The 72,089-nt window shown below is 36.8% G+C and overlaps 1 protein-coding gene across 1 annotated transcript; it reads left to right on the plus strand.

The window, feature by feature from the left end:
• Positions 1 to 6,044: 6,044 nt before the first annotated feature.
• Positions 6,045 to 58,618, plus strand: AHR (aryl hydrocarbon receptor). Its single transcript, XM_026044819.1, has 10 exons — positions 6,045 to 6,226; positions 37,459 to 37,574; positions 40,703 to 40,792; positions 42,747 to 42,870; positions 46,236 to 46,366; positions 47,176 to 47,378; positions 49,052 to 49,161; positions 50,440 to 50,581; positions 51,415 to 52,687; positions 56,893 to 58,618. Exons 2-10 carry the CDS (start codon positions 37,542 to 37,544, stop codon positions 57,046 to 57,048), a joined length of 2,262 nt encoding a protein of 753 aa, XP_025900604.1. The 5' UTR covers positions 6,045 to 6,226; positions 37,459 to 37,541; the 3' UTR covers positions 57,049 to 58,618.
• The last annotated feature ends 13,471 nt before the right edge of the window (positions 58,619 to 72,089 follow it).

Raw genomic sequence — 72,089 nt, forward strand, 5'->3', positions numbered from 1 at the left:
TTTCAGTTCTGTTTGCAAAGGCTGAGATRTTCAGCCCTTCTGGTAAGCTGGTTTGTACCTGGTTCTGTGTCAGTCTTACTGCAGGATTCTGGTCAGCTTTGGGTAGAGGATGTGAAACTTTCTCTTTTACATAATCATGTAAATAGCCTTTTTCCATATGTCTGTTCTTTCTATAATTTGGCTGAGCTTCTCTCGCTTGTTTAAGTTGAAGACTTTTTTTTGTTACCAATGGAAACCATTTAACTTTTGAGGGACTTGGGACTAGAGGAAGAGACAATTACTTCTTAAAATAAGGGTGTTCATATTATAATAGTTAGCTTACTTGGGACTAGAGGAAGAGACAATTACTTCTTAAAATAAGGGTGTTCATATTATAATAGTTAGCTTACCTCTGAATGAAAGCCCACAGCCTCTGTCTTATTGGGGTTACTCAAAATTATTGCTATGCAAAATTATTTTCTCTCATATTTATCACTTATGTGTTTCTTYTAGTCTTGCTTGGCCCGTCTGTGCTTTTTTGGTTGCGTGTGCACTTAGACCAGTCTTACAGAACATTATTAACGGGTCAGAGGGGTCTGATTTCTCACCAAACTAATTATACTTCATACCTTTAGGCCAAAAGAAGCAATAAGCTGTTGTAATTGAAGGGGAGGGGGAGGGATGTGTGCGTTGTCCCTTAACGAAGGTTTTGGGTTGATCTGTTTCCTTTCCCTATGGTTTGAAGCTACAGTGACTTTAATCYATTTGATGTCCCCTCCCTGGTAAAACTGAGACCTCTTCAAAAGGCAGTTTTAAAATGGAAGAGGTGGTCTATCGTTATGGCCAGTATCATATATACTATAAAGAGATCGTTTCTGTGAATAGTTCTTCTAGATTTCAATTTACCGTGTATGTAATTTTGAATGGAGAATGATAAATTTTCAGCCTGTAACAATGGGCAGAGAGTTTCTGGAGGAGGAAGCTGTTCAGATACTGTTAATGGAAAAATGAAGTGGAAGAAATACTTTTGACTCCAGATATAAAATAACTCATTAAAGTGATGCTAGCACCTCAAAAACAGTTTAGGTAACTTTGCTCCATCTCATCACTTGCACGCACTAATGTTGTTGTATGTCCTATTTAGAACTGAACTTGACAAGGGACGAGGGAATCTATTGCCTGTCAGTAACTGCTGTTGAAATGTATTTTTTTGATTGAGTGGGGAACTACAGTAGTGTATGTTGAAAAAGAAAGGAGATTGTGGGGGCACTTCATAGCAACTATGTGTACATTCATCTTGTTAACCAGACAGAGAGGAAAAAAGGGGGCAGAAACCCAGTAAACACCGTGTGCTCCAATAATAGGCAACGTGCTAGAGAAATCACTTTCCTAGAATCCTGCAGCCTTTGAATTGTTTCCTCTTCTTTCAGTGTCTGAGCCCTGTGGAGTCCCTCTGGCGGCCGTGTTTTTCTGGGTGGGCTTCACGCTTTGGGACTAATTGATTCCCCCCACTTTTTTTTTTTTGGTCTTGAATTCCTTCTTTTAAGGGGTGGTTAACTTGACTTTGGGAGTTAGTTGTTGGTGTTACAGTAGGAAGGGCAAACTGCACTGTTATGGAAGCAGGGTTTACTGGAGAAACATTATAAACCTCAGCCGAAGAACGTTCTGTATGTGCAGTCCCTCCTTGTAGGCAAAAGAACATAAGAACTACTATGACTGACCTTAACTAGCTCCCATTTCTTTTGTTTTTATCCTATTCAGCATTTGGAAATGAGTTGTTTTCAACAAATGAATAAATGTAGTAGGCAAGGAATGGGGTGAGAGGATCTTCATATTTTATGCTGTTTTGTACATGCAAAGTTTAGATGGCATATTTCTTGGGAAAAAGCAAACTGGATAAGAAGTTTATAAATGGTTTTGCTCAGTGTCAGCTTAAATACACTTATGGTATTGTCTATGGGAAAATGTTTGGTCAATCCTTAATTAAGAGTACAAATGAAGACAGTGATTTCAGAARGCACTGCAGGCGCATTTGTAAAGATTATTCTTTACTAATGAATTTTTAAAGATTACTGATGAATCTCCATTTTAGAGACTGGTTCTGGCACTTCTTTTTTATTTGCTTTGAAAGAATGCTTGATGAGGAGATATTAAAGCTGTTTTTAGAGAAAAGTCTTTATTTGTCATTTATAGAACAAATTTGTTATATAGAAATGATAATCTGGCCAGTGTTTTTGTTCCCATATACTATATGTTTTCTATAACTTTAAGCTTACTGCTTTTTTTAAGGGGTACTTTTTGGCCAATGCTTCTTGCGAAAGTACATTTTTGAAAGAAAATCTGCAACAAATTAAGTCAGGCAAATGTAGATATTGTGCTCAGTAGCTAGGAAAATATTTTTTTCCCTTCCCAAACAGGCTGATCTAGAACAGCACTGAAGTATGTGAAGCTGGATGTGAAGCTTTCACACTYGGTTAGTGTTCCGGCTGTAGCTGCTGTTAGTCATCAGCCCATCGATAGCAGGGCGGCCGAGGGAGCTGAAGCGCAGTTTGCTCCAAGGGACAAGCAATTGCTCAGCATCGTCCTTGTCGTGCGCCACTCATCGAGGTTTCTTGGTTAAAAGAATCCTTATTCCTTCAGTTGCCTAAATCCTTGCTTGTTTCCCTGGCCTCTGAGGGAACTTTTGGACATTCTTTTACCTCAAGATAGGTCCACAAGCCTGGATCAAAGGGATGCAAAGTCCCAGTCATACTTGTTCCAAAATAAATCACTGGTTGAATTGTTAATAATGGTAAATCCAGTGTGAGAAATAGGTATAAATACCTGTGTGGTTTTTTTTTTCAATAATGAAAAAAATGGGAAACATCCCCCCAAATGAACCACTTTCATAATTGTAACTGATGCATTTCACATACTTGAACTATATTTGAATTAAGTAATATACCTAAGAATAACATATTTGTGTTGCRTGTGGTATTAGAGATGAGATGAAAAAATATACACAGCTGAAAAGATTAAATCTGTCAACTAGGTGACAGATGTACATTCTTCCCTATGCCTTTTTGTCCTAAGCCATTCGACAGTTCTCATGAACTTTCTAAAATACTTTTTAACAGAGTTCACTGGATCTCTGGTGCTCTTCTTCCACATTCCTTTGTTTTCTGAGCTACCTTCACACTTTGGTCTTGTGAATAAGAGAAGATACTGTTCAATTATTTACTTAGTTTTTGGTATCTTACTATGCCAATAATAAATCTGTGCTTTATTTCCATCTTCTCAAGGAACTACATTTTTTTTAAAATAAAAATTAACATATAAATATTGAAACATTTTAGGTTTCTGATAATTAAGACTCAGACACTTGTCCTTTTTATTTTCTTTTTTTGTTTAGTAAGTCAGTATACATAATGTCTATGAGTACACACATGGTAAGCATATGTAATTAAAGCCTCTCCTAAATAGCCTGTAACAGATCTGTGAAAATAGTCAAATATTATGATGGCAAATCCATGGAGTGTTAAAAGTAGATCTAACAGTGCTTGCTTGTCCTGCAGCTGTTGTATGATAAGGATTACAGTTCAGTTATGAGAGATACTGAGTGTTCAGAGACCTCTGGCCTTTGATTAGAGAATTCAAATTTCCTGTGAGTAAGGTAAACTATCAAGAACTAAAAGCTCAGCTTAAAGTTGATTCTTCTCTTCAGTCTTTTATTTTCTTTTTCTTTTTTGAATAAAACATCTATAGATTTAATTTTGATAAAGCTTTTTATTTTCCTCAAAGATAATTCTCAACAATGGAACTAGGGCTGTTCTTTGAATCAAAAGTTCATATAAGTTCATTTCTGAGTATTAAATTGCTGATGTTTACTGCATTTAGAAATTCAGAATGCCTTAGACTACTTAAAGGCAGGAAAGATAGCTTGTAAATAAAGAAAAAATAACTAAGTCTAAACTAACAAATTGACACATTAATTGCACAACTGCATATAGTTTCAGCATAACTTGCCAAATTGCTTATAGAAGCTTCAGGTGAAGCAGAGGTCATGAAAATAAATTCTACTATTGTTGATTTATTTGGCAGAAGACCGTGTGTTGGGAGCTATTTGCACTGAGACTTTTGCTGTTTCATTTGGTAGTAATGGGCTATTCACAGATTGTTATACAATTATTATCCTGTTCAAAATCACAGTTTATTATTCTGTCTCTGCATTTTTGTCAGTTTAATATAGAGACCATATTCATAAAGTACCCTTTAATGTTACTGGTAATTATCAGTGATCTTGAATTTAATTTACTTGGTCAGGCTTATGTTTCAGTTGTTAGTCATATGGCTTGTATAAGTGCCTACTCTGCCAGAATAATGAATGTGAAGAAAGCTTTACTAAATTATTTGAAGATTAATATTCATCTTGGGACTGTGGCAAGCTACAGGTCTCAAAGTCTGGGCTGTAACTGAAGCCGGCTTTTAACCAGATATTTAGTTTTTCAGGCATTACAGTAGATGAAGAACCAGCATAGTGCTYTCCCTTGAAAGAGAGCAGATTTTCAGATTTCTTGGTTCATTTGTTTCTCCAAATTTTCTATCAGAACTGGGTCCTAAACAACTTTTTCTCTGCAACAAGCTCAACTTTACCTGGTTGTGGGGTAAGCTGTTGCCGCTGACCTCTTCCGTATGYGTTACTAACAACGCTTCATACCCTAACAGCCTCCAGTTTCTAGGCTCTGGATAAAAAAGGGAGAACCTGCCTCCTTTAATGTATGAAAGGAAAGTTACAGTGTTTGGAAACAGGTTGTCAGGCCTGACTACAAGTTTTTGACAAGTGATGATTGAATAAACAATGCTTGTAAATGAGAGATTTGAATTTAAACCAACAAGAGTGTATTTGAAACAAAGGAAGAGCAGGCTAAAAATGCACATGTCCATTCTATCACTACTTATTTAATTGAAAATTTAAGATGAAAATACTTGAGGGTATGATTCATTTTGGGCAATGGTGAAAATAACTTCTGGAGCTCTTACAAATTCKAATTATTTTAAAATTGGTTGAAAGATGAAGCTTAAAGCAGGCTAAATGAAATRCTAAAGCAAATAACTATTGAAAGTATTTACATTCAGTCTTTTAGGGAAAGATACATCTTACAGAATGCAGCACCAATAATAACAAACTGAACTGTAGACCTCTCAGAACCACAATAGTGGAGAAGTGAGAATTGACTTCTTGCTCCTTAAACTGTATGATAAATATTTTAATGTATGATATAGCTTGTGAAGATGAGTTGATGAGTTTGTGTTGGTTTGTACTGACTTAATGTAATTCGAGYGAGTAGATGTTTAAGCCTGTTCATAGACTTTTATGTACGTAGGAAGAAAGGAGCATCCAAGTTAAATGGAATTAGGCTTAGGGGAACATGAATGGAAAATAGCAAGTTTTCAAAAATGCATCTAATTCATAGCAGTTAGCTGTTCTAATTCAACTTTGAATAGTGTGTRTAAGTACATTTGTCATGCTGTACTTGCCTTAAGGTGATTTAGAGGATGGGCTTACTGCAGTGTTTGTTTTCTTGTGCCMTTTTAATGCCTCACTGTCTGACTCTTGTCATAAGGCACCAACAAGTCCATTCAAAATATTGATTAAGAATTAAGGACACCTGTGAGAATTCGTAATTGAATAAAAAAGTATACCCGTGGAGAAAATTGGTACAAATATCTGTAAATATGGTTACCTTATCTATAATACAAACATTGGGAAGACAAGTGACATTTGAGTTGAAGAATAGAAGCTTGTTGCAAATACTGATCCTCTAAGGTTTCAGATATCAGTTGAGTGTGCAGATAGTGTAATTCTTGCTACTCTGTTTAACAGTGTGTTTTGGAGTTGAGTTTTATTTTAGAGTATCTTCCTTCTTCCTCCCTTTTTCCACCTCTGGAAAAAAAAAAGTTGCTTGGGAAAATCATTTTGCATGTTAGCTGTTTAAAATTTAAGGGAAACGTTAGAGTTGGCAAATACTTACCTTTGATTTTTGGAGGGAGTGTGCACTTACTTCTTGTTTTTGCCACAGAGTGAAGCCGTCCCCAGCTGAAGGAGTCAAGTCCAACCCGTCCAAGAGACACAGGGACCGTCTGAACGCGGAGCTGGATCGCTTGGCCAGCCTTCTGCCTTTCCCTCAAGATGTTATCGCCAAACTGGATAAGCTCTCCGTGCTTCGGCTTAGCGTCAGCTACCTAAGAGCCAAAAGTTTCTTTGATGGTAAGAGCTGAGGATTTATTTGCATCTGGTCTRCTTGTAAAATGCTGTTCATAATGTATGTTTTTTCAGTTGTATAAGTACTTAAAGKCATTAAATGTATCTATATTTTAATGGAACATCTAGTTGCATGGTTATTTGCGGTGTAGCTGTATAAAGAAACCTTTTTGGTTTCTTGAAACCAAATATATCTGCTTTCCAAACCTTTCAAAGCTTTACATTTGTAAGAAATATTGCCCTTAATGAGTCTTCTAGTCCTTTTCTTCAGCCTTTCATAGCTATTGAAGAAATGAGGAGTTTTTCCCCTTCAAAAAACTATCACTGTTCAATGCATTTCATGTGAGTTTCTTATCAGTTGGACTTCTTGTCTAATGATGCTCCTCAAGTGAATTCATTTTAATCTAAAGTAATTGTTAGTGCTCCTTCCTATCGTTCATTGCAAATGTGACCTGTAAAGAAAAAGTGACAAAGTCTTTCCTGTGTCACCCCGGCTCTATGCAGAGCACGAAGGATCAGGAAGACAGGGCTGTGGTTCCCTGATTGTGTGGGCAGGGTTTCCCTGACCTCAGCCCTGCCAAGGACAGTAAAAGTAGCACTGAGCGCCAATGAGGGCGAAAATGTTTGTTCCCTTAGAGCACCTCAAGGTTGGCAAAGGAGTTCTGCCCATCTCCTTCATTATCCAAATGGTTTTTTAGGGTGAAGTGGGGTGATTGGCTGGATGTCCGTTCCTTCAAAGGGAAAAATAATGAATAAATGAATAAAACACGAAGGTTGTATTCAAAATAAGTGTCCTCGTTTTTATCAGTCAGTGAAGTTTTACAATATTGTAATGAAGATGGAGTTATTCATCAGCTGCAGATACTAAGGAATCTTGTTTAGGCTGCTATTAATATTAAATTGTAAGCTTTCACTAGAGATGTTTGGACATTTTAATAACCTACAGCCAGCTACCGCTTTTTATGTTTTGGCATCTTCCTAGTGTTTCAGTGGTAATAGGTAATTACTCTCATGGGAATTAGGATAAGATAGTTTCACTTTTTCTTGCAGGATAGAAAAGCATTTCTCCTCACTCATGGTGACTAGTGGCTTCAGTTTGGAAATGCTAATAAAATTATATACCATGTTTAGTATCTTGAGTAAAGGTACAATGTTGAAAATAGAAAGATCATCTTTTACAGTATTTTAATGCGCTGAATTAACATGGTATAAAATCGGTTTCAGTGCAAACTTGATCCACCAAAGGAGAAAAAAGTGCTTTAGCAGACATAACATAGAGCAAAAACTAGGTCAGTACAGAGTTTCGTAATATGCCTGTACCATGCCTCCTACAGATCTGCGTTTTTATTGGAGTGTTCTGTGTAGTTAAGTAATATACCTTATACATGTAGAATAAATGTGATAGATGCAAGAATGAGCACTGATTGTCACCTCGAGTGCCTGGCCTGAGCCAGCAGGTCYACGTTATTAACACAGCATGCTGAAGTAAAGGGAAATGCCAAATGAATAACAGGATGCAAATGGGGGGTGTGTAAATTCCTGCGGAAAGTAAAATATAAACGCGTAATCATATGATCTTGTTTGAGAGGAAACCCAAGGTTTTGCTGTAACAATAGATATTTTTTCAAAGAAAACACTTGCATTTTTCCAAGTTTAAATAATCCAGAGTGGATGTCTGCTTTCTGAAGGCGGAAGTCTGTGGAAGAAAGAACTGTTTTCTAAATGACATTGCAAATAGAAGTTGTATCAATTTGCATAGATATACCTTGCTTGGATGTCTAAAAAATGTATACTTGGTATTTTAAAAGTGAAGTATAAAAGAAGGATTTTGCTTATGTCTTTTCATCTCACCTCAGCCCCATCCCCAAGTCTTTGAGATGGTGCAGAATGATTTCCAGAGGTGAAGTAGGATGARTTATTCTGCAGCCTCAAGATTAAGATACAACAAAACTGTCCACTCCTACCTTWTTTAAGGGTTTAGGAAGCAGGGGTACTCCTTTTCTTCTTTTCTATGACCTTTAAAACAATATTCTTCTGGTGATTATATTCTGCTCAGCTATTGCTTTAGGTCACTATACTTTGCTGTTAAACTAAAGCTATATGATATATTAAAATGACTATTGTTGAATAATTCTTGTGRGTCACTGCTCCTTTAAGACTAGTTCAGTGACACTGTTGCTGCCTGTGTGGTTAGTTTAGTCCTAAGTCAGCATTAATATCAGAAGACTCTGTATCCACATGTCAAGTACTGTGATGTACTTGTGTGTATACTAGACTTAGACATTAAAGATCTATAATCACGAAAAAAAATGGTGGCTTGAAATAACGTCTTTTAGGTCTATTTCATCATAAAATCAAAGTTTTTTGAGTCACAGCTTAGAAGTTATGTGAAGATATTTACTGCTTTTCAGTTGTGTTGCAATATCTGTCTATACTGAAATGTATTAGCATTCCACACAGTCAAGAAAGTTCGCTCAAAKCTCTGATGAAGGATTTGCGTTTTATATTTAAGTTTGTAAGAAGTWAGGATAAAGCAGGCAGGTAACTGCTGAAGGGCAGTAATGGCTTTCTAAGTTGTCCTGGTATTATTTCATCCTGTTTTGATGATAAGTGCCAATGCATGTGTGCATTCAATGGTGAAAAATATAGAGAAGTAGAATATGGGACATTTCCTTGTGTGTGTGTGTGCAGGTCAGTGCGAGTTCAGYGTCTGGAGCACAACTGGATCATTTAGGCATAGCCTATGTTCATGGTGCATTCAAAATGAAAAAGCCCTTTTGCTTTTAGCTTTTGTCCTTGCAGGATCACTTCATAACCATTTAAATACCATATTGCAGTAGCATTTACAATGAGTCTTCCTAAGCTTTTAGATAAGTTACAAGGAGCACGGATATAAGAGCTGGTATGACTGATTACGGTTGTGGTGGGTGTTTTTTTTTATTTTTTTTTTTAGTGTTTTGGCACTAATAATACTTTTTTTTTTAAAGCTTTCTTAAAGATTAAAGACAAAGTGAAGTTATGTGTACGTGTATCAATAAATCATTAAGAACATTTAAAATGTTACTTATTAATTACTCTTTTATCCATTTTGCTATAATTTCTGTGGCTTATAGTATGTTTTTTCCTCTCTGTCCTTCCCCACTTTGCCTTCTGGACAGTAATTCTGCAATTACAGAAGAAAGTTTCTGTGAAAAATTAGTTCAAAATTGTGTTATTGTGTTTTATGCAAAAAATATGAGTCTGGCAAAGACAGAAATAACCAAATAATTAAGGTCTTTTTTTTTTTCCTCCCCAGTAAGATTGCAGTGCTTAATTTTATTTTGTGATAAAACTAACACGTTCTTTGGTGTAACATGGCTTAAATTGCAATGCACCTATTCTCATAATGTAAAACATCTTTTGTATAATGCCTTTTTTTCCTGTGATGCCGGCTCTTCTATCATACTGCATATTTTGGAGAACATTATTGTGTGTGATTTCTGTTCTGAAGAGTATATCCTAAGATTAAACACAGCTGGGAAGATGTGTGAAGTGGGAGACAAAGGATCTATTCTGTCACCGTGAGAATACCTGTCTAGTTGATGTGGCCTAACTGATATAGGCAACCCTTTTGCCAGGTGTTTAGGAAGCAGCAACCCCCAATTACAAAGTAATTGAGCAAAACAAGAGTAGTGCAACAGATCTAGTTACTTCTGTTTCAGGCAATKATATCTACCTGGTGTGCTTGCCTAATGTAACTTTCCTCATATATTCTTTGCAAGTGCAATTTTCCTTTCATATTTATCTTCTTTCCTCGTTCTTCCTAATGTATGCGTAAACATTTTTGATTCCCAAGATGGGAAAAGCTAATCCACCTCTTAGAATCAATCCATGGAATCTGGCTGTAGTTACTGCTTGCAAATGTTTATATAGGAATTCACTGTTGCCAACGATAACTTATGGCTCTGAGTGTCATTTGAGGCATGGCTGGCTCCCTTTTGAGACCTTTTTTACTCCCAAAGGGAAAAAAGCACCATAGTTTGCAAGACACTGAGTGCCACCTGATTTTTATCCAAAAAAAAAAAAAAAAAAAGATGAATTCATCACACATCTTAGTGGTTCTTTAGTGGTTCTTTTTAGTGGTTATATGCAGCTGATAAACAGTAATGCAGACTTCTGTGTGGTTTTTTAAACTTCCCCCAGAATCATTCCAATAGCCCTTGGGACTGTCAGGTCCCATAGGACACACTATGCACACTCATACAATCCATGTTATTTCCTAAACCCTGCTATCCAATTCCACCCTGAAATTTGTACTAAGTATTTATTGTTGCTTTGGTATAGGTAAACATACATAACAGAACATAAGTAGGGATTTAGGCTATAAGGTTCTATATTTTAAGCCTGAGAAATAATTAGAGCCTTATAGCTCTGACATCACCTTAAGTCTTATTTGCATTGTGGTGTTCTTATTCTTGTCTTAATCAGAAGCACTTTGTGCAGTGTCACGAGGCATATAACTTCTTTGGGWAGCACTATACCTGTATAGATTATTTATTACATTTAGTAAGTGGTATATATTCATCTGAAGTTTAAAGTCTGAGTTAATAAGTGTGTAATATGTCAATATAATTGTAGGATGAAGAGGAGAAGTTAATTGCAGATACTGGCAGTTAATGTGTTCTTTGGGATTTCTTTTCCTGGGTTGTTACACTGTATTTTCTCAGTAGTAATGTTGTTAATCATTGCTAGAACTCCCTTTGCAAGGAAGAGAAATAAAAGGTTATCTCTCTTTATGTATGAATTATTTAATAAAAAGCACATGGAAAGTCAGTGTGGGGACCTCTTACATGCCACGAAGCTTTTGTAATTTTTTTGAGAAAAACAGCCTGTGTATGAATACTGTTTTCTTTTTCTGTAGCAGTTGTTAGTACAGATATATATATATACATAATTTTATGAGTATAGTTTTAGACTTTCCTCTGGATACTTGTTGCCATGAAAAGTGTCATTTGCAGGAACAGAGCCTAAAATATAAGTTACCTGAAGTTATCTGTAAAAATGCTCCTGGAATTGATGATGATGTTGTTGTTAGTATGATGCTCAAAACCAGAATGGGTAGGAATCTAAAAGACTGACCTCAGGAAACACTTCTCTTCTGACACTGTATGTTCCAAGTCTTGTGGTCTTTGATGTTTTTATTACTGTACTGTCATACCTGCTAATAAGATGTTGGGCTGTCTTTGTTTCTGTTATAAAAACAACAGTGACCTGGTTATTCCTCCTCCAACATTTGGGAGTTGAAAACTCCGAGTTAATTTGAGGTAGCCTCAGACTGTCAATGGCTGTTCCGTGGATTTCATAATTCAGCCATTTGTATCTTGCTCGACTACAGTCTTAAAAATACATCCTGGTAATTTAAAAACTGAGAATGATCTTTAAAAATGTGTACAAATACTCTGAAATGCTGAAATACCTTTTTCCTTTCTTCCTGCTGTGTGTGCTCTTATGAGTCAGCAATATTGCTCCTGTGTGTGCTTGTTGATATCAGAAATGCTGTAGCTTTTCCTGTTTGACCTTATCTGTACTCTGATAAGGCATTAAGACTCACTTGTATGAGCTCTGYAGATGTTTACAATTCTAGTCAGTTAAAACATAGTTTATTTTTCCTGTGTAAACAAAAACTTTAGCACTGTTGAAGCAGTTTCTGCTGTGTAAATGCTGTGCTAGAGCAGTACTGGTTAAAGAGTGATTGATTTGTGAATCATTTGGGAAATCTACCCAGATAATCAGAAGTTAATTCTAGTTGCCAGAACTGGGCTATGATGTAATGGGCTAATTTATAACTGAATTTTTAAGAGAATACAAGAAAAAGTAAAGTGCTCTCCTGAGTTTCAGGTCTTTTGTCGACAGCTTTTTCTTGGGGCAAAACTCGAGCCTTGCATTTCAGTGCAGTGATGAACTGTCAAAGCTGTATGCTTTAACAAGGCACTAAGTAGTTATTCTAGAAATTTAAAGTATCTCTCTTCTGTTTCTTACATTTTCTTAAAGCAGTTTCAAATAAACTGTAATTTTGCTGTATGCTGGTTATGGACAGTCAAAGGGATGCAAAAATAAAAATAAATTGCTGTCAGTATGTATACTAAGCTCTGTTTTTAATTGAGTAAAGAGATGCTTTTTTTTTTCTGCTGAAAAATTGGCTCTTGAAATTCAACCCATGTGTCTTTTGAATTAGTTGGTACTGCACACTTTATGCATGGCATAGTGATGTACTTCTAATAAACTCTAGGAAACTATACACATTTAAAATGATTCCATAAAGCAGGAATTTACTGAAGCAAGTCTCTGCTTTTTCTGGTCAAACAAACTACCCCATCAGACTCAATCATCCCCTCTTCCCAATGCCCATTCCTATGGGCCAGCATGAGATATTCTGAAGGCATACACCGTTTAACTTCGCTGGTTTTGGGTTTTTTTGTTTTTTCTCCTCAAGCTTAGTAAATTAACTTTTGCCTCTTGCCTACATTTTAGTTACCAATTAAAGGATAATTTCTTTAATGATTTTGAATATCTCATATGTCTTGATTTTAAATATTTTCTGTGTTTGGAAGAAAGGTTAATAGCAGCTCTGAGGCCATTTCTTCCTCTACTATTTGGTTGTCTGTATTCTTTTATCAGAGAGTGATAAGGAGAAATGTATCTAAGACAATCCCAGTCTTTTCTCCTGGCTTTGTAACAGCTGCCCTTAATTTTTGCTCTGATACCGTTGTGCTTTGTGTGCTGCTGTAAGCAGTGTCTTACCTGAGGCCAAGGATTTGACCGCATTAAGATGTTGAAATACATCTGGTATCGTGCTGGTACACACTGGCAATTAAGGCTGCTGATGTTCCTCCTTGACCTATTTAATGGGAAGCTTCGTGGAGAGGTGGAGCGTAATATATGTAATTTTGTGTTCTGTAGTTGATCTTTACAAAGGATAAAAGTGTACATGCAGTTTCCTGCTCTTTGTGTTGCTCAGATTGTTTAAATGCCAAATGACTTACTACCTGCTGATATGGAAGAGAAAGAATTGCCCCTATTTGTGCAACCCACCAGAATCTGAAGGCAGGATGCAGTGATAGGTTTGGATAGGTGGCCTCTGGGGGCAGGGAGGATGTGACGGAAGGGATGGGGGAAGGCAGGGGAAATGCTCAGGAGCACTGAGCTCCAAGGGTCGTGATCAGCACACCTGTTACTTGGGGTGGCCCTCAGGACTTAATAGCAGGGCCAGTGCTGCAGCTGGACAGAGTGTCCCCTTAGCAAATTCTGGGGTGATACTAAATGCGGGCGAGTGACTGATGTGCTGGATTTTTTTCAGAGATGAGATGAATTTCAGCCAAGACAGAGCCTTGCATCATGGAATTGCCCCATGCAACTGTATGAATTTAGGACTGATTAGCTAGAAAGCAGCTTTTTTTGTCCTAGTAGACAGCAGTTTGAGCGTATATGAGCAATGGCTCCTTGCAATGAAAAATCCCAACTGTGTCCTGGGCTGTATTAGCAAGAGTGTAGCCAGCAGGACAAGGAAGTRTCTGGCATTTGGTACTGCATTGGAGCAGTGTGTCCAATATCAGTCTTCCAAATGTAAGATACATTAATTGAAGAAAGTTTAGTGGAAGCCATCAGTATAATTAGGGAGGTGAAATGAAAGACACATGAGAAGATGCTGAGAGATCTGGGCTTGTTCGGCCTGTAGAAGAGAAGGCCAAGTGACATCTTGTGGCTGTATTTCACTGCTTCACAGGAGCATGGAGAGAAGATGGGTTCTTCTCAGAGTGCACAGCAATAGAACAAGAGGCAGTGGCCACTTGTCACAGTGGCCACAGCATGAGAAGTTCCTGATGGATATTAGGAAGTGGATAATCTTTTTTGGCCTTGCCTTGAGCAGAGGTTCTACCAGTTGACCTCCGAAGGTCCCTTTCTAACCTAAACCTTCAAATTCCTGAGATAACTGGCTCAATGTGGTGCAAGCCCGTTTTGATTGTAGGAGTTGGGAATTAGCAATTCTTGCTGCATCAGCTCATTCCTATTTGCTATTTAATCCTCTGCTTCTCTGGTCACAGCTGAAGAATTGGTATGTTGGTAGTGGCTACTGCTCTAACACCTTCCAGCAAGAGCCGTGGCAGTACTGAGAACAGGCTGTCTGCTCTGCRCTCTCTGTCCTGAGCAGCCCCTTCCACTGCTCCCACCATGTGATAAAATCGAGGCCTAACCTAGACAGTAACCTTTGAAGTGCAGAGAAGGACTAGAGTTTTCTGCAAAGAACAAGAGGACACATCTCTCAAAGTGGGGATCCATGCACAGCTGTAGCAGGAACGGTCAGTGGGTATTAATGCACAAGATGGAACTGAGTCTTCTAACTCAAAAGGAGAGAAAATGATGTTGGGCAGGAAGGGAAGCAGATCTACAAAAGTCCATTTGATGCCCATATAATGCTTTATCAAACGTTCAGAAAACTCTTCTGTTACTTGTTCAATTGGCCATTACTACTGAAAAGTTCAGAGTTTACATAGAAGAGCRACTTCAACTGTTTTGCTGCTGTATGTTTTTTCCCCTCAGTTGTGTCTGTTGGAAATTGCTTAATCACTAATACCCATATAAGCAAAGATTAGACTTGAATAGTCTTGCAAAGAAACCTTCCGCACCCCCTCCCACACTGTGTTTCATGCTGTTGTGGCAAAATACATTGTTCGTTGGTAATAGAATAATTAAACTGTCTCATTTATGTCTATGACTCTTTCCTGCTGTTGGTTGAAACAGCAGGAAAGGAATTCACCATCCAAAAGACCTATTGGGCTTCATCAGTTGAGTGAAGCCAAAATATAAGGCCTTCTTTCCAAATGGTATAGGGGAAAAAGGATGGATTTCAGTTAAACATTGAGTACCAGGTCCAAGTTTGATAGAGAAGRATTCCTTCTGGAAACCATTTGAACCTTTTTAAAAAGGCAGTAAAATTACTGTGAACTGTAAAGGGAGTTTGAAAATCACTTTAGGTTCCTCGACTTTGTAATAAAAGTGACTGTTTGTATACAAAACAGAACAGCTTTTTCAAGAAGGTTTTTGGGGTGGTTTTGGTATCTTTTTGGTGGCAGGAGGAATGGTTTGTCCATTTCCATAGAATTTCCAATTTCTAACAGTATTTCAGAAGTAGCATTTTAATTTAAATTMTGCCCTTTTCTACTTGGAAGTGCCAAATAGAAAGCATAACAAATGGATGATGATTTTTAAGAAAAATAGAAAGTCTTAATAGCCTCATGCACCTGGGCTCTTTGCTTTGTTCTGAAGTATGGAAAAATAAGTGATAGGAGAAAGAAAACCTTTCTGTTTTATAAAGTGGAGATGCAGTACAAAAAGCACAGCAGGCCCGAGCCTGGGATGCAAGTCTCAGCTTAGCCATCAGCTTTGCTTCATAAGGATGTAAATCCTCTCCTGTTCTTTGATGCTTTTGTTCCTCAACCGAAATAACTTGGCAAGTCTTTTCTCCTTTCCTTCCTTCCCTCCCTCTTTCTCTCTGTCTCGTGTCTTTGTGTGCCTGTGCGGCTGAGGCCATGTGGATAGGCCTGATGGTGAGTTGGACCTCACAGGCATCCACTTCACCTAGAAACTGAGAAGGATGTAGGCAGCCARTTGAATAGCAAATATCTCAGAAGAAGCCTGGGTGTACCAGGAAGTGGTTTAAATGGTTCAGCAGGTGACTCTGTTCTTTGTGATAGYTATGGAGCAGGATTTCATTGCCTTTAAATCCTGAAAACCACAAGCAACGCACAGTTTGGTATGTGGTTGTTAAGCTCAAGTGGGACTTGATGAATTTGAGTGACTGCATTTTTTCTGAGGTTTACTTTTCTGTTTTAAAGTAAGTGCAAAAAGCTAAAGAGTTGATGAYGTTCTGTGCGTGTGTGTGTGTTACAGAAAAAAAAACTGATAGTGCATTTGGGTAGCCATAAAAGCACTGCTCACTAATTGCTGTTCTTCTGCTTAATAGAAACTTCACATATAGTCATCCTTCAGGGTTATTTCCGCACAAACATCACCGCCTCCAGCTCTCGTTTGCTCTACTTTTAGTCAAAATGATGTGAACTACTGTTTTGTGAGATGTTCAGAAATTCCCAGGCTGCATATAGGTAGCAGTGATATTCTCAGACAACAACCCCAATACTCCATCTCTGCTCCTACAGAGCAATCTACCTAACCAATCTACCATCTAACTGCTGCTGGAAAGTGGGACTGCTGCTCATTCTTGCTTTTAGCTCCTGTATAAACGTTTGATCTCTCAGCCATGTGAGAGACCAAATGTGTTTCRCTGTCCCTGACTGGACCCCTCAGTAGGTACATGCTCCAGATGGAAGCACCCCAAGCCAGAAGCACTGACAAGCTCACAGACTTCAATGGGATGTGCTTTTGTTAGGTGCTGGTTGCAGCAGCTTCTGATTTTTGCCTGGCTGAAGAGCTGTGGCTGCTGATGCCTACCGCACACAGAAGATAACTTCGAAGTGGCTTGCATACCATGGTCTGGGAACTGTGGCTTTAGGTAGTGCAAGCATCTCCACAAGCTAAGACTGAGGCTTCCAAATGCAATTTTAAGCATCTTTTCTGGAGCTAGGCACRTGTTGACCTAGGTTTAGGTCCTAGACCTAGTGTGGTGTTTCCGGAGTGATTAATTAGCACGTTGTGAACTAAGCTGAGCATCCCTCAGCCAGAATCACTTAAGAAAAAGAGCCCATACAACTCAATTGTTTTTTTTATCTACTTAAGAAAACATATTATATTAAGTACTATTTTTTGGCAAGTTAAGATATGTTCCTTTTTTATGGGAGACAACTGCATAAAGATTTAACATTCGATAGTTGCTCTTTCCTGTTCAAAATTACTTTAGCTCTCCAGTATAGCAGGTCCAGAGATACCGTTAGATTTGCTGCATAATTTTAAATGCAGGAAGGAGATTTCTTCAGTGTCTTTATTTCAACCATGTTTAAGAATGTCACAGCTACTATCAGTGCTTTTAGAAGGAAGATTGACCCCTCTAGTGTGATTTCTATGAAAAATAATTCACTCTGCAACTTAGGTTTGTAAAGACTTTTTCTTTAAAGGCCGAGGCAGACATTTCTGTATAAACTAGCAGGGTTGATTAACATCATCTGTTGTGTGTAATAAGGAAGACTGATATGATAAACTATCAATTTATGTATTATTCCTGTAATTTTTCTGCTAAAGTGGAGCAAGAGGATATTATGCAAAACATTAATTCTACCAAGGTAGATTGGGTGAAAAAAAAATTCATTACTTTTGGTCATGATTTTTCTTTAGTTGCCAATACAACTTTACTATTTGGTAGCAGTAAATTTTATAGAGAATAACAGCTGTGATTTCAGGAATAGGATTTAGCCAACAGTTTGTGTGTTTTGGGGAGTGAAGAGAAAGCAGGTGAGAGGAGTTCAGGCATTAAACTGTTGATGTTCATGCTAGTGTTCATTTTTAGTGGCTTTATCACTCTAATGCTTTTCTCAAGCTTATGGCATGCATGGTATGTTGTATCCCTTGATTTTTGAGGATAAACCTCTGATCTTATGAGAATTGTATAGCTGAACTCAATTATGAAAGGTTTAACAGAACTAATACATGGACTTTCTAATTTCAGTTAGTTAAAATGTTTTAAAAACAGCACTAAAATGATTTAACTGATTTCAGAACTCAAGAAGATGACTAGATGTTAGGTTTTCTCAAATCATGTCAGAAAAAAAAGCAGTTTAGGTTTATGTTAAATTATAGCCTTTTTCTTGCTGTTCTAATGCTTTATATGAATGATACAGAAAGAAACACTAATCTAGAAACTGTTAAAAGATTGTGGCTAGTTGTCTGGACTTTTTAGTACTATGTTGAGCAAGGTGGTTTCCTTCTCAGACACTGAACTTGTGCTCGCTTAATTGAAAGCAGTCACAATAGTGAAAGGACTCAGAGTYTAAAAATGTGAAAAAGAAACAACCTATACTTGTTTTGCAGTGCAGGCCAAGTAAAAGATAGATTTGATAAACAAGAAAAAGCCTTGATAGTAAAGAAAAAAGATTACTCTTGGCAGGGGGAGCTTTTATGTGCAACCAGATGACCCTTCATCAAACAAACAGACCTGAGCTGRCCACTCATGAAACATGATGTAGAGCATGTTCAGAATTAAAAGTTGGACAAAAATTTCAAGAGCTGATGAACATAGCAAGRGGATCAATTCTATTGATCTATCAGTCTATTACTGACCTCTTTAGCAGATGTTTGTCCAGCAAAATACAGTCTRTGAACAACTGAACTAGTGCCAAGATTGGATGAAAACAGAGGACATCTCTACAAAATCATTAGGATGCTTGATTAGAGAATGATATGACAAATAACTGCTAAATGAGAAAAGTCATGAAAGCTGTGTATACAAATGAGAAGTTTAATATATTCCGCTCAATTATTCTATGCTTTTATATTAAACAATAAGGAAGCTTGGAAAAGACAGGTGGTAGAATACTGCAAAACAATTAGAAGCTATATAGGAAGACTAAATTTAAATAAGTTTGTATTACTAACACTGACAGAAGTATAGCAAGCCTTTCACCTGCCTTTTCTGGTTTAAAGAGAAGAAAGTGTTGGCAGATACCAATGACAGACAAGAAAGTGTTCGAGCAGACAAACTTTTGAAAGAGGGATGACACCGAGCAGCCTGATGTCATCCTACCCGACACCTCGTGTGCATGCAAGAATTTCAAGGGAATCTGGTAGCTTTTCTATCATGGYTGGAATTCCTCTGAATTATTCAAAGCAGAAGAATTCATCGAAGAATTTGCATAAAACAAGATAACGTAGGTCTGTTTGAGAGGAGGATTAGAGCCTTTTTTCTATTCTGTGCCATCTACTTCTATGACCATTCACCGGCTGATGTAGCAGTGCTGAGGAGTTGCCATGCTGTGAAATACCACCGCTCTGGAACAGTGCGGCTCAAGGGAGTCTTGGTTACCTCTACGTTACTTAGAGGACTGTTTGTTTCTAAACGAGAGATCTCTCCGAGGTGCAAGGACAGGAACAGGTTATCTGATGTCTTCAGGTTTGTGTCTTCTCTGAACATCTCATGTGGTGGACTCTTGACAGCTGTATGGCTGGACCCTGGGACCAGCTGGGTGATAACGCAGCTCACACTTTTCTGCRTTTTTAGGCTTTACCTTCTTTTCTCCATTTAAGCTCTTTAACTGTCCTAGGAAGAAATATAACCATGCTGACTTTTGCCTCTAACCTCCCAATGAGCACATATACAGAAGGGGATTTATTGCTTTATGTTTTTTCAGAAAGCACTCATCTGAGTGAGGGTTGTAAATGAAAATGAGAAGGGAGGGAACACTATACCAGGTGAAAGGTTATGTTGTTAGATGGTTTCAAGAGAGATGTAGTTCTGATTGTTCAGAAAACATTTTACTGTAAACTTGTCTTGGTGAAAATGGCCTTTGCAGAGTCTCCTGGTGCTCTTTAGAATCCAGCCCTACTTGAAACTTTATGGAGTCTTATCTGTGTGAAGCCATTTGGGAAAGTATCTGTGTCTCCCTTCTAATTTTGCAAAGGCTCCCAAGCCTCCAGTTGCTCTCTTTCCTAAAGTGGGTCACATTCCTTTCAGGATGAAAATAAAACATGGGAATTTACATTATATATAAATATTTTCATACTTGAGGTATCTTTCAAGAATCCCGAAGAAGATTCTTTGCCCGCATTAGTCAACTTCATACCCATAGCCTTATTAAAGTAAACTTTAATTAGAACCATATTAAACTAAATGAGAGGTTCAAGAGAATTTTGGAGGAATTGTCTTAACCTCTATATTTTTGCACAGCTATGCATGTCACTACTATATTTCATGACCTTCTGGGATTGCAAGGTATGGCAGGGAGAATACTTAGTTTTTCAGATAGTTTTTCTAACATGATTTTTGGGATTTAGCCACAGTTGTATTTAATCCTTAATAATCAAAGACCTACTTGGTTTTATTTTAGCTGCAAATCAGTAGTACCCATCTAACACTTTCTTAAACAAAACCTGGGAAGAAAATCGACCATGTAAGTAATTGCAGATGGCCAAGTGCCAGTTTAAGGGTTTTCTTGGTATAACAAGTAAAAATTAGTCTCTTTGCCTTGTCTCATCCGCTAAGAGCACTGGCTCTACAGCTTTGCAGTTCTTGCAGGCCTTCTTCCAGGGCTTTGTAATCCTCTTGAAGCACCAATTCTTTCTATTATGTAGAGAGGTATCTACTGACTATGTGTCATGGCCAGGTTCTCTCATTTCTGTTCCTCTTCTTTTTTTAATGGAAGAAGCATGTAGGGCCAAGCTTATTATGAACTCTCAAGAGAATGAACTCCAAATCTGAGAGACTTATAAAATGCAAATTATACCAATAAATGTATGAAGATATATTTCAAAGCTCTTTGGAGCTTTCTCTTGGAAGATAAATCAAAATTTGAGCCTCACTATCACCTTTCAATGTTGTGTTGATATGGGAAAATTAGAAGCTTAACCAAAGATGTAGACTGTTTGGCAACATCTGTAAGATTCCTAGGGAGCTTTACCCTGTGTTTTAATTGCTTTTATTTTGTTAGTTATTTCTTCATTTTAATCAATAGTAGCCAAAGTACTGTAATTACATTCATTAASAGGTACTTTCTAACATAAATTATTCCAGCAAATTAAATTCCTTATTATGGAATATTTGTTATATTTAGATGTATATTAAGGCCACAAACTAACCTCTTCACTTGCAGGATACAGTAAATACTCATAACAGATTTACTTAGTTTTACTTAATTTGCTTAATCTGTGCTTTCATACTTTCCAGTAATTCAAAAATGAATCTCAAATTCTGCAAGATCAGTAAGTGCAAAAAATATCAATGTAACATTGCTACAGCATCACACTCTTTCCGTGTTTTTATCTGACAGTAAATATTGTTGTTATCTCCTCTGAAAAATATGATGGACTGATTTTTTTATATATATAAATAGAATTTAAAATGAAATGTCACTCAGGTTCTGTGGAGCGAAATACATGCAAAATATAAATGGAAGTACTATGCAAATAATAAAAATAATTTTAAAAAGCTGATTGTTTTTCTAGTTTTTTTGCTTTATTAAAATACTAATTGTAATCAGATGCGATCCCTGTGCTTGGGCTCTTGTTTTATAAGCAGATTGAATTGTTTATAGGAGAAGTTTTTGCTACGTTGCTTGCAGGGAACAGGTTGGACATCAAGTACTTTGTCACTTGAATTTGTTCTACAAGTCTGGCAGCTATATATTTATATATACATACTTGGCCTCCTATACCTAAATGGTTGGACTGAAATAGTAGACTTTCTGGCACTAGGATCTAAGGCTGGAAATGCCATTTGGTACATAAAAGCATAAAGTTGTAAATTACTATGGTACTTACTAGACTAAACACCCATAGTTCCTTTTTGAGTCTTAAGAAATGCATTATTGAACTCTCAGGTTTATTTATAGTGCACCCTAAATTATGCCAGTTAAATAGTGTTATGTTTTAGGAGAGAGGCATTTATCGGCAGTTTTCACAAAGTTACATGTGCAAATAGTAGGAAAACATAACTGATACTGAATATACTGCTATTAAAAAACTTTTCTTTGTTGCTAAAGGTAGAAGTAGGCTAGAAGAATTCATAGCAATATAAAATGTTTATTTTTTTTTTCCTGTATTAGAAACSTGAGCTTTCTTGAAGGAAGAATGTCTGACAAGTCTTTCTCTTATGGGACTATGAAAGATCATTTCTGTATTGGAGTTTGTGGATATGCTTTGTATTTCTCCTGTTGTTTTGATGGCTTCAGCATTGTACAGATCGACACCTTTCTGTGCACACATACTAGTTAAACTGTCATCAGAAATATTCTTTTTAATTCCTTTCTCACTTGCCCTTGAACAGCATAGCTGAGGAAGCAGTCAGAAGTTTCACCCTACTTTTCTTTAGAGTGAAATAAATTCGTTTCAGCTGAATGTGTAGTTGATACACMTGCATACTACAAAACTAAGGCCAATATGGATTCATTTTCATTTGTCTAGAATTGCTAAAGTGACATACATTAGCATGACTTCTGGCAGGTGGCTTGAATGGCTTTTTTCGTTGTTGTTATGGAAAGATTTGTGCATCACAGAAGGTGAAAGATGAGTTGTTCATGAAATGCTAAACATTTATAGGGAAAAGATATTAGCAGTAGTTATCTTCCACTCTCTTTGATAAATTTAATGTTGGATTCAGGAATATTTAGTGTTTAATTAGGGCATTTGCAATTGTCATTYAATGTACACAGAGGAGGCTTGAAAAATTGGGAGGTTACCGTTGACATTGATAAATGTTTTCTGCCCAACTTTAGTCAGTGTTCCGGCTTGCCTTAGCTGCTGGGCCTTGCAGAAATGGCTGAGCCTGCCTAGCTGGAGATAGCTGATGAACCATAGCATTTTACTACTTAAAATACTCAGTTAAGTGCTTCTGTATTAATTCTACTTGAGCACCCTGTGCTGTTAATTGTTGCAGCTCCAAGGCAAATACAGAGCTGCCTATAGCTCCCTGGGCTGTGGAGGTAGTAACTTCTAGGAAGAAGCTGGTCAAGGTGGCTGGAGTGTGTTCAAGAGCCTCAAGCCCTCAAGTTCTTTGAGTCCCTGTGTTTGTTTCATTCCCAGTGCCTGTGTTTACTCCAAGAGCAAGGGTAATTTGACTTTTTGTACTGGTTTTCAGTGCAGGTAGATGAGACTTCTCTGTCATAACAGAGAATTTAATTAGGCTGTAATTCTAAGTGTATTTCTGAGACTTATGCTTGCTTTATAGTACTGTGTTCTCCAGTAGCTGTGAAAATTTGAATTATAATTCCTTTGACAAACAATCTTTTCCTATTTTAAGAAAGATAGTGTARTATAAGCAGAATAAATGAATTGGAACATTTGAAAAGATTAAAAAAAAAAAAAAGGCAAGCCAAAAAAGCCTTAGAATCAAACTGATTGAATTATATTCAAAATTTATTTACACATAAATGTTGCCAAACTTTTAAAATTATCATCGTTATTGGAAAAAATGGGGAACTTCAAAACAGGAATTAAACAATGCATTTTATCTTTGCAGTTAATACATCAAGTAAGTTTACAAAAGTACACAGTGGAAGGATGTTTAAAAAAAAAAAAAAAAAGTAAAGATATGAGAGTCATTAATGGAAGTACACAGAGCCTTTCCAGAAAATTTTCATGTCACTATTTCTTTTAATAGTACTGTAATGTAAAGACAGTAATTTCTACAAGATGTTTCATAATAGCAGTACGTTTGGGAGAAAAAAAAATGTCAGATTATGATGTAATTTGCAAACTGATTAGAACAGTCTTGGTGAGTTTAAAATCTGACTGAACAAAGGCCTGGAATGCGGGAAGTAGCATTCCTGCTATTAACACCCACTGCCCGAGTTTCTCATCCTTACACAGCGTCGTCTTGTGCTCTGTCATCTAAGTATTTCCCTTACAAACATATTAAAACTAATCCTAGWCATTCTATTTTATCAAAACAAGCTTTTGATATCATGGATTGTGTTCTGGAACACAAGGGARTGTTTCAAATTGTAAATATGAAACTAAAACTTAACTCTTATTTTCTGATTTAAAGAGGGGCTATAAACAACTTATTCCTTTTGCCGTGTTATTTTATATAAAAATCTTTTTATCACAAAAAATGTGATAAATGCATAAATGTCATTGATAATAGGTAAAGAGCTGATAAAGTAGATGAAAGCAATAAAGTGAAATTGTCAATAGATAATTTCTGAATATTTTTRCAAATTTTTCTATTATTATATTTTAAACCATTAAAGACAAACATAGGCATTTCTGGAATTAACTTTCTTTCACTGCTAAAAATACTAAATTGAGATAGCTAATATAAATCCTTTTTACCTAAGGAACCATTGTGCAAAGATAACTTGATACACACTTTGGGAAGGATTTGCTCAACTAACAGAGGTGCTTTTGCTTTTCTTCCTGACTGAATCCCAAATATTCTAAGCATATGGAACAATTTAGCAAAAAATACATAATTATCAAACAGATCTGTCTTTGCCACCTTGAACATTATTTCTTATGGCAGGGTAAGTAAAACCTCATGTTTAKATTTTATTTCATTTGATCTTCGGCTGTGTTGGCAGAAGATTACAAAAAAAAATATGACAGATGGCACCATTAGAATATAAGTTGATTTGTGCTTTTTCTAATAAGAATCTGGATATACTTGATACGGTCATGGGACAAAATTTAACTGAAATTTTAAACTAATTTTTTTTGGTAAGATCCTGAACAGACTATTGAATGTAACTGTAAAAAGAAGTATAATAAAATGCAGGTGTTCACAAACATGTGCACAAATGTATGTCCTTTAGTATGTTTGTTATTAAAAAAATTCTCATGAAGCTTTGGTTCTACAGTTATTTCTATTTTTCTTCTCTACATGGAGGCCAAAATGAGTGAATGCTGATTTTTCTTTATAGTGTCCACTATATAAATGTTATATCCTTATCTGTAGAGAATACCTCTGACAGTATAAGAAATGGACTGTCAAGATGAATTGAATGTGCTCCCATTTTAAATGACTTATGTTTCCTCTTAATTAGCTTGCTTAATCTAAAGGCCTTTCAAAATTGAGTTTTCTGGACAAATTTATGCATTTCATATAAAGCAGGCTTTCCTTAAAATTATCGAATGACTCTTACAGCAGGATATGAAGCTAGGGCTGGTCCTGCCACTTTACAATCAGTGCCTCGTCTGGAGTGTGCTTTATTTTCCTGTCATATTTAGGATTATTTTTAAATTATCTTCTATGTAATAGAAAATTCTCAACAGAAAGAATATGTATTACCTGTACCTGTAACTTTGTGAGTTATTTCTAGTGCAGTTAAAGAAAAGGGGTGGCAGTCACCTGTAGCAGAAGAGAGAGTAGATCCTGGGATTGACGTATCCTGATACTGTTAAAAATGGATTCTGTAATCTTTGAAAATATATAAAATAAATGGCTACCTGCTGCCAGAAAATCCTGGATTTATGCCATACAGAGGAGAGTTAGCAGAACACCTTATTTCCGAATCCTGCTTAGAGTCTGGATGAAGTGGGTACAGAGCCATTTTCTTCCGTTTGGAAAGTGCTCTGGATATGTGTGCTGGGGCTGTGGGAAATATGGGAAACTGAAGTACATACATTGTTTAGCTTATGAGCCTTCATAATAGTATTTTAGATATAGGAAGCCAAATGTCATGTGATCGTTTATGGATCTGGCCTTCTGGAGTTGGGCTGTGTAGTGCTCTGGCCTATAGCCATATCAATCTCTATTACAATTGCCCATGTTAAAACAATATTTCCTATTATGTAATTGCTTTGTGAAATCTGAGAGCCAGGGAATATCTGTGTTCAAACTGCCTGATAAAATGTTAGGAATGTTTTCCATTTCAGTAGTTACAGTTAATAAATATTGATGAAAAACGTTTTTATAACTTGTTTTGTTTGAGCTTCTTTTTTTTTTTTTTATAGTATTGTTAAATACACTGATTGGACTTTTTTTTGGCCTTCTGATGTTCTTTGGTGGAGTCCCCTCAAGGCCTGTTGGAGACAGTGTTGGATAGTTCATTCCCACCTTGTGCGATGAGAGTGTTTGGAAGGTTAAGCRTGTAACTTAGATCTTCCTTAGTAGTTCTAATACGGATAGCATTCAGTTTGTAAAATTCAAGTTAGGACTTACAAATATAATTGGAACAATTGCGGAAAAAAATCTAGATGGCATGTAATACAGGAGATGACTCTGAGTTTCTCTTGGTTGGCAAGGTGAAGGCTAGGAGATGTGGTTGCTATCTATAAACATATCAGATAGGATAGTGTTGAGAAGGGAGTCATTTGAATTAACAAGGAGTGTTGAATTAATAGGCAGAAACTAATGGAAATGCTTCCAGACTGACATAGAGTTATTAGCTCTATGGTTGTAATATACTGTGATAGTACATCATGGGTGCTGTACCAGCTCCACAACAGACCCTCTAGAAAGATCTGTTGTACCATCAGATTTTTCCAATAAGTTGAATTTCTAATTGTTTTTTAAATCTGCAAGTCCACACAAGTCAAATACTTCTTATCGGGAAGAGCAGAACTAAAACTAGAAACTGCAAACTTGTTTAAGAAGTCTCAGCTATAATCTCTCATCTTTTGTGTTTGTGTGGTTGCCCTTCAGGGCAATCAAGGCAAAGCAGTAACTTGCTTTGTTTATGTGAAGTAGCGGCTCAATTAAGTGGTGAAGCTTAATGAATACTGCCTAAGTGAGTGTCTATCTTGATTCCTGAGGCAGCTTATTAACAAGAGCTTGATGTTGTGGTGAAGAAGAGCTTTGCTTAAATTTGGCATGAAAATAGCAAAAACACTGACACTGCAAGTTTGTGTACATTACCTACCATCCCTGGTAGGGAAGGGTTGTTTTACTTCTTTGTTTAGAATTATTGAGGATAGAGCCTTAACAGATTATTTAAATAAGAAAAACTATAGATTGAATTTTGAATCTTGAAAACAAATTTTGAATCTTGAAAACAAAATGTTTTAAAATATATTTAAGGTCAAAATGTTCTACTTATCATAACTGTTAGTTTTGTCTGGAGATGCATGCAGTAATCACATTGTCAGTTTGCTTGTTTTGCTATGGCTGTCTTCATGCACTTCACACTCAATTGACAATTTCATTTCTGAAAGACTAGCGAGTGACTTTAAACAAATGTGTGTTAATGCTCAGAGGATAGTTACTTAAGGTGTCTCTTAATTCTTGATGTAAAAATCTATATARTGTTAGAATTTATGGAATAGATTTTGCAAAGTTTCTATGGATGGTCTATCTGTGGTTTTTTTTTTTTTTTTTCTTTCATCAGCACACCTCTCTGAAAATGTAGGCATTTAAAGATTTTTTCTTTGGGGAATTAGAACAGACCTTCTGTGATATGCAGGGAGATGGATRGAATAGGGAAGAGCAGATGGAAGGACGCGGCAGTTTCCTTGTCTTCATCTGCTCTCCTATCTATTCATCTCTCTCAATCTATTTGCTCCACTTCTTTCTTAGAGGACCTCTTGCATTTTGCTCCTCCTCTCCATCTTAGGATTGTAATGAATGCAGYGTTACTTCTGTTGTCTTGCAGGCTAACCATTCAAAACATAGTTTATTAAATTCCTGTTGTAGCTAATGCTGCTTTGCCTTGCTTGATCAAAAGCTACTGGCCTCGTTCCTGTGAGGCCTCCAAAGCAGTCCTCAGTTGAATTGCCACGGCTATCGTTCAGCCTAACCTCTTCTGGTTTTTTGGTTTGACTATAGAAAGCCATTGAAGTTCTTACTGGTTTGCTGTGTTAAATTTCATGTACTCTTAGATCTTCAGTTCATAAACTTTGCTATTTCAGTGTAACCAATTGAGCTCATCAGTTAAGATGATACTTAAATATAATGCAACCGTGAGCTTTAATCTATGAACTATCTGATATAATTTTCATATAAGGCATTGAAATCTCTCTTTAAGGTCCTGAATTATAGAATCAAGCCCTTTCAATCATTATTCTTCTTGCAGCACTGCTGAAGTCAATATTCCTGTTTCATAGATAAAAAAAAAAAAAAAAAAAAAAAAAAAAAAAAAAAAGTAGACATTGCCTTTGTGATTTCCACCACATCACACAGGAAAACCATGGCAGAACCACGAAACCATTTAGCCCCTCCTCATTTTTATGCGTTTTTCTGATGACTTCCATAGTCAATTGACATTCTTTCTCTTCCTTGCTCTGTCTCTAACCAAACACTTGTCCACAAATGTACTGCACTTAATTTCATAATCTTGTTTGTATTTAAAAATACCGATATCTGCTGTCATGTGAAAATATACCTTAGACAACTGATTCTGTTCTACTTAGTTCCTTCCTGTACTTTAGAGGTATGAAATTATGCTTCCTTAAAGCCCTGTCAGATGTTGAAGCTGTTGGAAAAGGCGGCTGTTTGGTAACAGAACACTTCTGTTGCAGTTAGAACATCATCCTTGAAGGATATGTAGCTCTGGAGTCTATGATACTTCTGCAACCTGTCAGTGGAAATCCGGTGTCACGTCCAAATCCCAATTTAAGAAATTGCTGTAACCGTAGCCCATTTCCAAGGAAACTCATTGGATATAAGGTGACCTGCCTGTTCTGGTCATCTACTCTTACATGTTGAGGTTCATTTCTTCTAATAGGGTTTCTGTTGGTCAGAAGCAGAATGCCTTTGGGAACAGAAGCTTTTGGGCAGAGACCTTCAGGTTTTTCAGATGTTAGAAAKAAAGCTCTTGGTTGTTGTTTCCATCATTAGTATTCACCTGTATTGCTGCATGCTTAGGAGAACTGCAAACAGTACAACAAACTATTAAAATATATCTTCTATTATGTTTTTGCATTAGACAGAATTTAGGGTATTTCAGTGAGTGTGTACGTGGCATGTGATACTGACTTCTGTTTGTTCATCTTCTGTTGGATCTTCTCTCRTTACTTTCTGCTTAAACAAAACTTCAGAAACTTGCTGAGATGCATTTATATTATTTTTTCTACAGATGTGCCATGTTGTAAACTTATTTAAATGATCAAAGTGTATGTTCAAGTATAACATACCAGAACTAGACTAAAAAAAGAGAAAATAAAATATTAATGCTGCAGTATTCTGGGATAAACATGCTTATTCAGCAAAGGGTGAGAAGCATTTTGAAATTTTTGAAAAAGATTTTTTTGCCGCTTTTTTTTTTTTGATGCTGATATTCTAATAGATTTTTAGGTTAAAAATAGAAAAACCTTTTGCAGTAGAATGGCAAGCTTATTTGCTCTTATAAATAATATAATTTCTGGGAAATTCTGGACTACTGTTGAATCTTGGCCAGTTAAATTTGATAGAAGTTGAGAGGGAAGAGAAAGAAAAAGAAAAAAAGAGAGGGAAAAAAAAAAAAAAAACCCACCACCTGTCCTCTTGCCAAGTTCATGTCTGTATTATGATTTATAGCACTGAACATTAGTAACTTAGTAACTTATCCCTGTCATAGACCTGGAAGCCAAGTAGCACTGGTTTGAGCTAACATACAAATTTTGAAAGGGCAAGCAACAGATTTCCTTATGCCAAAAATAGCTTTTGTACTGTATTATTTAAGTGTAATATTTGATCTTAGATAAATGGAAAATAAGACCTTTTTTGTAGAGTGGGGGAAACCCAAGGTCATTTTAAAATTAGACAGGTATTGTTCGGTGAGTCTGAAATACAACACTTTTTTAAAAGCATTACTTTAAGAAAAATGTTATGCATTGCGTTTATTCCTCTTGTATATTGTATATATATTGATTATGAGGAAGAGGATATCTGTAGACTCATAGAGCAATTCAAATAGTGTTTATTACTTTTTCACTTCCCTGTTTAGTGTAAAATATGTATGAAGACATTCTTGAAGAGTAAATACTGAGAACCCTTGGGAAGGTCTGTAGCTCTAAATACTGATAATAAAAAATGTACTGACAAGTAAAATACTGACATAATATTTAGTGGGTTTTTTTTTTAAGAATTTTATTTTTGTCTATTTTCTCTGACATATTCAGGGGCAGTTCCTAATAATGCCTCAATACTGTCAGTTCTGTTTCCTAATTATACCAAAAGTATATGCAGTTCTTATTTTAGCAAGAGAAAAACAGTGCTTTATTTAAGTAATAGCTTTGGTAACAACCCGTTCATGTACTGCAAGAGGCTGAAACCTTTTGTATTCATGCATTTTTAACTTTCTTGAATGACAATTTCATTTATTTGTTTTCTCTCTGGTTTAAGTGTTTGGGGGTAAATCCTATATTTACTCCTCTCCTGGAGAAAGCTGCTTGTTTCTTTGTATCTTCTCACAGATGGGTAGGCTTGTATTCTCTCTGGCGTGTCTGATTGCATAGCTGATGGGTATGTGTTTTGCTGAGTTTGGATTTGGGGTAAACAAGGAACTTACGGATGACTGAAAATTCAAGAGTRCTCACATGTAGAACTTACATTATTTTAAATATTAGCCTTTAAGTGAGGAATTCTGACTTGAGTCACCGGCGCAAAATCTGAATTTCAAACTAGATGCACGCTTGGAAATTCTTGAATGCCACCAGTCTGTACACACCAGTGGACAATCTATGATTGTGCAGCATTTAACTTTACAACTTTTAAAAGTCAGAAAAAGGTGATTCCCAGAGCCTGGCAACTTATTTTTCACTTTCATTCTTTTCTTCCATTTATATTAATTAAAATATTTTTAATGGCCTTTTTTTTTTTTTAACTTCTGTTGATAAGCTTGTTGTGGTAAAAATCGTTATTGCTTTTCAATCTCTCTTTCTTCGTTAGTTATATGGTAGTAGTTTTCCTTTGAAATTGTCCATGCTGGTATCATGAGCTCATTCTCTTGTGACACCTGCCTCTTCATTTTTCTTCTTCAACCAGTAATGGTTTTCTGAAGACCGAGTCAAGAAATATGTTTCTGGTGACAGATGGATTATATCAATTAAAGAGACATCTTTATGTGTCTTYAGCTCAAACCACATTCATGAATTAAAGCATCAGGGCCTCTAAGGTTGAAGGTTGTTTGCTATAAATTTTCTAATCTTCAATTGACCCTTTCAAGGGAAATATGAAAACATGTGCAGCTCTTGCATATATGGTATGGACCTTTTCTTTCTGCATTTAAGAGTAAAATATAGTTGTTAGAGGTGAGTTCAGTAATGTCATGGTTTGACATAATCGATCTTTCCCATGATTAAGGGAAAAAAGGTATTTTTCATTCCCGGTTACTCCCAAAGGTATAATTTCACTCCAGTTGTGCTAATGCTTAAAACACTTGGTAATTTAACTTCCATTTGTAGTATTGTTAAGGTGCAAAATGTTTCAGATAGTTTTAAGTAGTGAAAATAGCTAAGATTGCACTTATTATATATTCACATTTCACTATAATATTATGTTTTTGCTAGGATAAACAGCTTAGAGTATGCTAATGATTYAGACAATATGAATCTCAATTTTCTCAATAATGCCTCCTTGCCTTTTGCAGTAAGTCCTGTTTTGACTGATGAACTTTTTTTTTTTTTTTTGAATTTAGTGTTTGTTACTCAAGCAACCATCCCCCTCATGAAAAGTGTTGCTGTTTTCTACAGTAATCTAGAACAGACTAGTTGAATGTATAATTCTACTGGAAGGATTATGAAACGGTCTAAATGGGCTCTGACTGCAAACTTTGACCTGTTTGGCTGAATTGTGGGAACAATGCCAAAATTTGATATAAAGCAGTTCTGGGAAGCTCTATAAGATTAAATTCCAGGGCTGCATGACTGATGTGCTAACAGTCTAGTTGTGATATTGATGTACCACTTSCCTAATGCAGTTTTAGGCTTGAACAGATCATTTGCCGAAAAGTACAAGTATCTCAACTCTGATTTCAGTAATTTAATGTGTTACAATGCGTATTTTAAAAGACCCAGTTAAAAACTGGCAACTTGATATTTCTTCCCTTAACACATTACTGCAGTGAGCSAGCCTGGCCCCTCAAGAATTCTTGCTGGTGCCTTTTCATCAGAAAGGAAAAGGTAGCAAAGAGGAAGCACTAACAGAGTAGCCTTGTGTGGTTTCCATGAAGCTTTTCAGCCAACAGTGACTGAATTGGCTTGTATTAGGGACCCTTCAAACACGTGGCTGACTTTTGAGAATTTAGAGATAGGATGTCTGTTTAATCATACATTTATTCACTGACTGAAAAATAAGAAGAGACATTTGATGTGGGTTTCACTTTGGAATACTCTCTCCAGACTCCAAGACCAAGCACTAGAGAATCTAGTGGGTTTTCTTCATTTATGCCGGATAAACTAGCACATCCATTCAACACAGAAGTAATTGCTTTTATCTATCCTGTTTGTTTATTTAGTTCTTTGTGATGCTTTGAAAAAAAAACCTCACATTTTTCCATTTTAGTATTTTCTGAATTTGAGGAAAATAGTGAGGATATAGAGCACGGTTGTTCAGTTTAGTATTACTAATCTAATGATATATTCCTACAGGAGCCCCTATGTTTTCTATGGCAGGCAACCAAATATTCCATAAGACAACAGTCATATAAAAATGCCTTTAATCTTCCCCAAAGTTATTTTTTTACTGGGATACTTTTTGAACCGCATGTAGATATGTCATTCTGTTCTCTTAAAAAAATGAGGGACTAGGACAGTTTTTGCGTGTTTCTTTATAATTGCATTCAAAAGTTTAACCATTTGTATAGTATATTCTCGAAGTAATGGTGAACTAGATAAATGTTTGTGGTAAATAAGATTTCTATATGAATACCCTCTCAGTTGGCTAGGTAGGTGCTGACATAACTTACTCTGAATTCTCTATTTCCTGTATTTTATTTACTTCAAAAGTATTGGTCCAGATACTGCTGTCTTAAGATTGTCAGAGTGTATTTGCACTTCCCCTGTGACAGTGTTTTGATTCTCTGTTGCTGTAACTCGTATGGAGGGAAAGGAATCTCCATGTACAGGATTCCTACTGACAGAGCTCAGGAATGGGGACAGTAGCTTCAGATTACTGCATGGTCTTTTGGTTTTTTGTAGACTCAATAAAATACAAGAGATGGGWCTTCAAAGGAGCCGTTCCTCAAGTGAGGAAATGATGAGAAAGGTCCTTCTTGAGAACAGGAGTGACAGCCCGGAAGGAACAGCCTAAGAGTTATTGCAGGTTGTGGATGGGAAATATTTCTACGAGGCAGAAACCCCGGAGATCGGGTTTCTGAAGATGAAAAACACTGACCTGGGGTCTCTGTTGAAAAATGGAGAGGATCAGAGCAAAATGAGATGATGGATAAAGTTTTTATTTTTCTTTAATCATTCTTCCTATATTATTCTTTGCTATGTTCATGTTGTTAGGAATTAAATTTATTACTTTCTATAAAAACTTCTGCTGGTTTATTGATCACTGCTTACAGCTAATGAAGGAAGASCTTGAAAGCACTGTTCCCAGCAGGATTATTCGAGTAATCGCAGTTAAGGTTAAATGTGCCTTAGTTCAGGGGCCCAGTTTAAAGAGAATTTTCTCCCATGAAAGGTGAGAGCAGTAAGTCCCATACTGAGGAAAACACATTCAGAAAGACCCATCAGGGACCTAGATATGTCATGATTCCTACCATTCCAGCAGCTTCAAAGCATATTGGTTTACTACATCAGAACAGGGAGATTTATTTCTGACTATCTCACCAGCGTAAATGAAACGCATCTTTCTATCATGTATTATTGGTTGATTCAGCACATTACTCATACAGTTTAGCCTGTATCTTCAAGCAGTTTCTCGTACTGAATGTTACAGTCTGTGGAAAGAAAGAAGACTTTTTTTTTCTAGAGGAACCTAAAGACTCTTCTTCATACTAAAAAAAAAAACATTTTTGAGGAAGCAGTTAATGATCTCTCTTTAGAACAAGAGACAACTTTTATCTGTAGTTGCAACTGAGTTGCTAAAATTTTGCTTTTTTGTCAGTTTTTTTTCCCCCAAATATATAAATCACTTTACCTCTCTGTACAAATCTTCTGTTGCACAAGTTTAATAGTTAGAGATAAGCTAGTAAACACCGTCATTATTTAATTTGTCATTTCAGATACAAAGTAAAACTGAGTTGGTATCTTCTGTACTTGCTGGGACAGGCACTAACTGATTGCTTTTCACAATACCAGAAATCAGAAAGTTGTTCTGTGCTTATAAAACTTATTAAAGGTCACTACTTCATTTTGTTATCTCTGAGATTTAGTTTCACTAAACCAGGAAAATCCTGGCAATATAAAAGGTGCATGTTGCTGGACATAGGATTAAATGGCAATTATTAACTTGAAAAGCTTATGCTTACAATATAGCCCTGCTGCTAAAAACATGTAGCAGAAAATCACTTGTTTTTACAAAGAAAACAATTGTGTCTTATTTTTATTGCCTTAAAGTTATTAGAGGAAAATTCAAAGAAGGAACTTGATTGCATCTCGCATCTTCTAAAGCCGAAAATATTTCTGGTTATTAAATCTATTCATATTTACTCTTTTGGGATATTCATGTTTTCACAGCCTGTCACTGAAAATCAGAGAAGATAGGCTGAGATGTGTTCTGTGCGTAATTCAGATATTCACAGATTTTAAAGCAGTGAACTGTTGTGATTATTTCATCTGACTACATGAGTTGGAGGCATTAAAAGCACCCAAATACGTTTCTGATTTTGCACTGGACTATAGTAACTGAGCTAGTATTTGGGTAAGTTGCCCACGTTTGCTCTGCCCACTGGTTTTCATGCTACCTTACAAATATTTTTTTTTTTTTATTGAACTAGGAATCATCTTAGACTTTTGCCTGCTGAAAGCACTTGTAGAAATGTATGACCTGCACATCAGAAACAAATTCTGCTGTTTATATTCCTTTTGTTCCAACTATTCTTAAGCTGTTTTGTATGATCCTTCTGGTTGGACACACATTTCTTCTGCGTGCTTTGTCATAGAATAAGGAGTCTTCTTCCCTTCCTTCCTCCCTCATTTTACACAATTCCTATCTACTGAACTATATTCATTTCTTTATTACTCTGAATAAAATTAGCTATCAGCAAGTAATTCTATTTAACATACACATTCTTCTCTTACATGGTTATACATAGGGAAGAATTATGGAAAAGGGATTGCTACAAGGTGTACCTCTTGTGGCATTGCTCTTGAGAGAGGAATTAGCTCAGTGTTACCTGTTTGGATAACATTTCTGAGTTTCTACTAGCAATGATAAGGTTAGCCTGYCCCTGGCTATTTTTTTTTTCTTTTTTTTTCTAATCAAGACTCATCGTTCTCAGTTTAGGATGTTAAAGCTTTTGAAAGTTATTGAAAAATCCTCTGTTCTCTACTTCCAGACTTTTCTGTTTCTTCTAGGTGATTTGACTTTTAATTTTTGTAAAATTGGCTTTTTTTTTTTCTAATAGCAGCTAAAGAGGATTTAATTTTTATTCTCTAAATGGGGTTTAGCTTTCATTCTGTGGGCATCAAATTAATGAAATCAAGGGAAGTGCACACCTACTTAAGCAACATCTGGACTTTGGTTCTGACTTATACCTCTTGATTAATTGAGAAGAGGCCTGATACAAGGAAACCTTACTTTTTCGTAGATAAAACAGTAAATTGGTAACCCTTCCTTTAAAGGAAAGGTTACCAAAACCTGCTATTGAGTACCTCGTAGCAGTCACAACCAGGCATGTGATTTATTTGGCAGAACAAAGCACCGGGGAGGTTATCATATTTTTTTCCTCCCAGTTTGTCAGCAGTCTTTCCACCAGTCTTAGGCCACAACAGCTTGCGTTCATTCATATTCCAGTCTCTGCTGAGTTTCCATTTGGCAAAACGTTGAAGTGCATGTGTACCCATATGGAGGCTTTTATAGCTACGTGTAACACAGTCATCATACTAGTGGGTAGGCTGTGCTGGAGCTCTGTAACAAGCTAGGGGTTGATGAATGAAGAGACAATTCATTAGAGAGCCTTGCATGATTCCTTGCATCACTTATTATTAGCATGTTATAAAAGAAAATACGATAAGTAATGGTATATGCCATTTTTTGGACTATTTTTCTTCTATTGCTAGGGAGCTCTAGGGTTTTTAAATAAATATTGTGGTTGTCTTTTTAGATAATTAAGCTGTCTTAGGATAATTAGTGGGTAAAATATTGTTATATCTTCCAAAGACTTGATTAAAAATGAATTTGTTATTGCCACTCTGTGTGGCCTAATGTAGAACCTTTTGAATACTGGGTAAGAAAAAGAGCATTTAAGGTTTTAATTTCAAAGAGGTCTCTCACAGCAGATAAATTCCTGACTGATTAATCGGTTAATGTCTCTAGAACATACTTCTCCTCTGTGGTGCCTTTGAGGGGTATTTTAATGAAAACTGTCTGGCTTAAAAGTTGTGATAGCTGTAGTGAAAGCTTAAAGAAAAAAAAAAAAAAAAAGGAAGGTGTAATTTATCTTTCAGTTAATATTCCTACTGTAAAATATCATTTAACCTATTTGAAGAGTGACTAAACAGAAGTCTTTTCAGATCCTTGACTAAAGCTCTAGGAAGCTGAAAATGAAGGAATTAAGCAGGTTTGAAAAATCATTTGGTTTTAAGGCAAAAATCTCTTCTGTAGCAAATAAAACTCTTGCTACAGTTTTACAACAGTGTAGCTGCTTTTAGAAATTTCTTGTATTTTGGTTGGGTGGAGGTTGTAGCTTTAAGGTATATATTTAATGTACTCAAGTAATTCTTGGTTGTCTAAACATTGCAGATCCAGACAAAATGATTAATTTTTTTATGGGAGCTCTTTTTAGCACTCTGTGGAACATAGATAAACTCGGAGGTATAGAGAATCTTTGACCATCTAGTTTTACTTAACAGGGTCCTGTCTGTTGCAACATACAGTGCATATTCTCTATGCTTTCAGTATTTTTTTTCAAAACAGTTAAGTTTGTGACATGAATAATGATTTTGGTTATGGTTAATGGTCATAATTATAGTGGTTTAGCTGAAATTAGAAAGTTTGCTTGATGGTTTAAATGGTTAAATTTTAACTATGGCAGAATAAAGCCCCTTTGTTTAAAATAGTTCCCTACTTCATGCTTTCTTGAATGTATACTATGCATTTAAGTTCCCGTGTCTCCCGTTACTGAGCTTTAGTTCAATAGTAGGCTCATATCTGAGATACCATAGGTAGATGTCTGCAGTTAGATAGGTGAAGTGTGAGTATTCTTGTGCTGTACAGCAGAGTATGGTGTTATCAGGCTGTATGAGTTTGTTTTCTGAAAACAAAAATGCCCTTTATAAATAAGAGGGACAAACTAAAGGCGCGCCTTAAGAAAGAGAGAAGTTAAAAATGCAAGGGGGAGGACAAAATACAAGAGTGCTATTGTGTTAAGTAGGTTTGGATTGATTTCAATAATACTGCTTCTGTTGTGAAAGTATTACAGTTGAGAAGGAAAATAGCTGAAAGATTGGGAGGGAATCTTTCAAGGTAGGGAAAAAAAGCCTGATACTGAGACAAAGATTTCTTATTAGATTGACTTAATTTTAAAATTTTGTTCTTTTTCTTCACAAAATAGYTTTTGTGTCGTTTTGTTTTGTAGTTGCATTAAAGTCTTCTAACTCTGCAAGACCAGAAAGAAATGGCATCCAGGAAAACAGTAGACCAACAAAAAATGGAGAAGAGATGCAGATCCTGGAAGGAGAACTATTACTGCAGGTGTGTTTTGCAGTCTTCTRTAAGAAGATTTAAATAATAAAAGTAGTAGTTTAGTATATTTGTTGTACTAGTTGCCTCAGTGATGAGATTGGACATTTTCCTATTGTCAGACTGTTACTTTATTTTCTTCTAGGTTATTTTTATGCACATCTTGCCCCTTCTTCTGGAGGTACTAGTGACTTTGAAGAGTTGTTTTTAGACTACAATGACCTAAAACTCTTACCATGAGTCAGCTCTCTATTTTTTCCTCATCTCTTTCCATCTATTGTTAATATAGGTTATATAAGCAAAGACAATCTTTATTAATAAAGTTCTGATAGGTTAATCATTATGACTAGTTGYCATAATTAGGCTAGATATCTAAAACTATTTCCCTTTAGAAGGCCTTCATCGTGCTGGAGGATCTTGCTTTGTGTGGCTCAAAAGACCCCAGAGCTCGAAGTACAAATTCAGTACAGATTTTTAAATGTCTTCAATTACTTCTAGAAAAATAACGGTAAAAAATAGGTTATCTAAATTATGTTGTCTTTTTTAGTATTGTAGAGTGTCAAAGCGCATAAAATAGAAAAATACGTTCGTGTGTCCTGATTAAAATATAAGAAATGATTAATAGAAACATCCCTAAGTTCTAAATGGTTTCACAGAATGAGTTTTTACTGCGTCCTAGAACTCCATTTGATATATGTTCATAATCTGTCTTGTACACACATTTTTCACACTGACTTATCTAACGTGTCAGATTATTAGGTCAGCCAGAGTTGATGATTTTCTTAAATAGAACAAAAAAGAGCTACTGATCAAAAGGCAGAGGTAAAAATAGTTCAAAAGAATACTACAAAACAATTATTGTAAATTAATGCTAGTGGAAAATAGTTTCCTGACTGAAAAATTAGAATGCATGTGCTTTGCTATCCTAACATTAATCAAGTGAGGAGGTTAGTGATAACTGTTACAGGGTTATTAGAAGTAAATARCTTTCTTTCAAATAGGAAATGTCAGAAAAAAGAGGTAATATATTTTTACACTAGAGACATGTATATATTTGATATCAAACAATTATTTTTGTGATTTTCAAATGGAAATTATATGAGTAATCTGTTTTATCAAAGTACTTTCCAATATGAAAGTGAAATAGATTATACATTAATTAATGTAAAGTTCACTTCCTTGGGAAGTAAGAAAATTAACTGAATTTCATAAATGTATTGGTTAATACTTTGTATTAAAAATATTTCCCACAAATGAATAGAATGGTAGACTTCTCTTCAGGAGTGTAAGAAGTGCTGTATGGAAAGACTGGCATTTTGTAGAAGACACTAAAGATTCAGTCACATGTCAGCAGTGGTCACAGCCTTTCCTTATACCTAACCTCAAAAGTCTTTTTTTGRCAGCTTTCTGTAAACCGAAAATGATAGTGAACGGTTTCTTATTATTCTCTTTGTATGTTTTGCAAAGTTGGTGTGAATATATCTCAGTTGTTTATGCTTGTTTCTAGTTGCTCATCTGCTTCATAACTGCATATCCGTCACAATAACAAAGAGAAATTTTGTAATGTCATGAATCATCAAAACAGCCACTTCTCCTTACCAGTTCAGTGTATTTTGGGAGTGGAGATCAAATACATAATTCAAAATTAAGCTGCATCTCCCTAAAAATTTATTTATGTCAAGATAGTTATGTAGATCGTTGTGTCTAGTATAGTCTACATTTGTGAAAGAAATATGCTAAAAATACCCTAATGGGATTCACAAACACCTGCTGTTGTAGTGTTCTATTCCACTAATATAAGCTTCAGCAAAATGAAGGATTTTATGCAGCTACAATGTGACACTGCTCTAAGAACTCAGGTTTGCTTGGTTTAGCTACACTCTTGAACTCTGGATATTTTAAACTCTTAGTGTGAGAGTTTGACCCTCTTGTTTTCAGATAAACTTACAGAAGGACCTTTTAAAGGGCTGTGAAATGCATAGATTAAGAAATATTTGCAAATTAAATAGGAGCGATTTGAAGAACTTAAACCTGTCATTTAATCATATATTTAACTTATTTAGAGCCTAGTAATAAAACAGTAAGAAATAGTAACTTTGATATGGAAATATAGAAAAGCAAATCTGGTGCTTACCACAGTTTGAGACTCTGTGAGTTAATGTTTGTGGAAGAAAGATCCTGTTTCATAATCAAACTATATTATCATGATTTGTATTAAGAAATAGGATATCCTTCACTTATGTTTTCTAACAGTTACAATAACTTTGAATCCTAAAGAGATTTGAAAGTAGTTTTTTGAGWACACTGACAAAGTTTGAATGCAGCTGAGGAAATGAAGTGGCACAATAGACTTAGTTGAGTCCCTAGAGATAGGCTTTTGTTAAATCTTGACTGAAATCCATAGAAGTAAATCAGCACCTTTCAGATGAGCTGCCAAGTCACAAATGTTGTGTTTGCTATCACAACAATTGCCATGACCATATTGATTGGGACTTCAGATAAATGCCCTTTGCGTGACTTCAAATGAGGAGCCACTTAGTCTACCTCCTTATGAAGGGGGAAATCTCTTCAAAAACATTGTTTGCTTGCAGCACTCAGCATCTGCAGAGATCTTCTATTTTAAGTAAGCTATTAAATGTTTTCTGGACCATATAGAGGATCTTGATCACTTGATTTCCTGTCCACTTAGGCCTGTCTGGACTATGAATAGAACAGATTTTGGGAATCCGTTGGTGACATGACTCGGTTTTATACTGCAGAGTTAATTATATTGAAGGTTTGAGCTGTGCAAGCACTGCAAACTGGTTGTTAGTTACCTGTAGGTAAATCTATAGTTATTTGAACTACTGCCCCTCATCTCCTGCAATCATAAGTTATCCATRGGCTTTGTCCTCTCTCCAACTTCATTTTTAGAATTTTCTAAAAAAAATACTTTATTAGAAGCACAGCTTGCTTTATTGTGTCATGTACATTGTAGAGATGTGCAATGAAAAAAACTTTCTATTCAGGCTGTTAGATAATGGCATGTTCTGTATGCTTTACGTTTTATTGTAAGACTAAGGTATCAGTAGACTTAGAGCTGAATAATTTATCTGGAGTTTTGTCTTTGAAGCTGAGAGATTCGTGTGTTTCCTCCCCAGGCATTAAATGGTTTTGTATTGGTTGTTACGGCAGATGCTCTGGTTTTTTACGTCTCTTCTACTATCCAGGACTACTTGGGGTTCCAGCAAGTAAGTCTATTTTTTTCTTCTTTTTTTTTTTTTTTCTTCTTGGCAGTTTTTAATTAATTTCTGAGGGTATCAGCCTTGATATGTAGGGTCTGATAGTTTGCGTAATAAAATACTTTGTTAGATACTTTACACTGGCTTACTTTGAAACTGTATTACTTTTCTGTCAGCTTACATAGTGGAAATGGGATCTCAGGCCAAACACAACAGGAATATCATTTCCAATGCTGAGTTAGGCAGGAACTTTCACACTTAATTAGTCTTTCCTGGAACAACTGTTTGAAATTTATACTGTGGTGTTACCCAGTTTATGATGCTGAACAAAACATAATTCAATAGGAAGGTAATTATTTTAATAGAAACCTTTCATACAAAATTAACTCCATATGCTTTTAGATTTAAGTGTCTGCAGAGTTAGTTTACTAATTTTAGCTCTCCCTTGTTTTCTTTTTATAAAASACTTGTACATGTGTAACTTAACATTCATGGTGCATATTAGGTAGGGCTAACTTTCTTGGCCTTGCAAGCCTTGTAGCAAAACGGTGAAGATCCAGAAGACCAAGATCCAGAAGGCACTTAATGCCTTTCTTAGAGAACTCCCAGAATTAGCTGGTATTAAGACAACACAAGCTGTGTGGTTCTTAACTCTGTGTTGCAGGTAGGGCAAATATGGATCAATTGATATTTGAGTAATTTGTCCTGTGTTAACTGTTTTTTTGTTTGTTTTGGGGGGTTTATTTYTTGTACATTTGTACTTGCTGCACTTCAGTGATAAAATATTCCACATCTGAAGTTATCAATATGTATCAGTGCTGTTGGGTACTGGATAATGACAGATGCAGTTGTTGCCTAAAAATAGGGAGAAACAGTGCYTGTATTTTTAGCTAGCTGATAAGAGTTTGAGGAATGTTTGTATAAGAGAATTTTTTCCAAACAAAACACTATTATTCCTTAAATTACCAATTTTTCAGTTGTTGGAGATTGAAGAGAAAATAGAAGGAGACAAATTAGAATGATATTTATATAGCAATAAAGTGTGTGATATAAAAACAAAGTCTTGAAATCACCATAATAACAATTCTGACTTTTTTTTTTCTGAAAATACATTAAGCAAGATTTGAGCTGGGCTTCTGCTTTTGTTAGGTCATCATAATTTCCTTAGGCCTGTGTTTTAGATATTTTGTCTTTTATGCATAGTTATTTTTATTTGATTCATATAGAAAACAAATAATTCTTCTCAATTTCATCAGAATTAATTATTTTCTTATTTTGTTTGTTTTCTCCCTCCTAATTTCTTTCATCTGCTGGGTCTAAATGTTGTAACTTTGTCACTCAGATCTCAGATAAAAAAACATAAGCACATAAGTGGTTAAGATATATGAGAGCTTAATAAGTACAGATTTTAATGCATCCTTAAGGAGTAACCAAACTTTGAGCCAAACAAAACCAACATGCATAATTTTCTTCTCTTAGAGTGAGAAGTACTTTGGTTCAGGGTGTTTGGCTTCTTTTGTATTCCCAAAGCGCCTGGAGAATGGGTCAGGGCCAAGTTCCAGTTGGCAAGTACTTTGTTTACTAGTATGTGAAATTAAATCATTAAACATCAATAACAACAACAGCAAGAACCCCTCAGCGTGGCACTTCCGAGTTTAAGATAAAGATAAGATAAAAAAACAAGATAAAACAAGGAAAGAAGGGCTTACCATTAAGTGATTTTTGTAAGGTAATATTTGCACAATTATTTTTCATGTTTGCAGTCTTTGGCATGACTGAATATTAGTCTGAGTTGTTAAAAATTGCTTCAGAAAGCTTCTTCATGTGCATGCAAATAGATGTTTTTATCCCTTGAGCAAAAAGGATTTTGCTATGCCATTAGAAATGGTGTCAACAAGATAACTTCCATGATACTGTCAGATATATTTTATATACTTGTCTCCTTTTTCCTTTCTGTACATAGTCTGATATTATACACCAGAGTGTATTTGAATTGATTCACACAGAAGACAGACCTGAGTTTCAACGTCAGCTACATTGGGCACTAAATCCTTCACAGTCTGCAGATTCTGGACCAAGCCTGCAAGGTGAGAGTGCAGCAAGCTTTCATGGTTCCCTGCCAAATTTTTTAAAGCAGGTGTATGTAATATCTTAATCTAGTTCTTTTGCATAAACAAAAAATTAAGTAGCATCTTTTAAATTTGTTTGAATATCGTGGATATGTTTAGGCAATAATGGAAAACTATTTCCTTTAAGTTTGAATAAGCATTGCATCATCAAAAATACTAATTTTGCTTTAAATAAAACATGAATTGGAAGAGTTTAATTTGGAGTGTGGATAATGGAATTTCTCTCGAGTTTGAATTTCTCTCTTGAGTTTGATCGGTAGTATATGGTCCTGCATGTCTGTTTTGCAAACAAGACCCTACAAAGTAGGCAGTATCCTTTCCCAACATCAGATATAAAGAGGCTCTATTTTTAGGCAGTATCCTTTCCCAACATCAGATATAAAGAGGCTCTATTTTTTTCTGTATTCACCTTCAGTTTTACCACACCTTAATCATTCTTTGAATGACAGAGTGATTCCTCTAAAGTAATGCTCTTTATGTTTTTTTTCTGCTTACTGGTCTCGATACCAAATTTATTAGCACAGAAATGCAGCTTTTTACGACATATTTCTTATTATAATTATTAAACTTTTCATGTTTACAGAACCATTCCATGACTAATAAGATAGCAGAATATTTTCTTAATATAGAATAGTGCATTCCAGACTGTGGAAGATTTTACTGCACTGCTTCTGTGGCTGTTATGTCTTGTCTGCTGTATAGACAACTAATCTATGATTAGTGATGATTTTATTTAAGAATGAAAAGGGGAAGGCTTCTGAAAGATGCAACAGATGAATCTTTTAGACCAAATATTCTGATTAGCACTTCTGATTGGCTCATTATTGACTAATGCATATGTGATCTGCTGAATTAAGAAGCAATATTGTTCATAAAGCAACCAGAATTAATTCTTAAAATTTCCCATTTAATATTTTATAGCCATGATTTGATAGCAGAAAACATACCAACAAAACAAGCTTTATGTTTGGCTCATCTAAATCTCCATATATAGAAGTTTCTCATTTTAGTGCCTTAATGTTCTCATACTGTGTATGGAATCATTTAAACAATCCAGTTGAAATTAATTAGTTGATATTAGTTATTATAGAAAATAGCTGCTGGCATTCAGAAATTATATTTTTATGGGATGGCTTACTCCAGAGTGAAGCTGTGTTCTGTTTCACTCGAAGATTAAACAAGCAAGTTATGAATGACAGTGATATCAGGTTGATTTTTTTGTCAGATTTTACTGAATGGTCGGCATACTGTAAGTGCTGAGCAGGATTTGCCAACAGTAGTTTGTTTTGTACCTTGTATTCCTAGCTTAGTAAAAGATGCAAAATTATTTTCAAGCTACAAGTAGTATAATGTGTTGAGAATTTTAAAATTTTAAAATTAATTTCAGATTTATAGTAAAAGATAACGTTATGATAATAAAGTTCCCCTCATTTTGTACTGTCTTTTAAAATGTGCCTGCTGAGCAGCAATGTAAGGTTTTGAGCTCAAAAAGAAAGAAAATATCTAAATACACAGAGCTTTCATGCACACCTTTCCATGAGGTTGATGAGCTCTCCTGTCAGCTTCCTGGCAAATACAGATTTTATCTCCCGTGGTGTTAGCTGATGATTTTACACCAGGATTTGCAGAGTCTCTATGAGACTCTTTGCACTCTTAAAATTACTGTGGAGTCAGTTCTGTAGGTCCTGACACTAAAACCCATTTGCATCAGTAGGAAGTAAGGAAGTAAACTTGCCGTTGTCTACTGAGAACCCTCCATGTGGTATGGATTTTTTTTTTTAAACTTTCTGGTATCACAGTCAGGTGACAAACATCCTGGACCAGCTTCTCCTTTCTGTAGGATCAGCTCATAGCAGTGACTTTGGCCAGTCCTCAGTTCTGTAGATGGCTGTCACTTCAGGATGTCTGTTGATGCTCACTATCAGCTGGGCCCCTTTTGCTGCCTCTCCATACCTTGAGGTCTGTTCATCAAAAATCAGTCTTGGATAGTAGTTTGTTGGGGAGTGTATGGAAGGGGCGGGGGGGAATCTGTTGTCTGAAAAACTGGAGGGCTGATCAATGCTGTTGAGCTGTGACGGCCTTTAGGTTTCCAGGCCTCTAGGTGAGCCATCAGTAGCCTCATTTGACACTGGTTCAGGCACTTAAATTAACAGGAGGTAAATTGAACTCGCTGTTGGTCATGACTTCTTTTCCTTTGGGGTAAAWTAGCTCTAGCACAAAACACACAGCCTACCTGTACTTTCCCCAGCTGTTCAGGAGGCAGAATTATGTTCCAGAGAAACTAGTGTGGTATGGAGTTAGATGCCATGACATCCCTGACTTCATCCTCTGTCTGGAATATAGGATCTTTCTTAAAACCTATGGCYTTGTTTATGTCCATACATGGTAGTCAGTTCCCTCAGAGCCTATGGAATATTTTACTATACTTCTTGTGTGGAGGTTTCTGGCAGAGCAAATGCATGAGCAAATGTATCTAATTTTCTTTTAGTCAAAGCTTAATATTTAGTACTTTAAAATAGTATTTCTTACTGTTGTAGTTTTCTTATTTTTCTATGTGTATGAATTACTAGGGAAAGACTACTTTAAGGTTTATATATATTTTGCAAATGATCACTTTGCTAAATTTGCTTTGAAAAGACATGGCATGGTAAATAACAGCATCATGGTGGTGTTCATGTTGTTGGAGAGGTTGTTTTGGCTGGATTGTTTTTAAATAATACATGTTTCAGGTTCTTCTGGAAAGACAACTATAGTACTTTCGTCAGCACAATGATGGAATAGTCTTCATTATTTTGTGTTTTTTTTTCTCTTTTTCTTTTTTTTTGCATCTATTTATTATGGTTCTCTTAAAGAGAGAGAGAATTTTCTTTAGTGCCACAGACCTGTGCCAGGGTGTTTGAAGAGTGACCATGTCTCAGTCTTCAGTCTGATACTCTCTGCTAAGCTGTTGAGTACCTAGTTCCTATGGTTACTGTGGGTGGGTTCTTAATTCTATTTTGAAGATCCTACCCCAGCAGTAATGGTGATATCTTGTCTATAGAGAGTTCTCTGTTTTCCGTGATTGATTCAAAGTCTAGCCTGTTGGCTAAAATAATGAATTTAGTCCAGATGGTTTGGGGTTTTTTTTTTTAATCCTGTCAGAACTKATACTTCCAGCATAGTGCTGTAATCAGTAAAGGCTCTGAGGATGTTTCTAGTTTACATTGTTCTTCTTCAGGACATGACCTGAGGCTTTGTTTATGAGACGGAAGGYGATTTGTTATAGATAGCCTTCACTAGGTGTTCTTCTAAAAATAATCCTTATAAATAATCCTTTCCTGTAGGAGATAATGGCTTTTCACAGCCAGCAACCTATTATAACCCAGACCAACTTCCTCCAGAAAATTCTTCCTTTATGGAAAGGAATTTCATCTGCAGGTTACGATGCCTCCTGGATAATTCATCTGGGTTCCTGGTGAGTATAGAATTATGTAAAATCTGGACATGAATAAAAGTTGCCAATTTAAAGTATCCTTACAATATGTAGAGCAACTTACTATATTTGTTGAGTCTCTGAAGATATCTGAGCTGCTTGAACCAGTTCATAGCTGCTAATGACATTAAATGACAAGTAATGGTTCTATTCCTGGGTTGCCTCAGGAACATGTGTCATGTTGTTAAAATCATGGCTCAGGTTCTGCTGTGATTAAGGATCTACTTCTGTGAAGTACCGTATGATTTATGGATTATTTTCTTTAKTTTCAATTGGGTATCTTGAAATTATATAAAGTTAATAATCAACAGAAGCAGATCTTTTTTCCCTTATTTAGCAAAATGTTTGTTTTACATACACTTGTTGATTGTCAGTTCTGTGCTTTCTAAAAGAAATTCTCTGCATAAATGCATACCAATAGAATTTTTTACATAGGGATTTGAAATTGTATGCTGTACACTAATGATTGACAGAAATGCAAGAGGATAAATGCTCAATTAGATATTATAAGGTTCATTTGCTATTAGATGCTTTTTTGTTTTTTTTTTYCTTTTTTGACAAAAGAATCTTGTGTTCTTTTTCAAGTTTATTTCTTGGTAGATTTCCAATTGAAATGAATGTAACAGTAGTGGTCTGAACTTGTTTACTAATTTTCCTGTATATCATGGTAAACAGGTTAAAAGTAGTGTATCTGAAAGAAAAGATATAAATTATATTTTACTTCATGGCAGGACTATCTGACTCTTAAAATATCTCCAAAATGTAACAATTATTTCATTTCTCATCCTAAGGCCATGAATTTTCAAGGGCGATTAAAGTTTCTCCATGGACAAAATAAGAAAGGGAAGGATGGTGCTACTCTGTCTCCTCAGCTTGCTCTGTTTGCAGTAGCTACYCCTCTGCAGCCACCATCTATCCTTGAGATACGAACCAAGAACTTCATCTTCAGAACTAAACACAAACTGGACTTCACACCTACTGGCTGTGATGCAAAGTAGGTACCAATTCTTCTACGTAGAACTCTACTCAATTGCCAATGATAGGCTTCAAATATGTATTTGAAATAGAAAGGTGGTTAGTGTTTCGATCAATACTGACGATTGTCTATGATCTGTTATGTTTTTTCTCTTTACCTGCTAGGGAATAAAGGAAAATTAGGAAGTGCTTTAGAGTATTTCTTTGAAAATTCATATTGCTTTCTGTCTCTAGAGCATTAAAAAAATAAAAAGACAAATCCCAAACTGTTATCCTATAGAGTAACAGAATGCTAATGAATTTTACTAATGAAGTCCAATGTTTTGATCTGGCTGAAATTCAGTCTTTAGAACTGATAGAACAAGTCTTGGATGCAGTTCTATGTGCCTGTTTTCCCCTTCAGTTCAAATAGATGTAAGATACAATGGAAATGGAATTTTGTACAAATTAAACAGAGTTCCACTTTTATGCTGTGACTTTGACCCATTTCCAAACCATTCTTTTCCTTTATAAAAAGTGGAAATACTACCATGTTACTAGATCAACATAATACAACTCTACATCAACATGGCAAGAAGCCCATTAAGATGCTTCCTTATGTGAAAGAGAAGCCTCTGGCCTCCTTCCTTCCTTCTTCCCTCCCTCCCTGTTTTTGACTGTCAATCAGTTTTCAGTGTGTGAGTGTGTGTTTTTGTTTTGTTCCTCRCTCAAATATCTCATGGTGGATTTCCATACCTTTGCCTTACCTGAAACCTTGTCTTGTTTTAAACCTTTCCCTGTATTGTTCTCCTTTGTACTCTTTTTACATATTTGGATCTGCATTTCTTGCTTCCAARTCCGTTTCAGACTCTCTTCTACTATTTCTTTCTTTCTTTTCGACATATAACTCGTAGTTCACACTGAGAACTCACACCATTCATCTGCCTGACCTGTAGTAAAGCACTCTTCTAGGCATATCTGACTCTTATAGCTATCACAAGTAATGCTCTTTGAATGAAGGAAATTCATTTCTGTTGGAACTTTGAGGAGCTCAGGTGAGCAGTGGCTGGCACAAAGTAGATGAGATGGCTTGTACTTTATAAGTGGCAGAATGAGATCTAAAATACCTATTACTTATTTAGAGGAGCAAATGTGAGCTGTTATGCAGCAGAAATAAGTAATCTGCAGCCTGATTGGCACAACTAAATTTGTCTCGCACTCTGAGGGAAGGTGAGATTTCTTTGGCAATCATGCAAAAGGTATATAGTAAAAGGCATATAACTCTAGTTTTAAATTACAAAATAAACAAACTAGCCAAGAAGGTGCAGATAACTAAAATTAGGCTGCTACTTAATTCTTTGTATAAGCACAGGTGAGTGCTACAACATAGGACCAAGGGAGTAGTATCTTTCATTGTACCAACTGGGGGCTGCCTCCTGTAACTGAGCAAGTAGCCAATGATACAGTAACCAGTTTTTAAAAAATGGAATTAGTAGCCTACCTTAACTGTAAACATACTTTTTTGCAAACCTGTTTTGAGTCACTGAAGCAAGCTTGGGGATCTAGTTAAAGTTTCATGATTTGTTCACTACCTTTTTATTAGACCTCTCATACTTCTGCATTCAATTGATGTTTCAATAAAATGCTGTTTGCATTTATATCTGCAAAGTTTTAGCTGTAATTGATTTGAGTGTTTTTTCTTTAACCTTTCAGAGGAAAAATTGTTCTGGGATACACTGAAGCAGAGCTGTGTATGAGAGGAACAGGATACCAGTTTGTTCATGCAGCTGATATGCTTTATTGTGCAGAAAATCATGTCCGAAGTAAGTTCCATTCTCTAAGAAAGGCTGAAAAACAAAGCATGGCTTATATTCATATTATTTTCATAATTCATTTTCATAATGAAAATATCATGAAGCACTTTAAAAATTCATGTCCCCTATCAAAAAAAAAAAAAATGACCTTTCACTCCTTAAGAGTTTGCACTGGATGAAGAAATATWTAGGATGTCTATCTAGATCATTTTAGTTTAAATATCCCAGTTTCTGTCATTCACATCTTGCTCTTCTCACTTCCTTCTCTGCACAGCCCGACTACTGCTATTTCACCAACTTCCTTTTGGGAGAGAAACTACTTTTAATATAGATTTCCTGTTGGGAAATAAATAAAGCATTTTGATCTCAGTGTAAACTTTTTTTTTTTTAACAGAGGTTAACTACTGAATTAGAATGCTAGTGTCATATAAATTCCTGTTATTAAGTCCTAGTTGCTTAATTTGGTTTAAGTAACAATTTAAGAAGAAAATTCTCTTTTTTTCAATCTAATAAATAAATACCAGTTATTTGATATGTAAACATTTGGTAGACTACTTTTTTTTTTTCTTCCCCATCATATTTTGGTGGTGCTTCTCATTATTGAATTGACTTGAAAAAAGTGTTTGTATTCTTCTGTTCCTTTATGTATAGTTAAATAAATCTTACTACCAGCTTAGATCTTAACCTATATTAAGCAGTTATTCTGTTTCAAGGACATCTCAATCACTTTTGTCCCATATAATAGACCAGGACTTGAAGTGATGATCGCAGATGAAATTTTATTAAAAAAAAAAAAAAAATCAGCTTTGGTAGTTAAATAAAAAGAAAAGAGAAAAAGGTTTGCAGAGCAGGATCTATTGAATGTTCACTCTGTTTTAAAACTCTTTTTCTATAGTTTGTGAATAGTTAATAATTAATGTATGTTGTGCTCTAAACTGTAGTCACTTTTTAACAGTAAAAGTGATTTTGACCTTTTTATTTACATACTCTAATATTTAGCAATCCCTGATACTAGAGAAATAACAGATAAGGCTATATTGCCGTTCTGTAATGGATCTTACAATTAGTTGTACTTTTTGGCTTTTATATTTGACAGTAATGAGACATAGTTAAAAGTAGTCCATCATCCTGTTTGCTAGGAATAAATCAGAGCTGTGCCAAAATGAAATAACTGAGGAGATGAGATTGTGAAATTGCTYTATAAATGGGATTACTCTCAAGACATGCCAGGTTTTCCTATTTTTGTTCACTGGATACTAAACAGTATGTTTGCCCGTTATTAACTAGTGATGAAGACTGGAGAGAGTGGAATGACTGTGTTTAGGCTTCTAACCAAAGAAAATCGATGGGCCTGGGTTCAAGCGAATGCGCGGCTYGTCTACAAAAATGGAAGACCAGATTACATCATTGCCACGCAGAGACCTCTTACGTAAGTCACCATTGCCTAAGGAACTGTGCTTCAACCAACAGACTTCAGTCTTTGATCTTGTTGATGTTCAGAAATGATTTGTTTATTTTTAAATAAACCATCTTTAAATATTGATGTCTGAAGAGATGTTCATTTGCTAACAACTACTGAAAAGAGGTTTGCCTCTTTGGTATTTATGTATGTGTCATAGTCCTCCCTTTGATACTTTTATCAAAGCTTTGATGTTTTAGTTTTTATGAAGAGTAAGAGAAGTGGTACAAAGGCTAAGATATTTCAGACAGCATATTTTTAATTCAATACTCCAGTTAGCAAAAATTGAGAAAATCTAACTGCAGATGTGTAGGGAAAAAAAGCATAACATGCAGAAATTAAGATCTTTATGGTCCTGAACTGATTCCAAATAATACAGAATTAAGTGTTATAATACAAATGAAACATTTTTGATGCCGAGTTTGTAAAAGGGAGAAAAGTACATACTTCAGTACTGAAGTATTAATTTACCTGCCATGTCAACAACAGTATAGTGAATGGAACAAAGGCCATTTTTGTTCATTTGAGCTCATAATACATGAAAAATGGTGTACGCTATCCGGGTTTAATTACAAATGTAATACGTAAGGGTGGTGTTACAGCCATAAGCTCCTTATATCATAAGCTGCCTCTTGGTTTTACTCAGCCAAGYTGAGCTGAAGTAGCTAGGAATTTGAAAAATGCCTAGAGATAGCATGAGGGTTTGGGGATTTGGGTTTTTTTTATATTAATTCCAAGGGACAAAAAACATTGTAGTTGTTATAGTCCTGCAGTATTATGCCATACTTTTTATTTATTTTCAGAGAGGAAGAGGGGGCAGAACATCTACGGAAGCGTAACATGAAGTTGCCCTTCATGTTTGCCACTGGTGAGGCTGTGTTGTATGAGGTGACCTTCCCTATGTCGAGCCTTATGGATCCTTCCCAGCCGAAGAACAAAAGTACCATGGGAAAAGGAGCTGCTGCCAAAGCTACGCTGCACAAAGATTCTGTGGATCCCAACTCCCTTCTAGGTGCCATGTTAAGGCAAGATGAGTCTGTCTATCTCTGCCCTCCAGCATCAAATAAACTTTCTTTTGAGCGGAGCCTCTTTACAGACAGCAAGGATGAATTGGGCAATGTTATTAGCAGTGACTGGCCAGATAATCTGCTACCTTCTGGAAACCACAGCATCCTGAAACAGGAGCTAATGGAGTGTTCCCAAGACGCTAATATGCTGCTTCCTGAAGACAGTGCAGCCCTCTTTCAAGATAATAAAACCAGTGAATTGTACAGCATCATGAAAAATCTGGGTATTGACTTTGAAGATCTAAAATGTATTCAGCAGGATGAGGAGTTTTTTAAAACTGAGTTCTCTGGTGTGGATGATATTGGAGACATTGATATAACTGATGAAATTCTGACTTATGTTCAGGATTCCTTAAATAATAAATCTGACTTCCTGTATTCAGGTTGTGAACAGCAACAGCCTCTGGTCCAGAATGCTGGTTGCTTGGTACAGCAAGAATTCAATCAGCATCAAATCCACCAGCACCAGAAACAGTTTGTGGAGCAACAGCAGCAGCAGCAGCAACTGTGTCAAAAGATGAAGCATATGCAAGTGAACGGGATGTTCACAAACTGGAGCTCGGGGAGCAGCGTGCCTCTTGGCTGCTCCCAGCAGCAGCCCGAGCAATACGCGTTCCCCGGCGTGCACGCCACGGCTCCAGAGTTCTCTTACAAGTCAGAAGTGAACACTGCACCTTATGCATGTAGGCAAGAGTTCATTCCTTACAAGCAGCCCACGCATATGATGCCCCAGCTTTCTAACTTTACCCAAATGGATTTCCCTGTAGCGAGTTTTGACAGATCAAACTATTCTGCTTCTTCCAACTTTGAGGATTTTCTCAGTTGTTTGCAGCAAGTCCCTGAAAATCAAGAGTGTGGGATAAACTCTGAATCAGTTATGGTAACTCCTCAAACGTGCTATGCAGGTGCTGTGTCTATGTACCAGTGCACACAAGAAGGACAGCCCAGCTGCGTAGATCAAATGCAGTATGATCCAGTGGTGACAGGTCAACAAGTATTGTTGAACAAGGTATGGTCACACGTTGTTAAATTACTTTCATTTTGAGTCCGTTTTTTGGTTGACTTGTGGTATGCTGTGTTGTTAAAACTGAATGACTGAGTTTAAAATTGTTAGCACTTTGTTAGATTGAACAAAGTTGCCTTTGGTCACATCATTCTGTCCATTTAGCCACATCCTGTCACCTCCTTGACTACATTATACTCAAACAACACAGCGGGACAACTACTTTACTGCACGAAGTAGAACTTCTCCCAGTACAAGACAAGAGCAAAGGGGAAGGGTGCTGGTCAGAATATTAGTTTGATTATGTGAATTTTGTGGAGGAGTGAAATGATATCAGTACAGTCATATGACAGATATATTTTCATGAGGTATGTTTTAAGTTTCCAGAACAATCTCTAGTTTCAGAAATTTTACAGTGGTCTGTAGCTACTCAGATTCTTAGAAGATTTTAGGATTAAGTATCAGATTGTAACATTGCATAATTTGCATGAATATTATCAACTGTTGCATTTATACACATGACAATACGACAGAAATATTTTCATAAGATGCTGTAAACAAAGGTCAGTTTATTCCTCAAGCTTTGTCTTAAATTATGTCTGCTGAAATTAAGAGAAGGAAAGAACTTATCTGCAGTAGAGAAGCTGAGCATTTTTCACATTATGCTAAGAAAAATGCACAACAAAAGCAGTAGAAAATAGAAAAGCATGGCTTTATCACAGATAGCAGTTTTACTGCAGTTCTTTGTAGGTAGAGTTAACTTATAAATAAAAATTTCAATTACAAAGGGAACTCYTAATTTAGAATAAGGTGTGTTGAAGTACCATACCAAATCATACCATTTATTTCCATTAATGCTATTTGAGTACAGAGATGCAATTCTATCCCCCCCACCAAGAGTTTATATTCCAAAGTACTGATCCTACAAATGCTTATGCATATGCATAAGCATTTACAGAATTAAAGTATTAATTGGCATTTAACCTACACAAGACAGAGGTGAGGAATGCAAGCAGAACATGCACAGTTTTTTTGGTATGTGTGATTGCAAATACAAACCAAATCCTTTTTTAAAACTGTTCTACTAGTGGAAAAAATAAGATTGCACAATTAGAAAAGTTCAACGTAGTGGGGTTTAGCAAGATGACTAGCTGCTGCCCAAGTGTCCAAGGACTGAAATAGCATGAAGTTACTTTGGCARAGTACGGTGAGGAAGCTTGCACACACTTGGCTGCCCTGTGCATGGCTGTGGTCAGTGCTATTAATCCTTCGTAGCCCTCGATAATAAGGCTGAAAAGCCTTTCTGGGGTTAGTGACCTTCATCCCTGTAACAGCACAGAGTTGTTCTTTGCACAAGGTCTGCACGGGTGCAGCTCATCCGTTTTGAACTACAAGCACCCAAGTTACTGCATTTTCTACTTTAAGTGAATGATTTAAGATTATTTTGTTAATCACTTTTGTTATGCTCACTTTGTTTCCTTTACTTGACTACTTTTTCTTCTCATCTGTCCGTAAAAGCCTTACYAACCAACACAGCATCTCTACATGCAGTTGTAGTAAATGAATAAATTGACTTTGCTCTTGCTAGAATGTTGTGCTGCAGTACCAATGTTGCCTTTAACTTGGTTGTCAGAAAACAATCCTCTCTTAAACCACTTGGAGGCACGTGCAGCCCCTTCTGCTCTGGTGTGCCCGTGCCGAATGCATCTGCAGAGTGTTGCAGGAGAAGCCTGATGCAGAACCCATCCTGGCTCTCATTTGCCTCAGAAGAGGCCTGCAGAATGCTTGTCCAAAGGCCCTTGAAGTAACAGCTCTATTCTTCATGAGAGAAGGAAGATTCTTCCACCTGGCCTTTCTCTGTGGGCATCATGGATAGCTGGTTGCTGTCTTCATGCCCTTGGAGCTCCAAAACCTATTTATGCAAAATGGGAGGAATGGGAAGAGTCACAGAATCACAGAAGGGTTGAGGTTCRTCTCGTCCAACCTCCCTGTTCAAGCAGGGACACCTAGAGCGCAGAGTGGCGTCCAGATGGGTTTGAAAGATCTCCAGAGAAGGAGACTCCACAGCCTCTCTGGGCAGCCTGTTCCAGGGCTCTGTGAGCCTCACAGGAAAGAATTTCTTCCTCACATGGAGGTGGAACTTCTGTGTTTCAACTTACACCTGTAAAGGCTATTCTACTCTTACACCCAAGAAGAGGCTACTTGTTCAGATAGCACTGCCTTTTGCCTCCCCTGCTGCTACATACTGCTTACATGATTTTAAAAGAAGTCACTTGTATCAGACTATACCCAGTTTAGAACTGTAGTAGCATCTGCCAACTAACATTTATATAGATTCAGGGCAAAGTAAGGCATCAGTGTAAACCTGTAGAAATAATATGTGTAAAAATCTTTTAATTTGAGACATGTTTACATTTTACTCAGAAATGGCAATGGTCCAAGGAAAGATAACCCTATGTTACTGTATGCTTTTAGYAGCAAGATTCTATTTAATCTTGTATCAGAGGAGTAGGAGAAATTTAAAATACATGAATCCAAAGAAATTAGTAAGTCAAAAATAAAGTTACTGCACTTAAGATTTTAATCTCATAAAGTACCTTCTGTGTCAAGGTGGTAAACAGAATTACATTTGTTTATTGTAAATTGAGAGAATTTATCATATCTTATGGTAATAAAATTATCAAGATTTGATTTTTATTAAAGATGTGACTAAGTAAACCCGCTATCACTACTCTGAGCCTCCATTCACACAGCCAGACCAAAGCAGAGCATTCCTTAGCATCCTGACATCCCAATGGYTTAGAGTCTGGTTAGAGTCTCACATCTGTAATGTGAGTCATAATTCCTGTCCTTTCATCGTCCTTCCAACCACAGTTGGTTTCCATGTGAAAAGGCAATCCCTTTCCAAAGGGATTGGAAAGCCACAAGGGCCCGTTGTGATTATCTGCCTTGCCCTTCTGCCTAACTTGTAACTCATCTCCCTCACCTAAACCCCTTCCTGTTGAACGTGGGCATCTGTGGTAGGACAACAGCCAAGACTGGTTAAATGTATTTTCAGAGGTGGAAGGGCCTTTGGTAAATCAATTGCTTTTTTAGGATCAGTATTCCTTTGATAAACAGGAGAAAACACCTGCCAGTTACTAGAGTCTATGCAGAGGAGTTTGTTATAAATGTTAATGAGTGTGCTTTTCTTATTAATGAAGAATGCTAAAATAATTAATTCTGAGGAGGAGTTGCCATAAGTTACCCTAGCTTGTGTTATCCTATCTGTCTTTAAAAACACAGGATATTTTTAGATTAAAAGCCTGTAATTCACACAGCTATAGTCTAGTTATTAAAAATTTGGAAGAAAAATAACTGTAATCAGTTACAATYAGATTTCAAAGACCTGGCTAGCAGGGGAAAAGAGAGTTTCCAACAGCCAACATAGTTTGGCAGAGAGATGCATGAATGAATATGTGATATATGTTTTAAGGAAGAATCTCTAATGAATGAGGGAATACTGCTGATAAGAGCTACTCCCAAAGAGAGGATGGAGATGTTTAAAATATTTTGTTTTTTTCTTTGCATGACTGAGCAAAGTATTTTGTAGATAATGAAAACTTTCCATAGCATGACAGGCAGCATTACATTAGTTGATTAAAATAATCCTACGAACAATTATGCCAAGACTGATGAAAGCCATTTGTTGCTCTTACTTGGCTTTGTCAATATGAAGACTATTTGTCAAAAAAGCCCACCCTAAGACCGCTCTGATATTGTTCAGTCCCTTTAGTGTGCAAAGAGGGCTGAACGTGCCATTGTGGACAAACTGTGAAGTCTGGATCCCATTGCAGACAGTGAAGTATGCGAATAGGTGGCTTTCAAAATGTAACAGCTGGAAGAGGAAATTAGAAGTACTCAGGCTGTACTTTCTGCAAATGCAAACTGTATTATGTTTTGGATTCTGACTACATGTTTCTTTCGTTAGCTGTAAGTAGAATTACCACCGACTTAAACAAGGGTAGGTTTCAGTGGTGACTCAGACATCACTTTAAATCAATTAACTTTGTAACATTCATCATCAAAAAAACAGCTTTAAAGCAGCTTTAAAGCTGTTCATTATGTTTGAAGATGATCTCATCCAATCTGTGCATTTAAGAGGATTTTTGAAAACTTTTAAGTTAATCAGTTGCCCATGCTAACCTTTTATATTGTCTTTTCTCCTGCAGTTCCAGAACGGTTTCAATGGAGGAAATGTAAATGAAGCATATCCCTCTCAGCTAGATGTGATCAGTAACACACAGACTGCCACACATCTTCAGCCTCTTCATCATCCGACAGAACCCAGGTCCTTCACAGATTTGACATCTAGTGGATTTATGTAATTCAGATCCGGATTTGCATCCGTGATTTTGTCTGGGCATCGGGCTGCTCTGAGGAGAAGCTTGACAAGTCCACCTTTGAACACTGGGCTTTAATGGCTAAATTACCTATTGAGAAGTTGAGGTTGGTTGCACTATATATACTGGTAGGATATGTAATCCAAGACCTAATTTTTTAGGGTGACAGGTGGGAATGAAAACTTCTTGACTAAAAGTATGCATGTGCTGTTTTCCATCAGACTGTGTCATTGCAGTATGGATTGCATATGTATTACATACTATGTCATGCTACACAACATAAGATAAGGCAAATGGTTTTATTGTTTAGAAAAATAATTGGGCACTTTACAAATAGCATAAATGGCACAAGGAAGATGATTTCACACTTGGATTAATTATTTCCAGACTTAATTTAAAAAAAAATATTAAAAAGCTCTGAAATAATGAAAATCAAAAGCACTTAATTTTACTGTGTACTAAGCTCTTTAATCACTTATATTTAAATCCTTTTGTTTTAAGTCTCCATTTCTAGCACTTTAATAGAAGGCTTAACACAAGGATATGATATGCAACTTCAGGTTTTCTATGAAACAGATCCCTTGCATTCCTCCTTATATTGTCAACCTTAAGTGCCTCACAGTTTAGCCACCTTCATTCTGAAGGGAGCTTATTTTAGAAAACTCACCATTGATGTCATCTGTATTATGTGAACTTTTATCTAACATCTACAGTGCTACTGGTGGTATCTTTTCTTTTCCTGAAGATAATTTGTTAGAGTTCATCCTTATCTGTGGATTTGTTACACTATTATCTGGAGTTTTTAATGTTCTGAATTTAGTTCAGCTGAGGAGATTTCGTTTATTCTGTACTGCTTTTCTGCTTTCTTCAGGTAATACAGGGTATATTTAAAAAAAAAAAAAAAAAAAAAAGCAGATTTTGCTGAGGAGGAACAGTTCCTCAGGATTASTTTTAGGTTGTTAATGCTAAAAAACATGTGCCTTATCTTGTGTTAAAACACTCATAATGTTCTCTAGAAATAATACAAGGCTGCTCTATGCAAATACTTTCATTAAAATGGATATTGAAAAGGATTGCATTTTAAATAAGGGGAAAAGGAGTCTCAATGGCAAGTAGTATTGAGGTTTACTTTTGTACAAAAAAAAAATGACACTGAGTCACATCTTGATTGGCTGCAGTTTTTCATGGTCGTGGTAGGGAAAGAGTCCGTTCTTGTTAAATATTATCCCTAGCAAATTGCACTGCAAAGAACAGAGAAGCTATTCTTTTTATGTATGTGGATCCACTTTAAAGGCTTTGTGCAAAATATGATATTAAAAAGCGTAGTTCATTAGAGAAATTCTCTTTGTAATAAGAGGATTTTTGTAATTTTTATTTTCAGGAAAATCCCATCTGCAAAGCATCATTCTGTTTTGTTTGTTTTATCTGAGAGGATTGTTAGAATTGTAGACACCAATGTTTGGTGCAAAATAATAGTCTACATGAAAAATATAGAAATGTGTATATGTTCAAAATATTTCATACTCGTGTGTTGTATAGTACATATAAAATGTCTTTGTAAAATATTTTAAACCAGTTAATTCTAAAGTGTTACATCATTGTATGTTAAGAACAATTTTATTGCATTTGTTTATATATAATATAAAATGGCAATGTAGACAGTTTGTTTAAAACAGAGGAAAAAGTAAATCAGCTCCATTCAAGACTGTTGTTAATTTTTTTTGATATATGGACAATCACTTAAAATTGGATTCTTATTTGTAAAATGCTTTTGGTGAGAGAGAATGCATCTTCTTCCATTTAGTGTTATAATGCTAGGCCAAATTTCTAATTCTATTAAAACTTTCAGATGAATGATTTCAGCAGTTCTTCTAAGTGAAATTACCATATGTGAAAGGGACATTAAATTTTTTTTGGTACAAGACATCACTGAAAGATTGAATTAATATTATTTGAATTAATTGGTCATCCTAGCACATTCTAATTAAAGTCTGTTTTAAAGCACTCTCTGAAATATCTTCCATATCTAGTTAGTGTACCATGTATGAATTTTAACTTGAAATTTAGAAAAATGCTGTAAGACTGAAAGGTTCAAAGGGATAATGTATGCTTTACATCTCACAAACCAGTGTATACCCTTTTTATGAGTTTAGTTAAACCAAATACGTGTTGTTCTATCACTAAGTGCCAAGGATGCAGTACTGTAAAGGTGCTGCTCTACTTACTGTAAACAAGTTAGTTGTTTATATGCATAATATCAGCTTATTTTGTGCATTATCTTATCTGTACAACATTGACTGTATTAGTGCACTCTTGATCTGCACCAAATTGTACCTAAAGTGCACAGATGTTTCTAAATTGGATCTCTATTAGCCCTTCAGGTCTCTTATAAGTAAGATATAACCCAGTGTTAATCAGTATTACTGTCCATTTTTGTACAAGTTTCCATAGCTTGTTTTTTCTTTTCAGTTGTTTAATTTGCTATGCCTGCACATACCATGCGATACATCTGTTGTGTTAAGGTATGGTTTTGTAGTGCTCTTGCTGATCTTCAATAAAGTTTGTAAGACGTAATATATGGTAATAAAATAATCACTTGAATGTAGCTGAAATGTATGTTCTCTTACTGCATAAATGTTTGATTTCAGCAGTGTACAGAAATACATTATCATACAGTTGCTAATATCTTTCCAGAGCTCATCYAATAGTTTACAAACCTGCTGTTACTTACATTGCTGTAGACTTTGCACTTCTCTTTATTCTAGATGCAGATACAATGTATATAATTTAGAGTGTGAATGTGTATTCGTTCATGGACTGAGTATTTTCCTTTTATACTTGCATGGAAATGAGTTATTAATAAACATTGTAAATAGTAATCCACAAGTAGCAGTTGGATTCAGGAAACAACTTGCTCTCAAGAAACTTGAGTTTAGTGAGTCTGAAATTTGTTTTGGGTAATGAATTTCTTTGAATAACAATACTCTTCCTAAGAGAAAATAGATGTAATTTCATAAAATATTTGTTCTTGGAGGAACGTAGGAATTAGTATTTCTCCAGAGTACGTGCAAATATATGCTCAATGCTCATTTAAAAATAGGAGAGGAGACGTTGGAAAAGCCAAATACTAGGTAAGTGAACTCTTGATGTTCTACTTACTTGACAGTATRCATGTCTCAGGATTTCTTTCACCTATTCTTTCACCTATTTCARCCAATTAGTTATGAGAATTGGGTTCCCTGATACTGTTCCTTGATACCRCACATTTGATTCATCAGGGTTTTGAAAACTTCTCATAAATTATTTGTCTAAAAGTCTCCCTAAAGCTTCCTGCTGYGCTGCCTCTGGCATGCAGGGCAGCTACTGAAATTCATTTTCAAAGGCAGGCAGTTTTAACCAGAAGTACAGATGATACATGCTCATCTGGTCTACCTGCTAGGCTTCCCCAGGTGGGCTCGTTGTCTGTACCCACCTGTATATTGTCTGTTCCACTTCTCCTGTGCCTAACACATTTTACCAGAAAGCTTTTATATTCATTGCCTAGTGAAAATTAAGTTCCCATCTGAATAGTACTGATGCTGGAACAGATTTCTTCAGTCCTGCTGAAAAATATGCAGAGATAAGTATTGTCAGTTTTGAGATCTGTAGCTACGCATTGGTAATCTATTTTCTGTGTTTATTATTTTTTTAAATTTATAAAGAGTGATTTTAATAGGTTTCTTTTAAATCTAATTACAGATACTACTGTTTACTGTGCTATATAGGTAACACTACATCAAAACAGCTTTACACTCCAAAATGCAAGTTGACTTCTAGAACTACTCGTGAAAGTCCATCATATCCTGCACATAATTCAAACATTCAGTAATTTCCAGGACCATGTTTTCCCCTTTGTTTCTGTTGATTTGTGGAGCACCTTTGGTTTGATTGGTCACCAGGATGTCAAAGGCAGCTCTCCAGATAAGCATGTATCCGTTCTTTCACCCCAAGAAGTTCTGGTATGTTCATTTGGTGGGCCTAGGTTTTATAAATCCTCTGCTGCAGTAGGACAGTGCTCTCAGGCACCTGCAACCAAGTGCAAAAGATACAACCAGAGATGTTAATGATGTGATCAGTCTATTGGATAATGAGAAGGATACTTCCTTAATAATCTGACCTTTCCAGTTGAGTTCCAGCAGTCTTTTTTTCATTTCTTTTCTTTTTCTTCTTTTTTTTCTTTTAATCATTAAACAAAGCTAGATAGAATTTAGTTTCCAAACTAGCCAGCGTCTGAGGAACAGAGAGGTTCCTCAACATTAAAGTCACTGTATTTATCCTAAATTTAGATAAGACCAACAGAGCATTATCTTCTTTTGAACAAAAATAGAAGTGCAAGTAATATTCCTAAAGAACAGCTTCACTCAGTTTTTCACACAAAGGTAGAGACTGTGCACACATGGCTATCTGAGTATCTAAGGCCCATACGAATAAGTGTGTGAGATGAATTTTGTTGTAAGAATAAGAAGACAAAGCCTGAGAAATACTAACTGTAGCTAGAATCCTTCACACTGTGTATGTAACAACTCCATCTATCCAGCAAGAAAAGGGAGACAGGAGAAGTCTCTGTTAAAATTTTCCTGTGCTCACTGACCGAGTGTGAAGACTCCCCTGTTAACATAGGATAATGGGTATCTTCCCTGGTAAATAACATGAGCTAGAGAAACTTGGCTGCTTGCTACTAAGAATCAAAATCAGAAATGACTGCACTGAATTTACTTTGTGAACTATTCAGTGAAACTTAATTAAACAGGGAAATGCAGAAAAAATAGCCTCACCCATAATGTACTTGAAAGATGCCTCAGGGTTCCAGTATTTTTTTCCTGCTTCTTACTAATGTGGTGAAATCCTTTTTTTTCAGTTCTTCTTCTATTTTTCTTCTATTTTTATTTTTTCAAACTCTCCACTCRGTTGTCAACTACCTTAATTTTTCTACAACCACCTAGCTCCCAGCAGCATGGAGCTACTTGTYTACTAGGTCCTTGAGAAGTTACATAACAGATGCTTGCTGCATCTCTGTGGGGCCCAAATCAGTAAGTTGTTTCAGAGCATACTGAACAGATTTATCCAACAGGAAACAGCCTAGTAAGACAGTCTTCTCTCAAAATGAACTAATTGTCAAGCAAAAGACACACGTTCAGCTCCCTCCTCTATCTTGGTTGGAGTTAGCATGTGGAATCAAGATATCCAGATTGGTTTGTAGGACATTTGGAAATGAAAGAGCCTCTCCTGTTGAAATTGTTCCACTTTGAACAAATAGTTCATGAATAACAAAGAGCAACAGAGAGAGAGTTGTGCCCTGTAGTCTGGTAGCTAGCACATTCCCTCGGGAGGAGATGCCAGCTGCTCAGGGCAGTCTGTGGCCCAGTAATTAGGTGCTCGTTCAGCTTTAGTGTCCCTTTCATTCTCTTGAGTGAGAAGTCATCAGTTCTGGATGGAGGCTTTGATGTTAAAATAGGACCTGACCTTCATCCTTAGTTTTATGTCTATAGTAGATGAAGGATGTTGGTAGCTAAGATATGCTTTAGGTTGATCCTATCATAGAGGTTATTCCATTTAATTTTAGCTATCCATACTATCCGTATGTTCTTACAGCATGTAGTTTCCAAGTTCTTATCAACATTATAATCACCAGTGTGCCCGAGACCTGTTTCTACAAAAGCTGCAAATTACTGTTTCAAGCTATAGAAGGAACTGTAGGAGAACGATGAGTAGAGCTTCAAATGCTGTCCTAAGAGCTGCTTTGGACACCACAGCAACACCAGTCTCCATGAAGCACAGAGCAGTCCTTTGCTTGCAGAAGTTGCTTACGCCCTAATGTTACTGGACAAAATAGTACAGTGTTGGTGAGTCCATGGTGGGTGGTGGTACTGTTGGGTAACACAGAGGCACAGAACARCCTGTGATCACAAAGACTATTGGGCTTTCTTTCTGTCAAAGAATGCTTTAATCCTACTGCCATCTAGACGCTGAAAAGCTAATAAGAGCCTGTGACACCCCATTGAATATACAAGCATTATTCACCTTAAATTTCAGATCCAGACTTAAGAGTCAGCACATAAATACCTATGTATATAGCTTTATGGATCAAGCTGACTTGCAGTCTCTCAATCCTTAAAAATAAACAAAAGGAAATTCTCAGGCAAGAAAAACCCTTTGCTAACTTAATTTTTCATATCACTAGATAAAATAACAATGGCAGAAACTACAGAACAAGGGAATTGTTAAGCAGCAAAAAATATGGAAATGATCAGTTAAAAGAATGTAGAGAAAGCTTGTCAACGTGCTTCTAAAGTCATGTTTTCTCCTCAAGTATAGGGAATGGAGAGTCCATTCAGCAAGTTGATTCCATTCCCTCTGAGTTTTGCAAGCATCTAAAAATAGCATTTAGAATGTATCTTGCTAGAGATAAGAAAGAAATAGATCTTCTGATTCAGCTGTGACTTCAAAATCTGTAGGAGTTCAAAGAGGTTTGAAGTCAGCATGTCAGATCCTCTCTTGTGATAGAAGTGAAGCATGCGGCCAAAGATCCAGATCTGAATTGATGCCCTTCTGGAACATTTCTCAATGCTTTTATTTATTTTTAAGAGTAGGATATTTGTACCTTAATGGACAGATTTTCCTGACTATCAAGAGAGGCACCCAAGCCTTGTATAGGACCTGCTCCAACAGATGCTACCAGAATAAGGACAACTTAAGCCTAGATGCTAGAAACGCTGCTTGTAGCCTCTGTTGCTTTCTGACAAAGACAGCTGAAGAGCTTCTGCAGAAAAGGCCAAATTACAGGACGAAGCAGATTTCATCTATTCAGATGCCCTTGGCGGGTAGCTTCCACATGGCAGAGGTGAGCAGGGAGTTTCGATAGCCTGGGGAGGCTGTGGAGCAAGAATAGTTGCTTCATGGTAGGAGCAATAGTTTGTTTCCCCAGGGAACAAGGTAGCCCGGCTCCTGCCATGGCGTTTCCCACCGCTGAAGTTGCTGACAGTGAATGCTAAGGCCTAACTTGTCTCAGAAGTGCTGCCAAGGCTTTCAGCCTTCAGAGACACTGCAGGGGATCGTTATCATGCGATAGGTCTCCCACTACAGAAGCTGGAGCTGCCTGGAAGGTCCTAGACCCGGCCCGTCTGAGACAACCAGGAAAAAACTGGTGACTCCTCTTTACACAACAGCCTGGCGGCTGTCGTACAACCTGTCTGCCAGGACTTGGCTGGCAGCAAGAAGAACTGCATTCAAATGTAAAGCATCACCACAAACACACCGGCCACAAACACTCCCACCCAGAAACTCAGAATAACTCATCTGAAGTGCTTAGTGCTTGGGAGGAGCTGTTGTCCCCATTTGCAAACACATATCATGCTGGCTTAACCCTTTTCTTTTTTAAAGAATAAAAATAAAAAATCCACTGAGGTGAATAAATAGGATTTATACCACCTAATGCCTAATCCAAACACACAACTATTTTGGAGGTTGTTTTCCTCTGACAAGACAACTGCTGGGTCAGTCCTTGTCCCCTTTGCAATATCACTTAATTAGTGGCCCTGAATTGGTAAAACCTGCTGGGCAACACGACTCTGTGTGAGTGGCTGCTACRCCGTGTGCGTGATGTCCTCTTCTTAGCTTTGCTGCGTGCTGTTGCTCGCTGCTTCTTGCTGCTGCTCACRTCCTGCTCCGCGGCCGCTCTCCTTGCTGCAGTCCTTTGGTGAGTGCTTGCTGCCACTGCAGTTCAAAGCAAGAGTGCAGGCAGCACTGGGGATGAACAGAGACATCTAACATCCAGGCTCATGCATGTTTGCTTAAACAGCTTTTCCTACTTTGCAGCGTACAGGGAATTTTTATATAATAGTTCTTTATTCATTTATTTCATGCAGCCTTGAGTAAATTCTCCTGCCCTGGAGAGACCCAGCCACTGCCAGCAGTGAGTGGTAGGTAGCAATTCCCTCGCTAAGATAAACAGACCCAGGCAGGTATTACAGCCCACTCATGTTCCCTCCCCTCTCTCCACAAGATTAGAGCTTCCACATGCTGCTTCCACCCACCACCTCTTTGAAACCTTTTATAACTTCCTCGTTGTAACCCAGAATTTGAGAAACGCTACCTTCAAAATAGCCTGCAACAAATAACCAAGGGCCTCCTTCTCTCCCTCGTGAGCTAGCAGCTGACCTTCCATTCATCGCCATGCTATATCTTGAGTCCTATACTTTCAGCTACAATTACCTACACTCAAGTTCTTAAATCATGCATGAAATGCTTTTTCAGAGTCACATTAACAACCAGCTACTCGGCTTGCTGAAATTAGAAACCAGATATGTTGTTTTATTTACAATATAAAATCAGATTGTGGTTTTGGTGTAGATTGTTATAATAAAGAGGAGAGGTCCCTTTGGTGTTCTTTAATTTATGACACACTGTAAAATGTCCAGGCACATTTTGCCTAGCAGCAGAAGGAGGAAAAACAGTAACTCTTGGCTGGAGGTTAAAAATGTCTCACCCACTGTTAATGTATTTTGAGTTCCTGTACATTTGGGAGCAAATCAGCTAGTTATCAACTTCTGGGATCATGCTCATTTGTAACCACATAGCCAGCTCTGTGGCTTGTAGGATTTTTAGAATTATTCGTTTCTGCCTAAGTAAAATCATTCATATCAGATGAATGTCAGCACAGTGCCATGGAAATCACACTAAAGAAATCTTTAGGCCAGCTTTTTCAGCCTTGTAGGATAAATTGCATCCTTGTCTGTTCTTTTGTGGTTCTTTAGGTCCCAACGTCTATTTCTTAGGCACACTAAAAGCTAAAGAAGTCGAGCACTGTGAATTGCAAATACACTGTGCTCATTACTCAGATCATGTAAAGTCTTGTCACCGTCCTTCCAAGTGTTTCCTAGGGAGCTGCATAAACAAGCTCTGACCTATGGCTTCCCATAGCTTGTCATCAGACTGTTTAATCTCAGCTTATCAGTCAGGAACCTTTGCAATTACTGTTTCACATAAAGCCTTTAGTAGAGGCACATCACCTGATTAATTTTAATCTACTGTATCAGTAAACAGAAATAATACTAGGGAATAGACGAATACAGCAAAAACCTCTTGCATCATCTCTCTCTGCTCCCTGACACTACAGGATTCCTTGCTGCCATACAAAGCTTTATCTGTCTGGCAGTGGTGGTAAATCCTCAAATACCCGAGACAGCGGTCAGGATGTACAAGGCCTCCCTGGAAAAATGACTTCTTAATTCACTCTGGCGTTTCCTCCTCTTCTTTTCTTCCTGCTAGCCTCTTTATTTAGCTGTCTAGTGACATTGTCTCCTGGATAGCTGCACAGCAAGATATTCATTGACTTTTCTCCTTAGTCATTTTGTAGCTAAACACTAGGTATTCAGTGGCTGACACTTCCATGCTATTTGTCAGCAAAATCATTACTATGAAGAAACAAGTTTTAAAAAATGAAGTAAAACGAATAGAGCAACTCAGGAGAGAGAGAGCACATGGCCAGCTAAGGTTTTCTCTCAGAAAGAAGGCAGGTTCTTCACAAAATATCTCAGCCCTTGCAGCACAAATCCATTTTTTTATTGTTGCTTCCAAAATCCTTTCGTTTTAGCAAGCTTTGCTGCTTGAATTGAACACAGTCCAAACCTCCAGTGTTCAACAAAGAGACGTCAGTTGAATCAATTGCTCATAGTATTAGAGCCATACACATATGGGGAAATCTCTTGCCTCTTTCTCCATATGAGGAAATTTCCCATGCATGCCAGATTTGCATCGGTTTGGTTGTGCTGAAAATTATGTTGCAAACTCATATCACATTTCTCATGCAGTGTCTCTTTCTCCATCACCATCTAAGAAATTTTTGTTTCTTCCCACTTTGTCAATAACAAAGCATGCTCAGAGAAATCTAGCTAAGTACTAGTTAGAAGGGTTGTGCTCTGCATTTGCCAAATAATCCAAATAAAATGTAAAAGGAGAATTGTTTCTTTTACTTAAAGGAGAAAAGGGTGCAATGGGGAAAATTTATATGAAATTGTGAAAGAAGCATAGACAAAAATATTAAGGGAGGCTGGGGGAACATTAGCAGACCCAGTGATGTACCCTTTGGGATTAGTGGTGCCACTGTGCAGTGCACTCAGCCCAAGCCCAGCGAGCCTGTACTATAGGAGCAAACTATACAACCTAATGGGTTTCTCCCATCTTTAATTCATGACTGCTTAGCCCATGATTGGGGCCTTTCAATCTATGAGAAAAACATGTGGGCGCAGACCATGGGTGGATGCTTGTCTGTATGTTTTTTAAAGAGTGCCTAGTTGCCTGCCAAATCTCTTTTCTCTTTGGTTTTACATACATTTTTTTAAAGTCCTACAAAACCTTTGGAAGTGACTCACCCAAAAGGGTTAGAAAAGCAATCCAGGAAAATTGGAAAGGGAAGGTGTTTACTCCCTAGCTGACAGCCTTTGTGTGTCGTGTCCGCCAGCAGTGGGTGTTTACAGCTATCATCGGCTGCTCCCAGAGCAGCTGAACATATATCTTCCTTTGTGCATGATACTGCTTTATCTCATAGAACTTGACAAACTGCAGCATAAGTAATCTGAGATCCTTCACAAAACTTGCATGCAAATCTTATTCTTGCTGCTTCTAAATATTTCTGGCAGTGTTGTGTGGAGTCCTTGTGGTCTAGGAGAGGAAAAAAATGGCACAGCACCGATCTACCCGCTTCATTCCTGCCCTCTGCTCCCCTCTGCTCCCTGTCTGACTGTGTCCTCRCCCTGGCTGCTCTGCCATACCTGGAGGCCCAGTCACAATGGATTTAGTTCAGCCTGCAAAGTAGGAAAATTAGCTTGTCAAAAGGTGGCAGGTGAGTTTAAAAGTGGCCTACCTTACTTAAAGCCTATGTGCCTCAGGAAAGAGATCACTGCTGCCTATCCATGTAGAAAAATACAGGCCGTGTTTGTAAAAATAACTGTGCTCTCTGCATATACCTAAAACATTCCTGGCAGTCTCTAGCTCTGGGTCTCCTGAGTTCACTCCCATTCCAGAGGTAATGGTTACAGCCTCTGAAGCCGGAGACATTCGTCATTCATTTCAAACAGAGAAAAGCTTTTATGTCCATTTTAAAAATGAATATGGAATAAGCTTGGAATACACAGATTGTTTTTTTTTTATTTTTAACTTTAGTTTTCTTATCTGTGCTAAATCATTTCTGGCACTGACGTAGAGAAGATGGAAAAATATTACAATAGAATTGAAGTGGGGACTTTTCTTTTCTACGTTTCAGTCCTACTCAGCCTGTTAGACATTAGGCCTATACATATTTCATAAATGATGATATACAGTTTGAAGTGGTAGAGGCAATGGAAAGAATTTTGGACTCTCTCTTCTAGAACCTTTTAAAGATTATCTTTTCCAGAGGTAAGGAAATTAACTTTTTTTTTTTTTTGCTTTTTTTCCTTTTTTCTCTCTCTTTTTTAATAATTCAGCTATTCAGTTTTTCTTCAGTGTCTGTATGGCTTCAAAAAATGTAATCGCTGCACTTGAGAAATTGAAACCTCTGCTGTATTAGCAATCTACTGACACAGTTGTATTGGTATGCAGCTTTTCCTCCTTGCTCAGCGATAATGTCATCATCCATTTTACTCTTAACTCCAAGGAATGAAGAGAGACTATTTGAAATACTTCCCTGTTGCAAAGGGAAAGGATCTTTTACCAGATGTAAAGCTAGATGTAGCTTTCTTCTGTGTTTTAGAAAATATAAAGAACATAACTATGGTATAAGATCAAGATCAGCCAATTCATGACTGAATTGGCGTATACATAGTTAGTGTAACACAAATAAATCTTGAAATTCACAACTCATAAATTCAATCCTCCTACCCACCTCAATGAATAATATACTGGAAGATATTCAGGAACATAAGTATGGTATCTGGTGCCATTCTAAACGTGTTAGACCATCCATGACATCTGCATAACCTTTCTCACATCCTTTTGTGGCAGCAGATGTGGATGGAACAAAGAGCCCATCTGTGACATCTCAAATGGCACAAGATACTTCCACCAGGCACATGAATCATTGCCACATCCTGGCACCTTCACATTGCGGAAAAACACGTAGGAGGAAGAAAAAACAGCCAAGAACTATAACCTGTTCCTGTTCTGGCATGATCAAGTCCTGGAATTGCTTAGAATGGTAACAGACAAAGAGTTTGAATTACCTGCTATCCCACAGACTTGGACATTAGGAAATTAGGAGACCTGGAAACTGTGAATATAGTACCAAGATATTTTTCTAATAATTTATTTCTGTCATAGTAATTTTCTGCTCATATCCAGTTAACATTGTAGTTCTGCTGACAAGACTTTAAAATTTTAATTTGTCCASGTTATTGAATCACCAAAGTAATTGGAATGCAGAAGCAATCTGCATTTTTCCATTCAAGTGTAAATAGCGTGGTGCTCATCTCACGAGGAAATCTGGGAATCTCACTGGGAAAGAGAATACTCCTGACCAAATGCAACCAGGCAGTAGTATCTGAATCCTGATCTCTAATCCTCAGCTTTCCAAATGACACCATTCTGGTTAATTATCTTATCCGTTCAGCTGGGTTGCATGGGTTGCATTCAGCTTGTTTAGGGTTTCAAAGCATCTCTTCATCTGAGTGGGGCAAGGGGCTGAAGATGAATTTGATGACCAGGCCMAAACTCCTGTGGACAGTTCTCCACCTTTATACGCACTAGCTCATCTGCTCCTGCAAAACTCAGACAACTGGGTGAAAAGACTCACCTAAGGCATGTGTTTAATGTTAGCTCTTATATAAGCTGTTGTGGGAGATTAAATCATGCAGGATATCTCTTCCGAGGGAGGAATTTACTCTTTCTCTCTCTACATATATGGGTGCAGAGAGGTTTCAGAAAGTGTACTAAGAACCTGCAACTCCTCCGTGAAGTGAACAGAGCTTTGGCAGTCCTAGCAGTCACTGAGATATGGCTCAGAGGTAGATCAGCTGATTTCATATAGATGGATAGACAGATATAAATGCAGATATATAATATACATATATACAGTATGCATGTACACACACACACATGTATATATATGCAACACACACATATATGTTTGTGTCTGTATAATATACATGTACAAAGGAACAAAATTTGCACTGAAATCAGCTTGTCAGAATAGATACAGTAACAATCACAAATAAAAGTACTGTCTTTTACAGAGCCCTGATCTTTAGAAAAACATCCTGTCACTTCTGTCAAAGAATCTGCTCCTTTTATAGATCTCCTGCTGGCCAAATACATGTATTGTGAATAAATGAGGCATTTTATTTTTAAAACATATGCAATTTACCTGAAACTTTAAAGCGACTATGAAAATCTTTTACTTCAAAGCAGTACATAATAATTATCCCACACCCATCAATAATAACTTCACTCTTTCTCTGAAAAGCAGTGCTACAGCATTTTTCTTTGGCTTTGTGCCAAATACAGGCATTCATTGAGGCTTCACCACTGTTTAAACACAGTTTGATTTACTTGGAACAAAACAACACCACGTATAACAGGAAAGTCTTTTTTGTCTTTATTTAGTCTTTTTTGTACTCCCATTTTTTGAGGTCATACACACTGAGCTTTGCAGCTCACTGCAACCACTGATCATGTGGGTCAGACAGCGCAGCAGATCTTTTCTGACATCTGGGTCTCGACAGATGCTAGGTAGGATAGAGCCTGCAGATCCTTTATTTAAGATAGCAATGATATATACATGTTCGTTGTACAACATACATTCCACATGGCAATTTGCTTTCACCCCCTACACATCTGAGCAGTTTTTATTCTATTAAAGCCCCCATTTCTACTCAAATCTAGGTTTGTCAGTGTTTGTCACATCTATTTGGGTTCTTCTGTCTGCTAAGAGCTGCTGACTTAGGCTGAGGATGAAATGAATAAGTAGGATGTCACATCTGACAAAAGGTTAGCAGAGCTGCAAAAAACCTTTCTTGTATGTACCAAGAAGGGAACAAGAAATGCACAGCCAACATCCCCTGCTTACCGCAATGGAAGTGGTGTGCACTGTCCTCGGGATGGAACAGGCAAAGATGAGAGTTCCCTCATCAAACACATTTTCAGTCCCAGAACAAATCAAACACAAAGTAGAACAAGTTATAGGTCCTCATATATTTCTATTTCACTAGATATTTCCTATTTTTTAATCTCCTCATAAATACATCAAAATAGATTCAGGAAATGCAGCTCATTTTCAAGTCTTCTAAAGTATTTTTAAGACAGAAGGACTCTGGATCTTTCCGTCCTGGCGGAACCAGGCTGGCATGGACAAAGGAGCCACCGGGCAGCAGTGACAGATAGGCACAGTCCAGTGTGCATGAGTCTGGGACACATGGGGCAGCAGGACTTCCAAAAGCACATAGAAATGGAGTTGCTGAGCAGCTGTGAAGACTTTGAGCAGCAAGACTGGGGTCAGGGATGCTGAGGTGTTTGCACAAGAGATAATTTCTAGTAGTTGCAGCGAGGGACTGCTGGRAGGATGGTGGGACTCTGCAGATGGGGTGCAGACTGTAAGGGAAAGAACCCGGGGCTGGCGAGGCAGTGTCCTCCCATCCTTATGTTTCTGCCTGCCTGYGCTCGGGCGTGCAGGTATCTCCCAGCATTGTCCACCCTACTCACCCTTTTCCTCTTCGGAAAAGTCAGCATAGACCTGCTACAAACTGCTTCAGCTTATTACTGAACTTACTCTCTGTTGGGAGCTATGAAATGTCCTTCCACTGAAATCTGTAGCACTAGATCATTTCTGCAATAATCAATTTTTAATGCCACRTAATGAGAACAGGCAGGAAATGGGGCCTGAGGAGGCACATGGAAGGCCTGGGATGGCACCAGGCAGCCCAACATGAGCGGGGAAGGTGAGCAGGTCAGCACTGGGGACACTGCTGTTCTCCTCCAGCTGGCTCTGGAGTTAAATCTGTGGCTGCAAAACAGCCTCC

This window comes from Nothoprocta perdicaria, unplaced genomic scaffold (assembly GCF_003342845.1).
Source record: "Nothoprocta perdicaria isolate Ctin4 unplaced genomic scaffold, notPer1 scaffold_106, whole genome shotgun sequence".
Taxonomy (NCBI): domain Eukaryota; kingdom Metazoa; phylum Chordata; class Aves; order Tinamiformes; family Tinamidae; genus Nothoprocta; species Nothoprocta perdicaria.